This window comes from Oncorhynchus mykiss, chromosome 18 (genome assembly GCF_013265735.2).
Source record: "Oncorhynchus mykiss isolate Arlee chromosome 18, USDA_OmykA_1.1, whole genome shotgun sequence".
Taxonomy (NCBI): domain Eukaryota; kingdom Metazoa; phylum Chordata; class Actinopteri; order Salmoniformes; family Salmonidae; genus Oncorhynchus; species Oncorhynchus mykiss.
This window is the reverse complement of record NC_048582.1, coordinates 15,769,228-15,825,607: the sequence shown is the minus strand read 5'-3', so window position 1 is coordinate 15,825,607 and position 56,380 is coordinate 15,769,228. Positions and strand designations below refer to the sequence as shown.

Below are 56,380 nucleotides of genomic sequence, written 5' to 3'. Positions count from 1 at the left end.
GACATTCATTAACAGGTGGTCAGTGTAATAGACAAGAGGGCGCTCTGCCCACTGTCATAATAAGAGTAGGAGATAAGAAATGGGACCCAAAACTTTGTAGAACTTGGAAGTCGGTTTCAAAAAAAGAAAGAATGTAATAAAATCCATTTTTACTGCAGCATCAGACAGAAGTGGAGCACAAACTGGGCTAAAGTGAGAAGAACCAGGACAGTGTGTGCTCCCCAAACCAATCACAATCATAGCCCCATTTAAAGTGGTTCAGAAAATCAGATGATTAGATGAATGAGGGTGATAATGAAATGCCTTGGGCTGTTGGGCAGACAGAACATAGAGAAAGTACAACATACCCTCATTATTGTCTCTCTGAAACTTCCACTTTCTCCTTTAATCTTGAGGGCCGGTTTCCTGGAATCTAATTAGTCCTCAATTAAAAATATGTTTGAAATTTAAAAGAGAAAAAGTAACATCCCTCCTAACTTCTCTTGACATCCCCTCTTTTTCAGGCACACACAGACACAGTATGTTATGTTATTAGATAGAGGATTTGAGTGGCTTTTCGCCTGTGCTCTGTAGGGCTCCATTAGAAAGGAACGTCTGGTCTCCCTGCACAGCCAAAACATGTGGCGAAGAGCCCTCAGAGCCGCCAACTACAATCACTAACACTACATTCCTATCTTTCTCTCTCACTCTGCCTATCCCTCTCTCCCTCAACTCCCCACACTCTTTCTGTCCATGCCTCTCTCCCTCAACTCCCCACACTCTTTCTGTCCATGCCTCTCTCCCTCAACTCCCCACACTCTTTCTGTCCATGCCTCTCTCCCTCAACTCCCCACACTCTTTCTGTCCATGCCTCTCTCCCTCAACTCCCCACACTCTTTCTGTCCATGCCTCTCTCCCTCAACTCCCCTCAACTCCCCGCCACCTTTTGCTGCGATTACAGCTGTAAGTCGCTTGGGGTATGTCTCTATCAGTTTTGCACATCGAGAGACTGACATTTTTTCCCATTCCTCCTTGCAAAACAGCTCGAGCTCAGTGAGGTTGGATGGAGAGCATTTGTGAACAGCAGTTTTCAGTTCTTTCCACAGATTCTCGATTGGATTCAGGTCTGGACTTTGACTTGGCCATTCTAACACCTGGATATGTTTATTTTTGAACCATTCCATTGTAGATTTTGCTTTATGTTTTGGATCATTGTCTTGTTGGAAGACAAATCTCCGTCCCAGTCTCAGGTCTTTTGCAGACTCCATCAGGTTTTCTTCCAGAATGGTCCTGTATTTGGCTCCATCCATCTTCCCATCAATTTTAACCATCTTCCCTTTCCCTGCTGAAGAAAAGCAGGCCCAAACCATGATGCTGCCACCACCATGTTTGACAGTGGGGATGGTGTGTTCAGCTGTGTTGCTTTTACGCCAAACATAACGTTTTACATTGTTGCCAAAAAGTTCAATTTTGGTTTCATCTGACCAGAGCACCTTCTTCCACATGTTTGGTGTGTCTCCCAGGTGGCTTGTGGCAAACTTTAAACAACACTTTTTATGGATATCTTTAAGAAATGGCTTTCTTCTTTCTTCTCCTCTTGGCTGCATCTCTGATCAGTCTTCTCCTTGTATGAGCTGAAAGTTTAGAGGGACGGCCAGATCTTGGTAGATTTGCAGTGGTCTGATACTCCTTCCATTTCAATATTATCACTTGCACAGTGCTCCTTGGGATGTTTAAAGCTTGGGAAATCTTTTTGTATCCAAATCCGGCTTTAAACTTCTTCACAACAGTATCTCGGACCTGCCTGGTGTGTTCCTTGTTCTTCATGATGCTCTCTGCGCTTTTAACGGACCTCTGAGACTATCACGGTGCAAGTGCATTTATACGGAGACTTGATTACACACAGGTGGATTGTATTTATCATCATTAGTCATTTAGGTCAACATTGGATCATTCAGAGATCCTCACTGAACTTCTGGAGAGAGTTTGCTGCACTGAAAGTAAAGGGGCTGAATAATTTTGCATGCCCAATTTTTCAGTTTTTGATTTGTTAAAAAAGTTTGAAATATCCAATAAATGTTGTTCCACTTCATGATTGTGTCCCACTTGTTGTTGATTCTTCACAAATAAATACAGTTTTATATCTTTATGTTTGAAGCCTGAAATGTGGCAAAAGGTCGCAAAGTTCAAGGGGGCCGAATACTTTCGCAAGGCACTGTACTTCCCCGTTCGTCCCTCCACCTCTTTCTGTGTTTGTCTTCCTTCATCTCCTCCTCCCTCTCTCCATGTTCATCCCAGCACAGCATTTCTCCCTCCAGTGGTTGGCCCGACCCTTGTCCCATTGATTTAATCAGCTTCCCGAATGAGCCAATGTTCCAGACAGAAAAAGGCAGAGAGGCGTGTGTCTGTTCGCTATGCAAGATCCTGAGGACATCACCTCTCCTCTTCACCTGCAGCAACTAGCAACACAGGGTCACGTAGACCATGGCTGAAAACTGAGAACTACAATTGACTGAATATTACAAATGGAAAAAGTTGGTGCCATCCAATTACATTAAGTACTACATTCTCATTGTCATATTCGCTCTTCCCCAATGTAACAGACATGGATAGAATACATCTACAGTTACTCCTTTCACTGGATGTTCCTTCCTGCCCTCCGTAGCCTGTATGAGCTGCAGACGTCAGAGGCAGGAGATGTTTATTGCCAATAAATGAGAGACTGATGTGTGAGATAAATATTTATGAAGTGTGTAGATTCCCTCCCTTCAATCCAACAGTAGACAAACTCTCTCTCTCTCTCTCTCTCTCTCTCTCTCTCACACACACACATCTGTTTCTGGAAAGATTCCTCTGCTGTGTCAGCGCTGTAAAGGCAATACATCATCTGTACAGATAATATACAGAGTGAAGTTTTTGGACTTGGGGACTGGGCCAGAGATGTGAGCTGAATGACTTCGGTTCGAGCTCTGTTCTGGTTCTGGTTTAGAGTGGGTTCATAGAGTTGTGATCAGATACGATCACATACAGTCTGTCCTTTGGTATCCACTCTGTTTGTCCCGTGGCAGCGATCGCCATCCTGATAGCCATAATCTAATGGCTCACGTCTCTCTTTATAGCTGCCCAAGAATGGCCTGAAAAAGCTGTGGATACCCTCCATCATAGTCAGAGGACCCTGAATCGACCAATTGACCATTGTCCTACTGACAGTATGCCTCAATTGCCATTGATGCTGAAAGACTGTCAGATAAAACTGGGACATTGAATTGTCATCAAGATCGTGTTTCAATGCATCCACAAAGGTTCATTCTCATCAGTACTAAGACTTTTTACGGCAACTTTTGATTATGTTTGTTGTTTGCAACAATTGTAGTACTTTCGTCTGTAGTGTTTCAGATAGGGCCTACATGTTATTCCTCTGTAATGTGTATCACGTCTGCTAGCTATATTTGTATTTACCCTCCCAGTGATCATATCTAGGGTCTATTGTTTTCTGCTAGCAGGCCTATGTCATCTATTACGGTCTCTGGCCCCTTTGAAAACTAGATGATAGACCTCAGGGAATTTTTCTCCTACATATTTCCACTCTGAAAACTAGTAATAAAAGAGTCCTATACCCTCCAGCTCCTCTCTCTGTTTTCTTGACCCATTTCTCTCTGAAATTAATCTGACATTTCCACCATTGGCACACGAACAATGCCGGCTTACATGAATCTAATTTAAAACAATGTTTCTGGCCACAACTTTCAGAGGCCTTCCTTTCAGTTGGACTTCATTTCGGGTTGGCCTTCCTTTCAGACGCCTTCATTTAGTTTGTACTGGTGGGAGCCTGAGGAGCGATTATCACAGCCTATGATAACAAACAAAAACCCAGATCTGCCATGGAAACACAGGAAACAGAGGAAACTACCAGTTCTGACAAAAGTCACCCAGACAAATGTTAAGCGGCAAGTACTAGTTCAAATTCAGTTCTTATTGATTGATAAATGACTGGAGATTACTAGGAGGCATTGACCAAATAGGGCCAAATCAAACCACCCCACAGCTGGTCGAGGATTAGTTTAGAAGTGGGACTACCCGTTTGTTATCTTCAGAAATATTTTCATTATATTTCATGATTCGTTAACTTTGTGGTTGATTCTTTATTGTTTTTGTAAGACGGGCGCCAGCGACACTGTCCCCCTAATCCTACAGGCAAATATTTGGGTAAAAGTAAACATGCTAGACGTAAATGATCGATTTTTGTGGATCTAGTAATATCTATCCGAATAAATCTCTACAACATTCTTTTGCCAAGTGTTATTAGAGATGATGAGACAGTCGTCTTGGTGTCAGGTCAGCACCAGTTCAAGTTTGCCATTATAGTGGAATTTCTGACAGTCACTACCACAGGAGGAATAACCACAACCCCAAAATGTGTTGAGAGCCATGCAAGTAGAGAGCAGTATGCACAGGCAAAAAGTATCATTATAGCTATCCTGCTATGATCTACCTGATTTTTTACTCCAGTTACTTTAGTTAACGGAGAACCCTTCTCTCACAAAACAACGACCTGCAGAATAATTGCAAAGGAGTGGAAAAAGGAGGAGTCAAAGGAGTGGAAAAGGGGAGGGGTCAGACTTATGACTACTGAGATGTACCCAAACACTCAGTTAAAGCTGGGCCTGATTCTCACAACACTGTACCTCGGGGCCCTCTGGGGTCAGGCTCGGGGATGGGGGAAGGAGACACAGTTGTGGAGGGCGCGGTCAGGTCAGTTGGACTGTTGAGGATTCTCCATGACGCTGGTGTTCCTTAGGAATGTGGCCTGTCAAATATCACACTGACCTACATTTAAACACTCACAGTATTCACAGGAAGCCACTGTCAGTATAAGGTAATGGTTTCCAAAGTCCTTTACAGCCTGACCTTTACCCAACAAAGGTCTTTGTGACCCAATAATTAAACAAAGGCACAGATTTACTTTCAACCATGTCCCACGAGACACCAGTCATGAGGTACAATTGACACAGGGCCTGTATGGACAAAGCGTCTGAGAGTTTAGGAATGCTGTTCCAGGATAGGGTTGGGGGTAAGAGGCAAGAAATAGAGCTGATAGAGGATGTATTAAACCTTCCTGATATGAACCATCACAGAAATCATGTTCAACAGAGAAAAATAGGGTTTCACTATGACATCCATTGAAAAAACTACTTTATTAAAACAAATTATTTGCTGTATTGAGTCAATACAGATGTGATGAGCTACTTCAATATTCTAACATGCAGCCATCAGTACAGATAGAAGATAGTGGCCCAAATATCCTGTATGTCATTGTTAAACAATTGAATAGGAACTCCTGTTGTTTAGAAATCCAAGTGTGTGCTCTGTGCTAGATACAGTGGTGAGGACTTCCTGAAGCCAGCAGTGTCCTGGAGGGTAGGTCCCTGAAAGTGAGAGCTAGATTCACCTTAAAAAGCTGACACTGAGTGATGCTTCCCCCTCCACACACACACAACTCAATTCGCTTTTTTGTCTAGTGCCAGAAAATAGAACATTAATTTAAAGTTGGATGTAACAAGAAATCCACAATGATAAAGTATAAATTGTTGTTTTCACTTCAGATCCACTTGCTGCACTCATTGCAGGGATATTATGTATCCCTTTTGCGTGAGTGCTCATATGCAACTTCAAGCTTCCTTTATAACTAAAGCATTTGTCACATTCTTTGCACGGATGAAGTTTCTCCCCTGTGTGAACGCTCTGATGACGTCTTAAATGGCTTAATTCCATGTAACTTTTCCTGCAATCAGGACAGCTGTATGGTCTCTGTCCTCTATGAACTCTCATATGCAATGTCAATTCTATCTTCTGGTTGAAAGCTTTGCCACTGTCTTCACACTGAAAAGATCTCTCCCCTGTGTGTATCCTTGTATGTCTGTCCAAGTCACCTTTCTGGGTGAAGCTTTTGCCACATTGTTTGCACAGATAAGATTTCTCTCCTGTGTGTATCCTTGAATGGATGGTCAAGTGTCCCTTACGTGTGAAGCTGTTGCCACATTGTTTACACTGATATAGTTTCTCCACTGCAGCAGAGCAGTCTGGATGAACTGAGTGGGGCTGATCACTGGTTGGTTGTGGTACTCTGTAGTCCTCTCCATCAGGTTCTGTTTTGATCTCTTCAGTTATGAAGAGCTCCTCTCTCCATCATCCACAGTTTGGTTTTGGTAAAGATGTGAAGGCTGAGGTGAAGGCTCCTGACTGAGTATGAGCTCCTCTTTAATCTGTGTGGGTTCTGGGTCCTCCTGCCCCAGACTGGGGCTCCACTCCTGCTCACAGTTCTGCTGCTCAAGGGGAACGGCTGGAGTGAGTAGCTGGAGGGAAACATATATATTCAATCAATATTTTGAATGACTAAAAATAGTGATTTTGTTTGAAGGCCTCTTTGTGCTTAAAAACAAGATGATTTGTTGAATGGTCTTCTACACTAGCTACAGCAAGAGAGCAATGTTGGCCAACTAAAGTTATGTTCAGGGTGCGCTATCCCAATATTAGACTTGTCATTCATTATTTAATGAATTAGTGACGAGGTCTTTGGGCATTTCATAGTGACATTCGAGATAACTCATGGTCCAATGAACACTAGCAGCATGTGTCCCAAGTCCAAAGCTACAGTGCCTTCAGAAAGTATTCACGCTCCTTGACAGATTTTGTTGTGTTACAGCCTGAATTTAAAATAAATTAAATTGAGATTGTGTCATTGGTCTACACAATGCCCATAATGTCAAAGTGGAATTATGTTTTGAGAAAAATGTACAACCTAAATAAAAATGAAAAGCTGAAATGTCTTGAGTCAATTAGTATTCAACCTCTTTGTTACGGCAAGGCTAAATAAGTTCAAGAGTGAAATTTGCTAAACTGTCATATGGAATTGTTTTACGATGGTCACACTATATGGATCATTTAGCGATTTGATTTTTAATTTTAGAACCCCTTTAGGTATCAAAAAAATATATACAATTATTTGATAAAATATTGATTTTGGCCTTTACTACTAAAGCCCATTGAAACGTATTGAATAACAGAATTTGCAGAAACAGAATCGCCGTTTGCGTCGCTGACCAATGAACAAAGAACTATTAAATCCAGTTTTTATATGCTACTTCTCTCCCCAAATCAAAATCTAATATGGACGCCAATGTTTTTCGCTTTGTCATTATGGGGTATTGTGTGTAGATCGATGAGGACTTAAAAAAAATCAATTTTAGAATAAGGCAAAAACATAACAACATGTGGAAAACGTCAAGGGGTCTGAATACTTTCAGAATGCACTGTAAATGTGTTTAGCTAATCGGGACTAGAGTGTAGATAGCTTCAGACGAGGGACAAATGGCTCTAATCAGGACTAGGATGTAGATAGCTTCAGACTCGGGACACGTGGGTCTACTACAGGTACAGTCATTGGACCATGAGTTCTCTAATGCAGTCGTTATGGAATACCCTCCAGACCTCAACCAGCATATCCAACCCACTTGTTTACAGCTGCAGTAGGGTTGGACAGACTTCCTAAGGAGCCGGCGCGAGATATGTCTCGAAAAATGTACTCCGAATTGTCATCCCTCCACCCGGTCTTCATCTATGCAGGAAAACTGTCAGACCCTAGTACAGCTGTAAGCAAACAGGTTGCATCTGCTGGCAATTTAAACCTCGTTTTATTAGTTAATTAAATAATTGATCAAAGGTATAATATTGGGCTGAGAGTGCGCATATCACAACGTGCCACCTGAATTATCTAGTCTAACGACGTTAAATATACAAATCTCGTATCACAACTGTAGCTCGCTATACACACCAACTCTGTGTAACTTTATCTCTGGTTTGATAACCATGGCCAACAGTCTCCGTAGACCCTCGTTCTCCTCTGCTGAACAGGAGATTAGTTCCTGAAACTCTGCAATGGTCTTCTCTACGGCCCCGAATATCTCCACAGCAGCCGCGGATAAACGCTCGGTGACGAACACATTTAACAACTGTAGTTTTGACATATTGGCGATCAAAGACATTTTGAAATTTCTCTGTCTGATTTGGCCTAGCAGATCTAATCTAGAACATATGTAAACAACGATGGACGGTGTGCTATTTACACAACGCAATCGGTGAAAAACAGACTGCACTACAATAGCGCCACCTGCTGTCTTGGAGCATTTAATGGAAAACCAGTTACTAGATCCTACCCCCAACACCAAATTGAGCTAAAATATATTCTTCTTCGTCTATCAGACTACTCTGAATTGCTAGTTTAGATTTCTAACTGTTGTCAGTCAGTATATTCTGTAACAACGAGACGTTTTTTTTCATGCCTTTGCATTGTCTCTTAGTGCCTTCAATTTAAACCATCATGTCCCAGGAGACATCAGTTGGGAGGAGGTCAAAGTTGACCCTAACCAGTAACACAGGGTTAGGGCCAGGGGTTGTATTCACAAAGGCCCCAATTCTGGGGGTCAGATATCCAGGGCTTGAAAACAAAAGTGTCAATGTATACCAATGACAAAAATGACCTCTTAAATCCGCAAATCTGGATCCCTACACAGTATCATTGAAGATATGGATCCCTTTTCTATCCTATTTGGACTTAAACCCAATTATGATAAGTGGACCTTATGTTAAAAGACACATTTTTACATTACCTTGTAGTTTACCTATAAAATGGCCTGATGGTGAAGTAGACATACTTGATATTCATATCCTTAAAGATATCAATTCATTTACCACAATAAAGTTGAATTGAAAGTTAGCAAAAATAGACAAGATTCTGCAACCATGGAGAGGTATACCTGTATATTTATGGACAAATCACATTGATTAACTCGAGTCCAATCTCCATTTTACGGACTAATTTATGGCGCAGCCTACTCCAGATGACATGTTGTTTTTGAATCATATGAGCCCAAAATATTGCTAATTAAAGGTGCCTATTCATATAATGAATATGAGTTTGTGCGACTGAAATAATGAAACATGGCCGCTGGAAGATTCTGCATTTCTCCCCGCTCTGCTGACCAATAATTTGCTCCTCTCCGCTCATACAGTGCCTTGCGAAAGTATTCGGCCCCCATGAACTTTGCGACCTTTTGCCACATTTCAGGCTTCAAACATAAAGATATAAAACTGTATTTTTTTGTGAAGAATCAACAACAAGTGGGACACAATCATGAAGTGGAACGACATTTATTGGATATTTCAAACTTTTTTAACAAATCAAAAACTGAAAAATTGGACGTGCAAAATTATTCAGCCCCCTTAAATTAATACTTTGTAGCGCCACCTTTTCCTGCGATTACAGCTGTAAGTCGCTTGGGGTATGTCTCTATCAGTTTTGCACATCGAGAGACTGAATTTTTTTCCCATTCCTCCTTGCAAAACAGCTCGAACTCAGTGAGGTTGGATGGAGAGCATTTGTGAACAGCAGTTTTCAGTTCTTTCCACAGATTCTAGATTGGATTCAGGTCTGGACTTTGACTTGGCCATTCAAACACCTGGATATGTTTATTTTTGAACCATTCCATTGTAGATTTTGCTTTATGTTTTGGATCATTGTCTTGTTGGAAGACAAATCTCCGTCCCAGTCTTAGGTCTTTTGCAGACTCCATCAGGTTTTCTTCCAGAATGGTCCTGTATTTGGCTCCATCCATCTTCCCATCAATTTTAACCATCTTCCCTGTCCCTGCTGAAGAAAAGCAGGCCCAAACCATGATGCTGCCACCACCATGTTTGACAGTGGGGATGGTGTGTTCAGGGTGATGAGCTGTGTTGCTTTTACGCCAAACATAACGTTTTGCATTGTTGCCAAAAAGTTCAATTTTGGTTTCATCTGACCAGAGCACCTTCTTCCACATGTTTGGTGTGTCTCCTAGGTGGCTTGTGGCAAACTTTAAACAACACTTTTTATGGATATCTTTAAGAAATGGCTTTCTTCTTGCCACTCTTCCATAAAGGCCAGATTTGTGCAATATACGACTGATTGTTGTCCTATGGACAGATTCTCCCACCTCAGCTGTAGATCGCTGCAGTTCATCCAGAGTGATCATGGGCCTCTTGGCTGCATCACTGATCAGTCTTCTCCTTGTATGAGCTGAAAGTTTAGAGGGACGGCCAGGTCTTGGTAGATTTGCAGTGGTCTGATACTCCTTCCATTTCAATATTATCACTTGCACAGTGCTCCTTGGGATGTTTAAAGCTTGGGAAATCTTTTTGTATCCAAATCCGGCTTTAAACTTCTTCACAACAGTATCTCGGACCTGCCTGGTGTGTTCCTTGTTCTTCATGATGCTCTCTGCGCTTTTAACGGACCTCTGAGACTATCACGGTGCAAGTGCATTTATACGGAGACTTGATTACACACAGGTGGATTGTATTTATCATCATTAGTCATTTAGGTCAACATTGGATCATTCAGAGATCCTCACTGAACTTCTGGAGAGAGTTTGCTGCACTGAAAGTAAAGGGGCTGAATAATTTTGCACGCCCAATTTTTCAGTTTTTGATTTGTTAAAAAAGTTTGAAATTTCCAATAAATGTCGTTCCACTTCATGATTGTGTCCCACTTGTTGTTGATTCTTCACAAAAAAATACAGTTTTATATCTTTATGTTTGAAGCCTGAAATGTGGCAAAAGGTCACAAAGTTCAAGGGGGCCGAATACTTTCGCAAGGCACTGTACAGGAGTAATAAAGGCCTAGTGCACTAATTTGGTGAAACAAAACAAATGCTGTATACATTTTTTATATTAATATTTTTTAAAATTGTGATTGTCAGAGGGTGCTGCAGCACCTACAGCACCGCTACTTCCCGCGGCTATGCCTTTAAATATTAAACCATTAAACCTCTCACTAAAAGCTTCACTCATATGTAAGTTATACTTAAACCCAAACTGGTTCTACAGTAGATTATTAAGAAAAGCTCAACCTTTGTTCAAAATGACCTTTTTGCGTTTATACAGATTACAACTTATCATTTCCTATGAATCTTGTCAGTCTATGACAAACAAACATTTCTATGTTTAAAATATATGAATAATTTTAGATCAATGGCTATAAATCGATCTCTGAATGTGCTACAGTGATACAGTGATACAGTGATGAGCCACCCCTGTAATGATTGCAGGCATGTGCTTTGTCAGTGGATGTGGTGTAGGGTTCAGCCAGGAGTTGATGGACAGTCAGCTGTGAAAATGGTATGGTAGGAGGGACAGTCCAGCTTCAAGGAGTTTCCAGGCTCAGACAATATAACTCCACCATTCCTATTCATACTGTGTCCGTGGGAACCAGGGCTATCGCTCAATGCAAGCCATTTCGATCTACAGTGTCCACAGATGGATTTGTAAGTGAAAATGTTGGTCGGAACCAGTACCAGAACCACGCAGGTCCCCTAAACAGGGGTCTTTACATCCCTTGAGGTTTTAAACAAGTTATACACAGCTGGTTACAATTTCAGTTTTATCCTCCAGAAAAGATAGAACAAATATTACAACAAATATACTGATTAATAAAAAATAAAACAAATCTTTATTGAACTTTTTTTTCTTGTTTTATATTTATTCATGATAATTTGAATAGGAATGGTGGAGTTATGTCACACATGCAAATATAAAAAAAAGATGGGAATGTTTGCTTAATCCAAAGTTACAATCAACTGATTGCAGCATTACTGCAAAAATGGAGGAGGTGTCACGTTCTGACCTTAGTTCTTTTATTATGTCTTTGTTTTAGTATGGTCAGGGCGTGAGTTGGGTGGGTTGTCTATGTTAATTTTTCTATGATTTGCTATTTCTGTGTTTGGCCTGGTATGGTTCTCAATCAGAGGCAGCTGTCAATCGTTGTCCCTGATTGAGAACCATATTTAGGTAGCCTGTTTTCTATTGTGTTTTGTGCGTGATTATTTTCCGTGTTAGTACCACACTGGACCGTTTTGTTTGTTTCACAGTGTTATTTTGTATGTTGTAGTGTTCAGTTTGACTTATTAAAATGGACAATTACCACGCTGCAAATTCGTCCGATCTCTCTTACTCCTTGTCAGAAGAAGAGGACAATCGTTACAGGAGGCAAGTGGAAGGGGGAGAAAGTAGGGAACATGTTTGTCAGCAATATCTTAAAGACCAAAATTTGGTGAAAAAGATTTGCATAAATAGACTAAATTTACCAGTTTCATTTGAGGACAAAAATGTTGACAGCTGCACAATACAGATCGCAAAATAGCTGCGAAGAGATTGTCTATGTACCGATTCCATGGCACATCAGTGGCGGTTCTAGCTTGTATGGCTCTCTGGGCGAACCCCCTCTTCAGCCCCCCCCCCCCTCCCCCAACAACAAAAAAAGCACCATTCTGCACTAACTGTCATTTTTATTCAGACATTTGGAACAGCACAAAAAAATAATATTTAGTATAGTTTTATCTATAAAGGATCACTTTTTTAATGTTTCTTATTTATTTATGAAATTCAATGAAGAGGATGGTCCTCCCCTTCCTCCTTTGAGAAGCCTCCATTGATTTTTCTGGTATCGCCCCAATGTAGCTTGTTTCTGGTCACACGCTCAGGAATGTCTGAACAATTAACATCCATTTAAAATTAATCTTACAAATAGCAGTGTTGGGCGATTTGGAATGCCATAGTCAATCAATCAACAACATAATAACACTAACAGGAAAGGTCTTAATCTTTAGCTCACAATCTGTGTATACTATGCAAAATTAATGTAAAACATCACAGCACAGTTGAAAAACGGCACTTGGAAATCAAAAGAGGGTGGTCTATGGAGATAAGTGGGATGGACTGAGAGTAGAGCTCTCAGTCCATGATCTGTAATGGTTATTACTGAAAACACTATGTCATGTAAATTCTTACATAGGGACACCCGAAGTCAATCTCAAATGAATCATTGTTTATTGTCAGTGCACTGGAGAGGTTCCAACAAACTTAATTAACCATAGTGAACGTCTGTCAGAAGCTCTAACGGGACAGTCCCGTTTAGTTCCCTTATAGACTGGTTACAGGCACGTTACATAGGCATAGTTCATAGGGTTGGTTCTGGCATGTGTTTGGCACTGTCTCGTATCTTAACTAGTCTAAAGGAGGAGGTCATAACGCCCCCCTCTTATCCTTACCAAGCACAGGCAAGAAGAAGGATTGTTTATGACACCAAAGAGAAGATGCACAAAGTAAGATTTCTACATAACTACATAATGTATACCGGAGATGTCTGATTACTATTTATTTAAAATGTAATGTGTGTACACTACCGGTCAAAAGTTTTAGAACACCTACTCATTCAAGGGTTTTTCTTTATTTTTACTATTTTCTATGTTGTAGAATAATAGTGAAGACATCAAAACTATGAAATAACACATGGAATTATGTAGTAACCAAAAAAGTATTAAACAAATCAAAATATATTTGAGATTCTTCAAATAGCCACCCTTTGCCTTGATTACAGCTTTGTGCACTCTTGGAAAACTTTCAAACTAAAGGACAATTCTTGGCAGCGAAAAAACACATTTGAATAAATGTAGATTGACACTCTTATGTAGGTGTCTTAACCAGCCATAAAATAACACAATATGTCACAACAGGTGTAAATATATGGGTCATGGCAGTGTTATTACGATATTATGGACAAGTTATGTCAGCTGTTATGACATATTTTGACATGAATATGACCGGGTCATAACGCGTTATGATGCTAGGTGTCAAGTAAAGTGTTACCAAAAAAAATGGATGCAGGCTAATTCAATCGTTATGGAGCTGGGGCACAGACTGAGCCGTAACAGTTTGAACCAAACCCATGTCGCAATATTTAGAATTTTGTCGACAGACTAGAATACACCGAGAGAACGGGTTCAGCAAATAGGGATATGGATTTAAACAAATAATATTTAGATGGCTTTCTTTCATTTACCCCTATTTTCTGAACCGTTTCTGAACTCGTTCTCTCAATTTATTCTAGTCTGTCGACTAAATTCTAATTGAAAGGACACTGTATTTAAGGGATCATGGCTTAAGATAAATGACCTGAAAACCTTGCTGAATTAAAACTCAATGAGAACATCTTTTGGCCAGCGGTTGAATTACATTTATTCAGCGCACACAAAAGAATCACCCCTGCAAAGCCCATTATGCACCTTCATATGGTACGTCTGAATACCAACTACTGAGAAGGGCATAAAAAAGGCATAGTTTTCTAAATCGGATCCAAAGCGTCTGAGTGGGAGTGCTGATCTAGTTTTGCTTCTTCAATTATAATGAATGGGCAGGGGCGAACTGATTCTAGATCGGCCCTCATCTCAGACGCTTTATGAAAACGGTTCAGGATAGGGTTGGGGATAAGAGGCAGGGAATAGAGCTGATAGAGGATGTATTAAACCTTCCTGATATGAACCATCACAAAAATCATGATCAACAGAGAAAAATAGGGTTTCACTATGACATCCATTGAAAAAGAAAACTTTATTAAAACAAATTATTTGCTGCATTATTAACTGTCAACACAGATGTGATAGGCTACTTCAATATTCTAACATGCAGCCGTTGGTACTAGAGGTTGACTGATTAATCAGAATGGCTGATTAATTAGGGCCGATTTCAAGTTTTCATAACAATCGGAAATCGGTATTTTTGGGCGCCGATTTGCCAATAAATATTTTAATTTTTTTATACGTTTATTTAACTAGGCAAGTCAGTTAAGGACACATTCTTATTTTCAATGACGGCCTAGAAGCGGTGGGTTAACTGCCTTGTTCAGGGGCAGAACGATAGATTTTCACCTTGTCAGCTCGGGGGATCCAATCTTGCAACCTTACAGTTAACTAGTCCAATGCAATAAAGACCTGCCTCTCTCTCGTTGCACTCCACAAGGAGACCTGTTACGCGAATGCAGTAAGCCAAGTTAAGTTGCGAGCTAGCATTAAACTTATCTTATAAAAAACAATCAATCATAATCACTAGTTAACTACACATGGTTGATAATATTACTAGATATTATCTAGCATGTCCTGCGTTGCATACAATCTGACTGAGCATACAAGCATACAAGCATACAAGTATCTAAGTATCTGACTGAGCGGTGGTAGGCAGAAGCAGGCGCGTAAACATTAATTCAAACAGCACTTTCGTGCGTTTTGCCAGCAGCTCTTCGTTGTGCATCAAGCATTGTGCTGTTTATGACTTCAAGCCTATCAACTCCCGAGATGAGGCTGGTGTAACCAAAGTGAAATGGCTAGCTAGTTACCGCGCGCTAATAGCGTTTCAAACGTCACTCGCTCTGAGCCTTCTAGTAGTTGTTCCCCTTGCTCTGCAGGGGTAACGCTGCTTCGATGGTGGCTGTTGTCGTTGTGTTGCTGGTTCGAGCCCAGGGAGGAGCAAGGAGAAGGACGGAAGCTATACTGTTACACTGGCAATACTAAAGTGCCTATAAGAACATCCAATAGTCAAAGGTTAATGAAATACAAATGGTATAGAGGGAAATAGTCCTATAATTCCTATAATAACTACAACCTAAAACTTCTTACCTGGGAATATTGAAGACTCATGTTAAAAGGAACCACCAGCTTTCATATGTTCTCATGTTCTGAGCGAGGAACTTAAACATTAGCTTTCTTACATAGCACATATTGCACTTTTACTTTCTTCTCCAACACTTTGTTTTTGCATTATTTAAACCAAATTGAACATGTTTAATTACTTACTTGAGGCTAAATTGATTTTATTGATGTATTATATTAAGTTAAAATAAGTGTTCATTCAGTATTGTTGTAATTGTCATTATTATAAAACAAACAAATCGTCCGATTAATCGGTATCGGCTTTTTTTGGTCCTCCAATAATCGGTATCGGCGTTGAAAAATCATAATCGGTCAACCTCTAGTTGGTACAGATAGAAGATAGTGGCCCAAATATCCTGTATGTCATTGTTAAACAATTGAATAAGAACTCCTATTGTTTAGAAATCCAAATGTGCGCTCTGTGCTAGATACAGTGGTGAGGGCTTCCTTTTTCTTTAGTTGTAGACAAAGAAAGGAAAAATGTTTCTTTATTTGTAATTCATTTCATTTTTTTCATCTTTGCACAAAACAACCAAAGCATTAAAAACAAAAAACACAAATACATAGAGACATTTTTCCTCAAATGATATGGTGAGGGCTTCCTGAAGCCAGCAGTGTCCTCCTTCACTTTTTCCACATTGTTACATTGCAGCCTTATTCTAAAATTGATTAAATAATAAACAATTCTCAGCAATCTACACACAATACCCCATAATGACAAAGCGAAAACAGTATAGAAAATGTTTGCAAATGAGACTGGGAATTGATATCAGGTGCATCCTGTTTCCATTGATCATCCTTGATGTTTCTACAACTTCTACAATTCAATTGATAGGACACGATTTGGAAAGGCACACACCTGTCTATATAAGGTCCCACAGTTGACAGTGCATGTCAAAGCAAAAACCAAGCCATGAGGTCAAAGGAATTGTCCGTAGAGCTCCGAGACAGGATTGTGTCGAGGCTCAGATCTGGGGAAGGGTACCAAAAAATGTCTGCAGCATTGAAGGTCCTCAACAACACAGTAGCCTCCAGCATTCTTAAATGTAAGAAGTTTGGAACCACCAAAACTCTTCCTAGAGCTGGCCACCCAGCCAAACTGAATAATCGGGGGAGGAGACCAAGAACCTGATGGTCACTCTGACAGAGCTCCAGAGTCACTCTGTGGAGATGGGGGAACCTTCCAGAAGGACAAACATCTCTGCAGCACTCCACCAATCAGGCTTTTATGGTAGAGTGGCCAGACGGATGCCACTCCTCAGCAAAAGGCACATGACAGCCCGCTTGGAGTTTGCCAAAAGGCACCTAAAAGACTCTCAGACAATGAGAAACAAGATTCTCTGGTCTGATGAAACCAAGATTGAAATCTTTGACCTGAATGCCAAGCGTCACTTCTGGAGGAAACCTACACCCTACGGTGTAGCATGGTGGTGGCAGCATAATGCTGTGGGGATGTTTTTCAGTTGCAGGGACCGGGAGACTAGTCAGGATCGAGGCAAAGCTGAACGGAGCAAAGTACAGAGAGATCCATTTGCAAAAATTTCTAAAAAACTGTTTTTGCTTTGTCATTATGGGGTATTGTGTGTAGATTAATGAGAGAAAAAAAACTATTTAATCAATTTTAGAATAAGGCTGTAACATAACAAAATGGAAAAAGTCAAGGGGTCTGATTACTTTCCGAATGCACTGTAGGTCTCTGAAATTGAGAGCTAGTTTCAGCTAAGAAGTCTAATACTGACTGATGATTTTCATACTGATTTTCACAACTCAATTTGTTTTGTTGTCAAGTGCCAGAAAACAGAACATAACATTAATTTACAAGTTGGATGTGAGAAGTAATCCACTATGATACAAAGTATCATTTGTTGTTTTCACTTTCACTTCAGGCTGAAGCTTTTGCTGTACTCACTGCAGTAATATAATGTATGCCCTTTAATGTGAGTGCTCATATGTGATGTATGGCTGTTTATAACCAAAGCTTTTGCCACATTATTTGCACTGGTTAGATTTCTCCCGTGTGAACACACTGATGAAGTCTTAAATAGCTTTACATTGATACAGATTCTCTCCTGTGTGTATCCTTGTATGGCTGGTCAAGTTGCTCTTATGGTTAAACCTTTTGCCACATTGTTTGCACTGATAGGGATTCTCTCCTGTGTGTGTCCTTGTGTGGATGGTCAAGTTGCTCTTCTGGTTAAACCTTTTGCCACATTGTTTGCACAGAAAAGGTTTCTCTCCTGTGTGTATCTTTAAATGCAAGGTCAAGTTTCCCTTACGTGTAAAGCTTTTGCCACATTGTTTACACCAATATGGTTTTTCCAGTGTAGCAGAGCAGTCTGGATGAACTGAGAGGGGCTGATCACTGGTTGGTTGTGGTACTCTGTAGCCCTCTCCATCAGGTTCTGTTTTGATGTCTTCAGTTATGATGATAGGTAGAGCGCTCCTCTCGCTGTCATCCACAGTTTGTTTTTGGTAAAGACGTGAGGGCTGAGGTGGGTCCTCCTGACTGAGTCTGAACTCCTGATGTTCCTCTTTAATCTGTGTGGGCTCTGGGTCCTCCTGCCCCAGACTGGGGCTCCACTCCTGCTCACACTTCTGCTGCTCAGGGGGAACAGAGGGAGTGAGTTGCTGGAAGTCTGGAGGGAAACATATATTTTCAATCAATATTGACTTATCTTAATACAAAATCTGTACTTTTACTTGGAAGGCCTGTCTGTGCAAAAAAAAACAAGATGATTTGTTGTCTAGTCTACACTGGTGGGAAACATGAACATGAGCTCCCTGAATTCCCTGTAAGGGTGAAGGAGGCAGAGATTGCCAGGATAAGAGCTGTCCAGTCAGTGTCTCTTATGCCGATGCAGCCAAAAGAGTGAAAGAAAGTGCTAGTGGGTCGGTTGCCATGGTGGATACACCGTAGTCTAGTCCTGTGGGTGCCGTTCGCCAGGTACAGGGTCCAGATACCCTCGCCTTGAAAAAGGTGGACTTATGCATTTATCGCTATGGTTATGCATTTATCGCTATGGTTATAAACTGCATCGGAATGGATAAGAACTCAAGATTGATCGATATCATATCTGCAGCTGAACACCTCTTGGGATTGAAGGATGTCATGGACGAGGGGCTACACAGAGTACTGGCTGGAGCAGTTCCGTCCTGTCAGGTCCCCAGTAGGGTTCTGAGTGCATTTTGGATCACTGACACTGTCTGCCCTAAAATCCCACTTTAGAAGAAGACTGGTCTTGCTTTGTTTATAACCAAATGGGAAGATGCTATTTACCACATACAACAGGGAAAAACGTCCCTTCAACTGGTAAATACTAGTGGGAAACTCATCTATCATCTCAAACTCTGATTTATCCCACATGCTGAAACCTGATGTCACACATTAAGATAATTATCTCAGGAATGGCATTTTTGGCCAGTCGATGCAACAAAACATTATTTATAAAAAGCAATCTATGAATGTGGTTTTTGAACACAATTTGTTTGTGAGCATGATAACTGTACTTTTAGTTTATGGTTGAAGCAGCTTGTTTGCCATTGGCCAATCTGCATTTCTCAACGAGTTCAAAGCATGTGGATGCATCCAACTCGTATTTACGACTTTACAACTGGTAATTAACACTTTCCCACTTGGTTATGAACGCAGCATCTATACCAGAGAAGGTATAGAAACCGAGACACCTCATAGGCTCATATTATCTGGTTGGCGCGTAAGTAGACCAGCCTCATTTATAACGTTGCGTAAATTTCACACCAATTAAATGCGTGCGCCATTTCTGAAAAGTTCGCGCACATACAAAATTATTGAGATTGATCAACTTGGCGCAGGCCATACATACGCATGTTTACAGTTATAAAATCAGACCCGTCCTGAAACTGCACTCATGAACGAGCATTAAAAGTCCGCCTGAAAAACGCCTATCGTTCACCCTTTATGGTCACAATAACGCCCCTATTTGCTGTATACTTTTAAAGTATTTTAATTAGGCCGAGGCATGTTTCTAAAGGATATAGCAATAGTGAACTTGATCAAATGTCTTTTGAGGAGATGTCACAATGTTAAACTTGCTGTAGGCCTAGGCTGACAGACATACAGTTTAGGAAAGACAGCAATTGCAAATGGCGGTGGACCTGTAGTATTCGGTGCATGTGACAAATAAAGTTTGATTTGATACACACTTCAATGCAAAAGATAAACTGTATGTTCAGCTGATATCACATTGGTGACTATGAGACAGCCATAGGATCTGACTGGATATTACTGATTCTCCCCACACACAGTAACTGGAATAAATTTGGGGCGATATGAAAAGTTCAAATTTGAGTTTTTCCAAAATCTGTAGAAAAACTACTTTGTTTGAGGTCTGTGCTAGTTTTTAAAGCGCCTGTGGCAGTTCATCTGCCTGGGTTGCATTCAGTACATAAAAACTTAAAATAATGTTCAATTGAACGGATAAGGTTTGGTTGTGGGTTCAAAGAACATACAAGACAAAACGTTCCGCAACATAGCACACTTTCAAGCGAACTGAACACACCGCTCCCTGGTCGCTAGGCGGTATAACATATGGGTGTGAACTTGAGGGGATTCGATGCATGCTCCTGGTGTACCGGGTTAGCGTTGACTGCATTTGTTTTAGAACCGGGCTGCCTCCCGCTCGTGAGCCAGGTGCAATACTATGAAATAACTATCAATACTATGAAATAACACATATGGAATCATGTAGTAACCCCCCAAAAAGTGTTAAACAAATCTAAATATATTTTAGATTCTTCAAAGCTGTCATCAAGGCAAAGGGAGGCTACTTTGAAGAATGTCAAATATACATTTTTTTAAAAATTTGTTTAACACTTTTTTGGTTACTACATGATTCCATGTGTGTTATTTCATAGTTTGATGTCTTTACTATTATTCTACAATGTAGAAAATAGTACAAATAAAGAAAAACCCTTGAATGCGTAGGTGTCTCCAAACTTGTGACTGGTACTTTATATTTATGGAGAAGAGATGTTGAATGTTCCTGAATGATGCACCATGCTCCATTTTTGACAATAGGGCGTGCCTCCCTCACCAGCCCGGACTAGCGGTTCAACCCGGGCAGGTTAATCGAATCCCTTCAGTCTGAAATCGCAAAAAGTCGTCCATCACCACATGGTAACTGCCCTCTGGGCCACCATAATCACAACTTTTTCAAATAGTCGTTCCGTTTCCGTTAAATTCAACGTTGCACCCCTTTCTGTCGTACTGAACGCAACCCTGGTCTACACTACAGCACGTGATTCAAAGAAGCAACGTTGGCAAACCAGGGGTGTATTCATTCATTCTGTTGCTAAACGTTTCTTAGACGGAAGCAAACGAAACGGGGAGGGATCTACTTGAATTTGTTTAATAGAAAATATTATTTTGCATCTGTTTGCACTAATGATTACTCCCCAGAGTTGCGGTCAGGGTGAGAATTGCACAACGTGCCACATAAATAGTCTATTATCATTATTCTACAAGTAAAATGGTATAACTCGAACGTTAACTCGCTACAGACCTGTTCTGTATAACTGTATCTCTGATTTGATAATCATGTCCATCTCCCTCCGTAGACGCTCGTTCTCCTCTGCTGAACGGAAGATTTCTTCCCGATACTCTGCTATAGTCTTCTCTACAGCCCCGAATATCTCCACAGCAGCCGCAGACAAACGCTCGGTAACGAACACATTCAGCAACTGTAGTTTGGACATATTGGCGAGGGCAATAACAGTCTAGCTGTTTGTTTTATCAAAGAAATGTTAAAACGTCTGTCTGCTTCAGCCTAGCGGGTTTACGCTATGTAGTAGATACCTTTGTAAACAACAATGTGCTGTGTTTTCTATTCATCAACCGCTGACGGTGTAAGACTGCATTACATTAGCGCCACCTGATGTCTTGGAGCACGTCAAACCACGTCCGGAGGCCGTCAATGAACGGGGGTAAATTTGAGCTGGATTTGCACTCCAGGCAAGCAACTAGAGCATGTCGTCTATACGGAGAACAGGCGTGTGTGTTCTGTTGTAGACAGCCGCGAGGACTTCTTGTAGCCAGCAGTGTCCTGGAGGGTAAGGTCTCTGAGTCAGAGCTAGATTCAGTTTACAGATCTGATAGACTAATGCTTTTCCCTCTCCACAAATTACACAATTTGTTCTGTTATCAATTGCCAGAAAACATAATATAAAACCTATTCACAAGTTGGATGTGTCAAGAAATTCACAATGACAAAGTATGAATGTATTGTTTTAACTTCAGATTCACTTCAGGTTAAGTTTTATGTAACCCCTTTTGTGAGTGATCAAATAAGACTTCAAGTTTCCTTTCAAACTAAAGTATTTGCCACATGATTTGACTGGTAAGAGATCTCCCATGTGAAACACGCTGATGACATCTTAGATACACTATATATACATGAGTATGTGGACACCCCTTCAAATTAGTGGATTTGGCTGTTTCAGCCACCCCCATTGCTGACAGGTGTATAAAATTGAGCACAAAGCCATGCAATCTCCATAGACACACATTGGCAGTAGAAGGACCTTACTGAAGAGCTCAGGATGCCACCTTTAAAAAAAAAATAATAATCTGCCCTGCTAGAGCTGCCCCGGTCTATTGAAAGTGCTGTTATTGTGAAGTGGAAACATATAGGAGCAACAAACACTCGGACGCCAAGTGGTAGGCCATACAAGCTCACAGAACGGGACCGCCGAGTGGTAGGCCATACAAGCTCACAGAACGGGACCGCCGAGTGGTAGGCCACACAAGCTCACAGAACGGGACCAACGAGTGGTAGGCCACACAAGCTCACAGAACGGGACCGCCGAGTGGTAGGCCACACAAGCTCACAGAACAGGACCGCCGAGTGGTAGGCCACACAAGCTCACAGAACGGGACCGCCGAGTGGTAGGCCACACAAGCTCACAGAATTGGACCGCCGAGTAGTAGGCCACACAAGCTCACAGAACGGGACCGCCGAGTGGTAGGCCACACAAGCTCACAGAACGGGACCGCCGAGTGGTAGGCAGCACAAGCTCACAGAACGGGACAGCCGAGTGCTGAAGCGCGTACCGCTTACAAATAGTCTGTCCTCGGTTGCAACACTCACTACCGAGTTCCAAACTGTCTCTGGAGCTACATGAAATGGGTTTCCATGGCCGAGGAGTCGCACACAAGCCTAAGATCACCATGCGCAATGCCAAGCTTCAGCTGGAGTGGTGTAAAGCTCGCCGCCGTTGGAGTTTGGACCAGTGGAAACGCATTCTCTGGAGTGATGAATCACACTTCACCATCTGGAAGTCTGATGGACAAATCTGGGTTTGGCGGATGCCAGGAGAACGCTGCCTGCCCCAATGTATAGTGCCAACTGTAAAGTTTTGTGGAGGAATAATGGTCTGGGGCTGTATTTCATGATTCGGGCTAGGCCTCTTAGTTCCAGTGAAGAGAAATCTTAACTCTACAGCATACAATGACATTCTAGACGATTCTGTGCTTCCAAATTTGTGGCAACAGTTTGGGGAGGGCCCTTTCCTGTTTCAGCATGACAATGCCCCTGTGCATGAAGTGAGGTCCATACATAAATGGTTTGTCGAGATCGGTGTGGAAGAACTTGACTGGTCTGCACAGAGCCCAGACATCAACCCCATCGAGCACCTTTGGGATGTTTCGGAATGCCGACTGTGAGCCAGCTTAATCGCCCAACATCAGTGCCCGACCATACTAATCCTTGTGGCTGAATGGAAGCAAGTCCCCACAGCAATGTTCCAACATATAGTGGAAAGCCTTCCTAGAAGAGTTTAGGCTTTTATAACAGCAAGGGGGGACCAATTCCAAATGAATGCCCATGATTTTGGAATGAGATGTTCGATGAGCATGTGTCCACATACTTTTGGTCATGTAGTTTACCTTAATGCGATGTAACTTTTCCTGCGTACAGGACAGCTACTATACATGATCTCTCTCCTGTATGAACTCTCATATGCAATGTCAATTATATCTTCTGGTAGAAGGCTTTCTCAGTCTTTGCATTGACATGGTCTCTCCCGTATGTGTATCTTTGAATGGATGGTCAAGTGTCCCTTACATGTGAAGCTGTTGCCACATTGTTTACACTGATAGACATTTTTGTGAGAAGACCGAGGTCACATGGTCTGACAAACATCGCTCTAGCTCTGCCACCGTTAGCCACAAATGCAGAAGTGCAACATAGGCGGATTGATTGAGAAGCATCCAATGCAACAAAAAAACATCTCTAGCTTAAACTGACAGATTTTTTATTATGTTACTTAGATTGACACACCAATGTGTCAATGGACTCTAGGGGGTTACACTGGAAGTAGAAACAAATGTGATAGACTACATCAATATTCTAACATGCAGCTGTCAGTACAGATGTGATAGTGGCCCAAATGTCCCATATGTCATTGTTAAACAATTGAACAAGAACTACTGTTGTTTAGAAAGATGAGATTAGAAAACCTTTTGGTCCATTAAGTTTGCACAGAATGGGAAAGTGTCTTTGGCGCTCTGGCTTACATTAAATGGATGAAAACATACACATTACATGAAGCATTTACATGTCAGTTCATCTTATTTAGAATTGTCACTGAGGAGGGGATTTCTCCAGCCATTCTTCCGTGCGAGTGGCACCTCCAACCAGACGGCAGCATTTGGAAGGATAATGCAGTGGGCGGGCGTGGTCGTTGAAGACCTGGAGTGCTTTCCTTGTAATGTTCTGTGTGTACAGTTCTTGCAGTTGTGGTCTGTTTTGCTGCTGACTATTTTGCTGACCTGACTGACAACTTTTGCCAGTTTACTCCTGTCCCTGAACGAGAGGATCCCAATTCCCATACCAGGTGGAGATGAAGGTGAGAACACTCTCGATCAGGGATCTTTACACCATGGTCAGTGTGTGTTCGCTTGCATTATTCCGCATCTTACCACCAAGGCATTGTTCTTTAGTCTTGGTGAAATGGACGTCATTGAAGCTATTGTCAAAACATGTCACGAGGTCAAAACTGGGAGAAACTTGAGCTGGATTTACCATCCAGGCAAGCAACCAGAGCCATGTCGTCCGCATACAGGTATTTGATGAAGGTGAGGTCACTGTTTTTGCGTACATTTGTTATTTGTGTATACGGCGAACAGGAGTGTGTTCTGTGCTAGATACAGCTGTGACGACTTCCTGAAGCCAGCAGTGTCATGGAGGGTAGGTCCCTGAAACTGAGCGCTAGATTCAGTTTACCAATCTGATGCTGACTGGTGATTTCCCCTCAACACACATTATTAAATTTGTTATGTTGTCAATTGCCAGAAAACAGAACATAATAATTCAGAAGTTGGAAGTATTAAGAAATTCACAATGACAATGTATTCATTTGTTGTTTTCATTTCAGATTAATTTCAGGCTATTATTGCACTCAGTGTAGTAATATCATTTATGCCCTTTAGTATGAGTGTTCATATGTGATGTTAGGCGATGTTTATAACCAAAGCATTTGTAACATTCTTTGCACTGGTAAGGTTTCTCCCCTGTGTGAACACGCTGATGACGTCTTAAATAGCTTAATGTGATGTAACCTTTCTTGCATACAGGACAGATATATGGTCTCTCTCCTGTATGAGCTCTCATATGCAATGTCAATTCTATCTTCTGGTTGAAGGCTTTGCCACAGTCTTTACACTGATATGGTCTCTCCCCTGTATGTATCCTTGAATGGATGGTCAAGCTTCCCTTCTGGCTAAACATTTTGCCACATTGTTTGCACTGGTATGGATTATCTCCTGTGTGCATCCTTGTATGTCTGTCCAAGTCACCTTTCTGGATGAAGCTTTTGCCACATTGTTTGCACAGATAAGATTTCACTCCTATGTGTGTTCTTGAATGGATGGTCAAGTGTCCCTTACATGTGAAGCTGTTGCCACATTGTTTACACTGATATGGCTTCTCCACTGCAGCAGAGCAGTCTGGATGAACTGAGAGGGGCTGATCACTGGTTGGTTCTGCTACTCTGTAGCCCTCTCCATCAGGTTCTGTTTTTATATCTTCAGTTATGATGATAGGTAGAGCGCTCCTCTCTCCATCACCAACAATTTGGTTTTGGTAAAGATGTGAGGGCTGAGGTGAGTCCTCCTGACTGAGTCTGAGCTCCTGTTGTTCTTTAATCTGTGTGGGTTCTGGGTCCTCCTGCTCTAGACTGGGGCTCCACTCCTGCTCACAGTTCTGCTGCTCAGGGGGAACAGCAGGAGACAGTAGCTGGAAGTCTGGAGGGGAAAAAATATATTCAATCAATATAGACTTAATATATCTGTCATTTTGTTAGGAAGGCCTCTCTGTGATCAAAAATAAAACTAGTTTGTTGACTAGTCTACACTACAGCATGGAAAAGGCTATACTGACACTCTTTGACCTACAAAAAATATATTTAACTTCAGAATTTGTTCAAATTACATTAAGTTTATGGTTAGGATTAAGGTAAGGGTCAGTTTTAGATTTTGGGTACAGGACAGGAGTGCCTTATACCCGGTACCCCAGCACGTGACTTAACAAAGCAATGTTGGCGAACCCAGAGAGGAAGAGGGTTTCCACTAGTTACCACAGCCACAAAGTCAAAATTGGCTAAATTATGAAAACAAACATTTTTTTTTATTCTTGATCTTAATGTAAGGTGTGGTTAAGGTTAGGGTTAACATTTTAAGATACATTTTTGAAATAGGCGGAATTTATGGCTTTGTGGCTGTGGTAACTAGTAACGACCGAGGAAGAGACAAAGCTCTTTGGCATGGGAGAGGCAATACGGACACGCCTGGTGCACAAAATTGATGATGCATGTCGCGCAGCAAGAGTTAAGTGGAGACAAACGGATTCTGTTCAGTCAATCATTATGTTTTCGTAAAGGGTCGCTAAACGAACTATGGGAACTCCTTCCCCTTCACGTGATCTGACTGAGATGATTTAATGTGATGAATTTGAAACTTGTCTGCCAAAGTAGGAACTTGTGAGTTTGTTCAGATTCATTCCGTTTTTATCTGAGTAACCAACAACCACGGATAACCACAAGGAGAATAAGATGAGGAAACAGTCCATGTCAGTCAGGCCCATCTTTTTAAAGAATTACAATGTATTTAAATCTCAAGTTTAGTGAAATAAGTAGTTTTGTTGTGATCACAAGAAAATGTTAACTCAGGTAAAGAGTGCCACAGTCAGGCAGAAACATCTGAATGCTCTTAGTTTCCCTGTCTGATATGTCTGCTACTTAGAAATACTGTACCAGTAAATCATTTGATGACATTCACTGCTATCAACCTTTCTCCAATATAACCTCATAGTTTACACAGACCCACCGCGGACAAATACATCCCCGTGTGAAAAGGCCTCCCATGGTCTGTTTTTGTCAACGAGCTCAATGTATTCCAAACACTGGAACTGTACCAACTATTGGTACAGTACAGTGCATTCAGAAAGTATTCAGACCCCTTGACTTTTTTCACATTGTTACGTTACAGCCTTATTCTAAGATCGATTCAATTGTTTTTTCCCCCTCATCAATCTACACAAAATACCCCATAATGACCAAAAAAAAAGGAAATATCACATTTACATAAGTATTCAGACCCTTTACTCAGTACTTTGTTGAGGCGCTTTTGGCAGCGAATACAGCCTTGAGTCTTGTTGGGTATGAAGCTAGAAACTTGGCACACCTGTATTTGGGGAGTTTCTCCCATTCTTCTCTGCAGATCCTCTCAAGATCTGTCAAGTTGGATGGGGAGCTTCGCTGCACAGCTATTTTCAGGTCTCCAGAGATGTTCAAGTCCGGGCTCTGGCCAGACCGCTCAAGGACTTTCAGAGACTTGTCCCAAAGCCATTCCTGCGTTCTTGGCTGTGTGCTTAGGGTCGTTGTCCTGTTGGAAGGTGAACCTTTGCCCCAGCCTGAGGTCCTGAGCGCTCTGGAGCAGGTTTTCATCAAGGATCTCTCTGTACTTTGCTCCGTTCATCTTCCCTCAATCCTGACTAGTCTTCCTGTCGCTGAAAAAACATCCCCACAGTATGATGCTGCCACCACCATGCCACCACCATGTAACACTTGGCATTCAGGCCAAAGAGAATCCTTTAGGTGCCTTTTGGCAAACTCCAAGTGCGCTGTCATGTGCCTTTTACTGAGGAGTGGCTTCCGTCTGGCCACTCTACCATAAAGCCCTGATTGGTGGAGTGCTGCAGGGAATAGTTGTCCTTCTGGAAGATTCTCCCATCTCCACAGAGGAACTCTGGAGCTCTGTCAGAGTGATCATCGGGTTCTTGGTCACCTCCCTGACCAAGGCTCTTCTCCCCTGATTGCTCAGTTTAGCCAGGTGGCCAGTTCTAGGAAAAAACTTGGTGGTTCAAAATGTCTTCCATTTAAGAATGATGGAGGTCACTGTGTTCTAGGGGACCTTAAAATGCTGCAGAAATGTTTTGGTACCCTTCCCCAGATCTGTGCTTCGACACAATCCTGTCTCAGAGCTCTACGGGCAATTCCTTCGACCTCATGGCTTGGTTTTTGCTCTGACATGCACTGTCAACTGTGGGACCTTATGTAGACAGGTAGACAGCCCTTATGTAGACAGCCTTTACAAATCATGTCCAATCAATTGAATTTACTGCAGGTGGACTCCAATCAAGCTGTTGAAACATCTCAAGGATGATCAATGGAAACAGGATGCACCTGAGCTTAATTTCGAGTCTAATACCAAAGGGTCCGAATACTTATGTAAATAAGTAAATGTAACATGTATAACCTGTTTTCGCTGTGTCATTATGGGGTATTGTGTGTAGATTTGAGGGTAAAATTAAATTGTATCCATTTTAGAATAAGGCTGTAATGTAACAAAATGCGGAAGGGGTTTGAATGCTTTCCGAATGCACTGTATATTCCATTTACTAGTCAAAGATATTTAACTTATGTTAAAGATGAAATGAACTGCAACACACTGGTCTCAAATATTTTAGCATTACTAAGCTACACTGAACCATGGCGGAAACAATGTATGGCTTTTTTCCCATAATAAAATATGTTCCAGTGCAACATACCTAGTTTTCAACCACTGGTACGTGGCTTACGGAGCGCTCTTTGAAATAAGCATTTGTGACGCAGTATTCCAATGGATCGAGTTTTTAATTCGTTACGTTAGCTAATTGGCAGGTCACGGTGATATCTAGAATGGTGACCAATAATACAAGTTATTTCTCCCTTGCCCATCGAAATAAATGCGGTCGTTGACAGCTAGCCATCATAAACTAGTCTCACCAGGACGACTGACTGAACCGAATCCATTCGTCTCCACTCGACATACGTCATCAATTTGGGCACAAGGCATGTCCGTATAGCTTATCCCCCTCGGCATAACACAACGTGCCACATGCATCTAGTCTATTAACTAGTCTACATGTCAAATCTCGTTACAACAACTGCATTACGCTACAAACCTCTGTGTAACGTTATTTCTGGTTTGCTAACCATGTCCAACAGCCTCCGTAGACGTTCATTCGCCTCTGCTGAACGGCAGATTTCTTCCTGATACTCCGCTATAATCTTCTCCACGACCACGAATATCTCCACAGCAGCTGCTGATAAACGCTCGGTGACGAACACATTCAACAACTGTAGTTTGGACATATTGGCAATGTTTATGAAAGTCTAGCTGTTCGTTTTATCAAAGAAATGTTGGTTGAAACCTCTCTCTGATTCTGCTTACCGGCTGATAGCGACCTTGTTGTCGTTTCACTAAAGTTGGTCGGTGAAAAAAAAGACTTCATTTACAATAGCGCCACCTGTCGTATTGGAGCATTTAATGGAAAACCGTTGTTGTCAGTCAGTATATTACAAAATATGTTATGTTAAGGTACGAGATCTTTGAGCCACATTACCTGGACCAAGTTTTGACCTGTTTCAATATGGGTTCCAACCAGACAAAACACCACTTTTTTTCATGCCTTTGCCTTGTCTTTTAGTACCTTCTAATTAAACCACCTGGGCTCCCGAGTGGCACAGTGGTCTAAGGCACTGCATCTCAGTGCTAGAGGCGTCACTACAGACCCTGGTTCGATTCCAGGCTGTATTACAACCGTCCGCGACAAAATGGTAGGGATTAACTGAGCTGGGCTTGTGTCATCGACAAGTCATTGTCTCAACGCATCCTTGAAATGCGTGGACAGAGTCCAGGAGCCAAGATGATTCGGATGGACTCCATCATTCCTGTAGAGCATTTTCTGTTTTTCATTTTCTCTAAGTCTAAAAGTCACAAACTAGATTTGAGTCATTGTAATAAGTAATTGAAAATGCTATTACTCCACCCTTGTGAACGTAACAAACTGACATGTTTTCATTTGTCAAAAACAACTTTATTTCAAGAGTGCCTTTGATTTGACGGCCTGCACATGCGCAGTTCGGGGCAGGGTGACCGTAAGACCCAATGACGTTTCTGCACATTCACTTAGCTAGCCAATGTCGACATTGCATTGCCTACAAGTGTGATTGGGATTTCTACTGGAGAAGCAGTTTCTACCCATCTTCATACTGTAATGTCTTTGGTGCACCAACTGGGAGGGGGTCAATGTTGCCCTTAAACAGTAACACAGGGTCAGGGGTTGTGTTCTCAAAGCGTTTCAAAATAGGAGTGCTGATCTAGGATAAGTTTAGCTTTTTAAATTATAATGTATGGACAGGAGTGATCTGATCCTAGATTAGCACTCTTCTAAAATGCTTTATGAAAACAGGCCCAGATACATTCCCATCTGCCTAATGGGTCAGGATAGGGTTGGGGTAGGAGGCAGGAAATAGAGCTGATAGGCAGGTTTAATACATCCTCTAATAGGAATGACATCCATTTAAAAAGAAAAGTCCTTTATTACAACTAATGATTTGCTGCATTATGTAGATTGTCAAAGGCGTAATAGGCTACTTCAATATTCTAACGTCAGTACAGATAGAAGATAGTGGCCCAAATATCCTGTCTGTTATTGTTAAACATTTGAATAAGAACTCATTGTTCAGAAATCCAAATGTGTGCTTTGTGCTAGATACAGCAGTGAGCCAACTAAAAAGGTGTTCACCGAACGTCCACATTCCAAGGCAACTGAAGCACTGGGCAAGCCACTCTTAAATAGCACAAGGGCCAGCACAGGTGTAACACATACTGACTAACGAGGTGACACAAATCGGTGTGTCCAACGTGCTAAAGTGCTATACATCCTAAAGTCCAACCTGAAAACATAAATTGAAAAAACAAAACCTTTAACACACAACTACATTTGTTTTGTTGTCAAGTGGCAGGAAATATAATAATTATTTACAAGTTGGATGTAACAAGAAATTCACATGTGAGTAATCATTTGTTGTTCTCACTTCAGGCTGAAGCTTTTGTGTGAGTGCTCATATGAGACTTCAAGCTTCCTTTATTACCAAAGCATTTGTCACATTATTTGCACTGGTAAGGTTTCTCCCCTGTGTGAACACGCTGATGACGTCTTAAATAGCTTAATGTGATGTAACCTTTCTTGCATACAGGACAGATGTATGGTCTCTCTCCTGTATGAGCTCTCATATGCAATGTCAATTCTATCTTCTGGTTGAAGGCTTTGTCACAGTCTTTACACTGATATGGTCTCTCCCCTGTATGTATCCTTGAATGAACGGTCAAGTGTCCCTTCTGGTTAAACATTTTGCCACATTGTTTGCACTGATAGGGATTCTCTCCTGTGTGTACCCTTGTATGGATGGTTAAGTTGCTCTTCTGGTTAAACCTTTTGCCACATTGTTTGCACTGATAGGGGTTTTCTCCTGTGTGTGTCCTTGAATGGATGGTCAAGTGTCCCTTACGTGTGAAGCTGTTGCCACATTGTTTACACTGATATGGTTTCTCCACTGCAGCAGAGCAGTCTGGATGAACTGCGTGGGGCTGATCACTGGTTGGTTCTGCTACTCTGTAGCCCTCTCCATCAGGTTCTGTTTTTATATCTTCAGTTATGATGATAGGTAGAGTGCTCCTCTCTCCATCATCCACAGTTTGGTTTTGGTAAAGATGTGAGGGCTGAGGTGGGTCCTCCTGACTGAGTCTGAGCTCCTGTTGTTCCTCTTTAATCTGTGTGGGTTCTGGGTCCTCCTGCCCCAGACTGGGGCTCCACTCCTGCTGCTCAGGGGGAACGGCAGGAGACAGTACCTGGAAGTCTGGAGGTAAAAAAAACTTTCAGTCAATATTGTCTTAATACAATACCTGTAATTTTGTTTGGAAGACCTCTCTGCACTCAAATAAAACTATTTTTGTTGACTAGTCTACACTACAGCACGGAAAAGGCTATACTGACACTCCTGACCTACAAAAATATTTAATTTCATAATTAGTTCAAATTTGGTTACGGTAAGGGTCAGTGTTAGATTTTGGTTAGTTGTTTACCGGACAGTGGTAGGGCTGGGCTGTATACCGTATATTACTATATACCGGTACTGATGCACAGACCGGTTTGGGTTTTTAACTTTACCTTATATAACGGTATTTGAATGTTTGGTTTGTTAAATGTGATACACTGTGTGTAATGTCCACTTTTATAGTTTACTCCCCTACTTCAGTCACCGCTCTCTCATGCCGCTTTCTACACAGACCTAGCCCCACCCCCTTTCCCTCAAGGAGTGCATTTGTTGTTGCTCGACCACGGGACACTTGCATTCAGTCTGCATGTTCAATGCAGCACATGCAACACTGTTGATAACTACGATGCTGTTTCAACTTTTCTTCTTAATATAAATCCACAAACGTTCTATAATTACACTATTAGTTTGTGTTTCTTACATCTACAAACTGCTAGTTTGTCTTTTCTTAGCAAGTTGTGGCTAAGTTGTGTTAGCTGCCAATCGCTAGTTATCTGGCTAGTTAGCTAATAAATGTACTGAGTCGGAGCAAACTTAACTAGCTATACAGCCTGATACCAGTGATGGTGTAGGCCTAAACCAGCATGTTGTTTGTGCAACAGTATCTTCTAAATCAAAGAGGAATAGGCAAAGCTTAAATATGTTAGCTACATGAAGTAGCTAAGAGAGAGATTATAGGGTACCCAAGGAAACACAGACCATCACTTTGGTTCCTATCCTGCCACTAACTCCTCGCTGGTATTTTTGTTTGTGTCCTGTCAAACAACACTGTATTCAAAGTGTCCACTATTATCTTCTAGCTATAGAATTAGAATAATCATTATTTTTCCCTGATTCCAACAGTCCACCCAAGTGTTGATCTAAATCGCAAGTTTATTATTTTTATTTGGCATTTATTTAACCAGGCAGGTCAGTTAAGAACAAATTCTTATTTTCAATGACGGCCTAGGAACAGTGGGTTAACTGCCTTGTTCAGGGGCAGAACAACAGATGTTTTTACTTTGTCAACTCTGGGATTCGATCTTGCAACATTTGTTACTAGTCCAACGCTCGAACCACTAGGCTACCTCGATTTTTTTGCCCATATCGTGCAGCCCTACGTGACAGTGTGGAAATAATCTCAAATGAGTGCAGGAAATTATTGAGTTGAAGTTTAATTGAACAGTTAGAATGAGTAATACCCATTGAAATAACTTAGAATGGATGTGTTGCCACCCTAGGTTCAAGCACTACTCATAAAGCAAATGTCTAATTTTTATTATTCAAAAACATAAAGTACTGTCAAATACTGTCAACATTTAGAAAAATACTGTGATACGATATTTTGTCCATATCACTCAGCCCTAGTATTTTGTAATTTTTTTTTTTTTAAAGTACTTATAAAAATAAGCTGTTACCATGTTCCAATGCATACCATATAGTTTCTGTTTCATAGTTGTAACAAAGGATCCCCACAAATAACATTGATTTAATTTGGTGTTTTTACATATAGCCTACATCAACTAATGAAAATGCTATTTTGTTACTTGGAATCAGGGAACACATATTTTCCAATGTTACCAAACACCATCATGAACACAATCAAATTATTATTTCAGTGACAGCATATGAAATGTATTAATTACACTGTTAGAATTTTGCAGTCAGAATGACTGCTCATTTGCATAAAGGGGGGTCCCTCGAGGCCCAGCGGTTCTAGTGTTTACTATATTTAAAATCAAATACTTTGACTTTTACTCACTATATTTTACTAGGATTTTCACTTATCTGAGTCCTTTTCTATGATGGTATATTTACTTTTACTCATGCATGACAATGTAGTACTTTTTTCCACCAATGCTCAGACTCGTCCTCTAGCTTGAAAACAGAAATCCAAACTCTTGCGGTACAGTAGCTCCATGGAAAGTAGTTGAGCAGCATGGTAAGAACCCAGAGAAAAATAAAAAGCACCAATAAAAACCGTCTAACCCATAGCAGAGCGCGTTTGACGTACCCACTTCATTATACTCGCCCTTAATCCAGTCGCCATATTGGGATGAAGCTACACCCTTCACCTCCCCTTTGGCATATCACAACGTGCCACATTAATCTTGTCTATTGGTCTACAAATCAAATCTCGTACAACTGTATTTCACTACAAACCTGCTACGTGTGAGATTCTCTCTGGTTTGGTAGCCATGTCCAACAGCCTCCGTAGACGCTCGATCTCCTCTGCTGAACGGCAGATTTCTTCCTGATACTCCGTAATAATCTTCTCTACGACCCCGAATATCTCCACAGCAGCCGCGGATAAACGCTCGGTGACGAAAACATTCAACTGTAGTTTCGACATATTGGAAATGGTTATGAACGTGTAGCTGTTCGTTTTATCAAAGGAATATTGGCTGAAGCCTTTCTCTAAGAATCTGTTTAGTGACCTTTGAACAATTTCTATTTAAAAAAACAAACAATTGATAGTGTTCTCCTTTCACAAAAGCTGGTCAGTAAAAAAAAAAAACTGCATTACATTAGCGCCACCTGCTGTTTTGGAGCATTTAATGGAAAAACAGTTATTGGATCCAACCCATTACCTGGACAAAGGGAATTGTAGTTCTTTATGAAAGCCACATTAGTAGCTAATTAGTGTTTCATTTTGTGGAGTAAATACAGGTGTGTGTGTATATATATATATAGTATATACTGTATGTATGTACTATGTACTGGTACTATATATATATATATATATATAGTACCAGTCAAAAGTTTGGACACACCTTGGTTTCTCAAATGATTGCCTCGCCTGGTTCACCAACTACTTCTCTGATAGAGTTCAGTGTGTCAAATCGGAGGGTCTGTTGTCCGGACCTCTGGCAGTCTCTATGGGGGTGCCACAGGGTTCAATTCTTGGACCGACTCTCTTCTCTGTATACATCAATGAGGTCGCTCTTGCTGCTGGTGAGTCTCTGATCCACCTCTACGCAGACGACACCATTCTGTATACTTCCGGCCCTTCTTTGGACACTGTGTTAACAACCCTCCAGGCAAGCTTCAATGCCATACAACTCTCCTTCCGTGGCCTCCAATTGCTCTTAAATACAAGTAAAACTAAATGCATGCTCTTCAACCGATCGCTACCTGCACCTACCCGCCTGTCCAACATCACTACTCTGGACAGCTCTGACTTAGAATACGTGGACAACTACAAATACTTAGGTGTCTGGTTAGACTGTAAACTCTCCTTCCAGACCCATATCAAACATCTCCAATCCAAAGTTAAATCTAGAATTGGCTTCCTATTTCGCAACAAAGCATCCTTCACTCATGCTGCCAAACATACCCTTGTAAAACTGACCATCCTACCAATCCTCGACTTTGGCGATGTCATTTACAAAATAGCCTCCAATACCCTACTCAACAAATTGGATGCAGTCTATCACAGTGCAATCCGTTTTGTCACCAAAGCCCCATATACTACCCACCATTGTGACCTGTACGCTCTCGTTGGCTGGCCCTCGCTTCATACTCGTCGCCAAACCCACTGGCTCCATGTCATCTACAAGACCCTGCTAGGTAAAGTCCCCCCTTATCTCAGCTTGCTGGTCACCATAGCATCTCCCACCTGTAGCACACGCTCCAGCAGGTATATCTCTCTAGTCACCCCCAAAACCAATTCTTTCTTTGGCCGCCTCTCTTTCCAGTTCTCTGCTGCCAATGACTGGAACGAACTACAAAAATCTCTGAAACTGGAAACACTTATCTCCCTCACTAGCTTTAAGCACCAACTGTCAGAGCAGCTCACAGATTACTGCACCTGTACATAGCCCACCTATAATTTAGCCCAAACAACTACCTCTTTCCCAACTGTATTTAATTAATTAATTAATTTAGCTCCTTTGCACCCCATTATTTTTATTTCTACTTTGCACATTCTTCCATTGCAAAACTACCATTCCACTGTTTTACTTGCTATATTGTATTTACCTTGCCACCATGGCCTTTTTTGCCTTTACCTCCCTTCTCACCTCATTTGCTCACATTGTATATAGACTTGTTTATACTGTATTATTGACTGTATGTTTGTTTTACTCCATGTGTAACTCTGTGTCGTTGTATGTGTCGAACTGCTTTGCTTTATCTTGGCCAGGTCGCAATTGTAAATGAGAACTTGTTCTCAACTTGCCTACCTGGTTAAATAAAGGTAAAATAAAAATAAAATAAAAAACTTACTCATTCAAGGGTTTTTCTTTATTTTACTATTTTTACTATTTTCTACAGAATAATAGTGAAGATATGGAATCATGTAGTAACCAAAAAAGTTTTAAACAAATCAAAGTATATTTTATATTTGAAATTATTCAAAGTAGCCACACTGTGCCTTGATGACAGCTTTGCACACTCTTGGCATCACCAGGCCAGAATTAGTTTTTCCCCACAAAAGGGCTTTATTACAGACAGAAATAATCCTCAGGTTCATCAGCTGTCCAGGTGGCGGGTCTCAGATGATGACACAGGTGAAGAAGCTGGATGTGGATGTCCTTGGCTGGAGTGGTTTCACATGTTCTGCGATTGTGAGGCTGGTTGGATGTACTGCCAAATTCTCTAAATAGACGTTGGAGTCGGCTTATGGTAGAGAAATTAACATTGAATTCTCTGGCAAGAGCTCTGGTGGACATTCCTTTAGTCAACATGCCAATTGCACGCTCTCTCAACTTAAGACATCTGTGGCGTTGTGTGACTAACTGCACATTTTAGAGGCCTTTTATTTTCCCCAGAAATCTTGGTCTGCTGGCCAGTGCCCAAAATCCTTATGTTATATCCCTGCATGTCAGTACTTTTCAGACAATCCCCCTATCACTGTTGGTCCTCTTCAGTGACCTTATGGCTGAAGGTTTTAACTTTCCTCTTGCGAATTAGAATCAGAAGTAGTTGTATAGCTCAATGCAATACTTCACCTCTTCTGGCAAATAGTAATTTCGACTGCCCTGATCATCTAGTTGAGCGTTCCAGATAATTCCTTCATCTCAGCAGACGTCCTTTAAACATCACATATATAAATTCCCACTGTGCCCATGATGAAATGCAACTGTGAATTGTGCTGTACTACTGAATGAAACAGGAAATGCACTCAGACCAGCCTTTGTGATTGAACTTACGTTGACTACATTACTTTAGTTGGCTGCTTTGAGCAAAACTTGTACGGAATACGGAAAGTATTCAGACCCCTTGACTTGTTCCACATTTTGTTACGTTACAGCCTTATTCTAAAATGGATTAAATAGTTCCCCCCCCCCCCCCCCCCTCAATATACACACAATAGCCCATAATGACAAAGCAAAAACAGGTTTGTAAATATTTTTGAAATATCACATTTACATAAGTATTCAGACCCATTATTCAGTACTTTGCTGAAGCACCTTTGGCAGCGATTACAGCCCCGAGTTATCTTGGGTATAAAGCTTGGCACACCTGTATTTAGGTAGTTTCTCCAATTCTTCTCTGCAGATCATCGCTGAAAAACATCCCCACAGCATGATGCTGTCACCACCATTCTTCACCTTTGGGATGGTGCCAGGTTTCCTACAGAAAACAGGCCAAAGAGTTCAATATTGGTTTCGTCAGACCAGATAATCTTGTTTCTCATGGTCCGAGTCCTTTAGGTGCCTTTTGGCAAACTCCAAGCGGGCTGTCATGTGCCGTTTACAGAGGAGTGGCTTCTGTCTGGCTACATAAAGGCATGATTGGTGGAGTGCGGCAGAGATGGTTGTTCTTCCTGAAGATTTTCCCATCTCCACAGAGGAACTCTGGAGCAGGGTACAAAACATGGATTTAATATCTTTCTGAGTTTTCTTGTTTTTGTAGAACCACCTACAAATGGAATCGAGAACTAAGAAATTATCGCCAAGAACAGGTTAGTTAAAAAATATATGGTGGAGGTTTGTGTGGGGCTTTCCTATAATGGACACCAAAAACCTTGAGGTGAGGAGGAGGATTATTTAAGATACTGTTTGAAAGTTTTCAGATGTTTTTGGAAGATGGGCAGGGACTCTGCTGTCCTAGCTTCAGGGAGAAGCCATTGGGGTGCCAGGACAGAGAAGAACTTGGGCTGAGTGGGAGCTGCCCTCCCGTAGGGGTCGGAAGGGCCAAGAGACCTGAGGTGTCAGAACAGAGTGCTCGGGTTGGGGTGTAGGGTTTGAGCATAGCCTGAATGTAGGTAAGGGAAGTTCCTCTTGTTGTTCCGTAGGTAAGCACCATGGTCTTGTAGTGGATGGGAGGTTCGATTGGAATCCAGTGGGGTGTGAGGAGCGGGGTGACATGAGAGAACTTGGGAAGGTTGAAAACCAGGCGGGCTGCAGCATTCTGGATAATTTCAGGGGTTTGATGGCACGAGTGGGGAGCCCAGTCAGTAGCGAGTCGTAGTAGTCCAGACGGGAAAGGATGAGTTCCTGGATTAGGACCTGCACCGCTTCCTGTGTGAGGTAGGGTCGTATTCTACGGATGTTGAAGAGCATGAACCTGCAGGAGAGTGTCACTGCTTCGGTCTTTGCAGAGAACAGCAGGGTGTTGTCCAGGGTCACGCCAAGGTTCTTTACACTCTGGGAGGGTGACATTGTGGAGTTGTCAACTGTGATGGAGAGGTCTTTGATCGGGCAGGCCTTCCGGGAGGAAGAGCAGTTCTGTCTTTTTGAGCTTGAGGTGGTGGGCCGACATCCATGTTGAGATATCTGCCAGGCACGCAGAGATGCGTCGCCACCTGGGTGTCAGAAGGGGGTAAGGAGAAAAGTAGTTGAGTGTCAGCCGCATAGCTTTGATAGGAGAGACCATGTGAGGATATGATGGGACCGAGCGATTTGGTGTAGAGTGACAAAATTACAAACTCTGTTATGCACATAATTTGTATACGCCTTAAACCTGTACATTTCCACTGTCCATTTATATCATGTAAGAAGAAGCCAGTGTTCTTCCTCTCTTGTTTCTGAGTAACTTAGTCACGAGTCCAGTGACAAAAGGGCCGTCTGAGTGAGACGTTTTTTTGGTCCATCCTGTTCTTTTCCCATCTTTCAAGGGCACAGCTGTGTGCAGATATGAAGAGCACAGAGGCTAGCTTGAGCAGCAGCGACAATTTTATCAGCAGAAAGGAGTAACAAAACTGCCATTATCACTTGTTTGTACACTATGCTCCCACCATGATCTCACACCCCTGCTAAAATGCCACATAGACAAGAGGTTGTATTTTCCTATAAAGGCTGAGAACCAACTGTTTGTTGGGCTCCTGACTGTTGCACCTGCTCCATTATTGCAAATCTTATAATAAAATAAGTGTTTTTGAGGAATCTACAGTCTCTGTTTTCCTTTCTGGTTAGAATTTCCACGACAATAGAGAGAAGAGGAGAGGGCCTAGAACTGAGCCCTGGTGGACACCAGTAGTGAGAGTACGTGGTGCAGACTCAGATCCTCTCCACGTCACCTGGTAAGAGCGGCCTGCCAGGTAGGATGCAATCCAAAGGTGTGCGAAGCCTGAGACACCCAGCCCTAAGAGGGTGGGGAGGAGGATCTGATGGTTCATGGTGTCGAAGGCAATGGAGAGAAAGTCAGCTTTGGCAGTGCGGAGAGCCTCCATGACAGAGAAGCGCAGTCTCGGTTAAGTGACCCGCTGGTTAGGGTCAAAAAGAGAATTCTGAGAGAGATAACAAGAAAGTTGATCAGAGACCGCACGCTCAAGTGTTATGGAAAGAAAAGAAAGAAGAGATACAGGTCTATAGTTTTTGACGTCAGATGAGTCGAGTGTTGGTTTCTTGAGGAGGTCAGCAACTCAGGCCATTTTGCAGTCAGAAGGGACGCAGCCAGTGGTCAGGGATGAGTTGATGAGGGAAGTGAGGAATGGGAGGTCTCCAGAGATGGTCTGAAGATGGGGTAGAGTGGGCAGATTCAGGCGGCCAGACCTCACAAGTCGCAGGATGTCATCTGGAGAGAGAGGGGAGAAAGAGGTCAAGGCATAGGGCAGTTCTGTGTGAGTGAGACCAATAGCCTGAGTGAATGAGTAGTGGATGTCGTCAACCTTTTTTTCCAAAGTGGCTGACAAAGTCGTCCGTAGAGAGGGAGGGAGGGAGGGAGGAAGGGAGGAGAAGGTGAAAAATAGTTTCAGAGGGTTAGAGGCAGAAGCTTAACATTTAGAGTGGTAGAATGTGGCTTTAGCAGTGGATACAGAGGAAGAGAAGGTAGAGTGGCGGGAGTGAAAGGATGATAGGTCCTCCGGAAGTTTAGTTTTCCTACAATTTTGCTAAGCTGGCCACGGAGCAGGAGGGCAGGGCCGACACGACCAGGAGGAAAGGGGACAGTGTGAGTCATAGGATGCGGAAAGGGAGGAGAGTGGGGTCGAAGAGGCAGAATCAGGAGGGAGTAGGGAGAAGGATTTAGCAGAAGGGAGAGATGATAGGATAGAAGAGGAGAGCGTAGTGGGATAGAGAGAGCGACGATTGCAATGGTGCATGACCATTTGGGTAGGGTCTGAGTGGTTAGGGTTGGAGAACATACTGTTTTCATATCCCGAAAGAAAGAAATTCTCACTACAATACATTTTAATAGAAAGTTAGTAAAAATAGATAAGATCTTGCTACCATGGAAAGGAAAATACCTGTCTATTTGTGGAAAAGTCCTTTGATTAACTCTTTAGTTATATCCCAGTTTACGTATGGCCAAGTCACCTAGTGACTTGTTTAAATTATATGAGCAAAACATATTCAATTTGATTTGGAACGATAAACCAGACAAAATTAAACGGGCCTATTTATATAATGAATATGAACTCGGTGGGCAGAAATGATTAAATATTAAAGCATTAGACCTCTCACTAAAGGCTTCATACAAAGTTATACTTAAATCCGTACTGGTTCTCTAGCAGATTAGTAAGCATGTCTCACCCCATGTTCAAGAATGGCCTTTTCCCCTTTATTCAGATTTCAACCTCTCACTTTCGGTTATTTAAAAATTAAATCTCCAAAATATCTCTATTTTTAAAACAAGCTGTAGAAAGTTGGTTGCAATTTCAGTTTAATCCACCAGAAAAGACGGAACAAATATTACAATAAATAATGGTTCAACTCAAATATACTAATTGGTTAAAAAAACATGATTTTGGATTTTTAAAAATTACAACTGTATAATCTTTGTAAATTATATCATAGACAGGACTGGTGGAGTTGTCACACATGCAGCCAACACAAATATATGGAAATGACTGCTCTACCCAAAATTACAACCAACTAAATGTAGCATTAGTGCAAAAATGGAAGAGGCAAGTGGAAGGGGGAGGAAGAAAGGAACTTGTCTGCCGGCCCTGCATTAAAGACCATAATTGTGATAAAGTATACCAGTTTCAGTTAAGGACAAAAACATTGACAGCTGTGCCATATAGATTGCAAAAAATAGTTGGGAAGAGATTTTTGATGTACTGATTCCATGGCACATGAACAGATACACTAAATGATGGCGGATTCAAAACAGTGTTTTTCATTTTTAATTATACAAAATTCTTGCAACCAATAGAATGTTATATATACCAGTTATATACAGTACCAGTCAAACATTTGGACACACCTTTTTATTATTTTCTACATTGTAGAATAATAGTGAAGACAAACTATGAAATAACACATATGGAATCATGTAGTAACCAAAAAAGTGTTAAACAAATCAAAGTAGCCATCCTTTGCCTTGATGACATCCCTCCACACTCTTGGCATTCTCTCAACCAGCTTCATGAGGGAGTCACCTGGAATGCATTTCAATGAACAGGTGTGTCTATTTAATTTGTGGAATTTCCTTCCTTCTTAATGCGTTTGAGGCAATCAGTTGTGTTGTGACAAGGTGGTATACAGAAGATAGCCCTATTTGGTAAAATACCAAATCCATATTATGGAAAGAACAGCTCAAATAAGCAAAGAGAAACGACAGTCCATTACTTTATGAAATGAAGGTCAGTCAATGTGGAAAATGTCAAGAACTTTTAAAGTTTCAAGTGCAGTCGCAAAAACCATCAAGTGCTATGATGAAACTGGCTCTCATGAGGACCGCCACAGGAAAGGAAGACCCAGAGTTAACTCTGCTGCGGAGGATAAGTTCATTAGAGTTACCAGCCTCAGAAATTGCAGCCCAAATTAATGCTTCAGAGTTCAAGCAACAGACACATCTCAACATCAACTGTTCAGAGGAGACTGCATGAATCAGGACAACAATAATAAGAAGAGACTTGCTTGGACCAAGTAACACGAGCAATGGACATTAAACAGGTGGAAATCTGACCTTTGGTCTGGCAAATAGAAATCAAAACTGGATGATGTTCAGAGATAGATGGGAGGGGTTGAGTGGAGCTGAAGGGCAGGACTAAAAATAAACAGTGTCTGTAAAATGTGTATAGTTTCAGAACGTCTGTTCTGAACAGCAGCACAGTTGGAAAAGATATGGCAAATAGAAATCAATATTGGATGGTGTTCAGAGATATATGGGAGGGTAGCTGAAGGAAGGGACTAAAAACAAACAAAAGATAACTATTGTAAAATATACTGTGTCTGTAAAATGTATAAATGTATAAAATATATAAGATGGAAGTAGAAGCCCAAGTGTTGTTGTTCATTCGTTTACTACAATTAGGGGAGGGATGGTAGGGTTGTTTATTTTATTTTTTTATATATATATATAAAACACAAAAACATTTATGGGGGATTGGAAATGATGCAGACAATTACATTGAAAGCCACAATCTGTCTTCAATATTAAAGCAGATCTAACCCCCCCCCCCAAAAAAAAAAATTCAACATACAAAATATTTGCTGCATTATATAGTCAACAAAGACATAATAGGCTACTTCAATATTCTAACATGCAGACAAAAGTACAGATAGAAGATAGTGGCCCAAATATCCTGTATGTCATTGTTAAACAATTGAATATGAACTCCTGTTGTTTAGGAATCCAAGTGTGTGCTCTGTTAGACACAGCTGTGACGACTTCCTGAAGCCAGCAGTGCAGGAGTTTGATTAGGCTGAACCGCGGTGCACCGGACTATGGCCTGCCATGTGACCAGGCAAAAGTGGTGAGGGAGGAGTGGCCCGTGAGGCAGCCTGGTTTCAAAAAGGATGCAATCACTTTTCAGCCGGGCCAGCATTGTCAAATTCCCTCATTGTCCTGGCCAGTAGGTATCCAACAAAAGTGAGAGCAAAAATGAGCTTACGAATCTGATACTGACTGATGTTTTATCACTCCTCTCACCTAACTACATTTGTTTTGTTGTCAAATGCCAGAAAATAGAACATAACAAATTATTTACAAGTTGGATGTAACAAGAAATTCATGTGAGTAATCATTTGTTGTTCTCACTTCAGGCTGAAGCTTTTGTGTGAGTGCTCATATGAGACTTCAAGCTTCCTTTATAACCAAAGCATTTGCCACATTCTTTGCACTGGTAAGGTTTCTCCCCGGTGTGAACACGCTGATGAAGTCTTAAATAGCTTAATGCCATGTAACTTTTCTTGCATACAGGACAATTATATGGTCTCTCCCCTGTGTGAACTCTCATATGCAATATCAATTCCATCTTCTGGTTGAAGGATTTGTCACAGTCTTTGCACTGATAAGGTTTCTCCCCTGTATGTATCCTTGAATGGATGGTCAAGCTTCCTTTCTGGTTAAACATTTTGCCACATTGTTTGCACTGGTATGGATTATCTCCTGTGTGTACCCTTGTATGTCTGTCCAAGTCGCCTTTCTGGATGAAGCTTTTGTCACATTGTTTGCACAGATAAGATTTCTCTCCTGTGTGTATCTTTGAATGGATGGTCAAGTGTCCCTTACGTGTGAAGCTTTTGTCACATTGTTGACACCGATATGGTTTCTCCACTGCAGCAGAGCAGTCTGGATGAACTGAAAGGGGCTGATCACTGGTTGGTTCTGCTACTCTGTAGCCCTCTCCATCAGGTTCTGTTTTGATCTCTTCAGTTATGATGATAGGTAGAATACTCCTCTCTCCGTCATCCACAGTTTGGTTTTGGTAAAGATGTGAGGGCTGAGGTGAGTCCTCCTGACTGAGTCTGAGCTCCTGTTCTTCCTCTTTAATCTGTGTGGGTTCTGGGTCCTCCTGCCCCAGACTGGGGCTCCACTCCTGCTTACAGTTCTGCTGCTCAGGGTGAACGGCAGGAGTCAGTACCTGGAAGTCTGGAGGGAAACAATATATCTTAAACAGGTGCACTATGCAGAAATTGCTTAGTCATTTCTTGGTTGCTAAAATTCTAATAGTTTTCCTTATTTCAGTTTAAATGACAAAACAAGCAAGTACAGTGTAGAGAATCATTGTACCATCTAAACTGCTGTGAAATATATTTTCCATAACCCTAAATATTGTATTTTCAGCTGTTTGAAGCTTGTGTAAAAAAAACTAAACTTAAGAATGGGAAGCAGATAATGTGCATAGCACAAATAGAACAGATCACTTCTTAGACTTGCTTTCAATGAGAATGACAGATCTATAACTACATTTCTATGTGAATTTGGTCAGTTGGCCAAAAAATGACATATTCCAGCTTTAATACATTTTCAGAAATGTTGTTTGGAAGCCCCCTCTGTGCTCAAAAATAAGACGATTTTGTTGACTAGTCTATACTAAACAGCACAGAAAAGACTCCTGACTCCTGATCTGCAAAAATGTATTTTATTTCAGAATTAGTTTAAAATTAGTTTAAGTTCAGTGTTAAGGTTAATGGTTTGGTTAGGGTTAAGGTAAGGGTCAGTTTTAGATTTTGGTTAGTCGTTTACGGGTCAGGAATGTCCTTAAAACCGCTCCCCCAGCACGTGATTTATACAAAGCAATGTTGGTGAACCAGAGTTTCGTTCGAGGATAGCCAGAATGTAAGGGTTTCACCAGCCACAGTCTAAATTGGCTAAAATGTGATTTTTTCTATATTTTTTTAGTTAACCTTTCTTAAGATTAGGCATAAAGTTAGCAGTGTGGTTAAGTTTAAAATCACATTTTATGAAGAGACATTTTAGAAATAGGAGGGATTTATGACTGTGGCTGTGGTATCTAGTGACGACCGAGGAAGAGACGAAGCTCTTTAGCATGGGAGAGGCTATACGGACAAGCCTGGTGCCCAAAATTGATGACGTTTGTCGTGCAGAGAGTTGAGTAGGGATGAACGGATTCGGTTCAGTCAGTCGTCCTAATCAGCTAGCTAGTTCTATTTTGTAACGGGTCACTTACTGTACCCACGTAACCTGTCGAGAATTGTAAACTTGTTTGCCGAAGTTCGGACTTCATTCCATTGTTGATTTTTTTTAAATGTAGACGTTACCACAGTTGTACATTTTCGGTGAAAATCACTACAATAAATGTGCTTTAGCTGTCACTCTGGCCTGATATTGGCTAGACTATCTAGCTACCTCCCTCGCCCTACTGCAGGACAGAAGTGCTCGGCAATCAAGATTGAAGGACAGACTGTGCCCCGTTCTGTTGTTGCCGGGTTGCGGTGCAAACTCTCACTGTTGAGCAGTAGACTCCATCATGGTGACATCCAGATGGTTACTACCAAAATTACACATTATTTATCGTGCAGGTTGCTGTCCTACTTTAAATATAATCAAGTGGGCTGTAACAAATTAACCAGGTAGCTACCGCCAGTGACATGTGATTCAGATGCACGGTGAAGCAACGTCTGCCCAGTGGGAATTACAGCAACTTTGCACTGTTCATCCACAACGGTGTAGTGAGATAAAGCCGTATTCCAACGGATCCAGTTAGGTGAGCTTATTTCAAGGAGCCCTTCATAAACCACGGTCCAGAGGGCAGAGATAGGCAAACTGGGCTGGGACACGTTTTAATAAGTAAAACCTCAAACTGTATAGGACTCAGCGTTGTTTCCCTGTTACAAACTCAAATATATTTGACTTAAATCAGACTAAATTACCTGCAATACACTGGTCTCATATGTAAGCATAACACGGCTACACAGAACCACGGCGGACCCATTTTAAATTGAGGCGTTTCTTCCTATTAAAACGTGTCCCACTGCAACATGCCTAGCAATGTCCTGGGGCGTGGCTAATGGAGCGCTCTTTGGAATAAGATCAAGTAACGCAGTATTCCAATGGATCGAGTTTGTCGATACGTTAGCTAATTGGCATATCAGGGTGATATCCAAATGGTGACCAATACCACAAGTTATTTCTCCCTCGCCCATCGAAATAAACCTCACTGTCTTTTACACGTTTAAACTAGCGCAATGCTGCTGTTGACAACTTGCCAGCATAAACTAGTATCACCAGAATGACTGACTGAAGCGAATCCATTCGTCTCCACTCGACTCTCAACTGCGCGATATACGTCATCAATTTGGGAACAAGGCGTGTTCCTTTTAACATATCACACAACCTGTCACATGAGCAGGGTTGCAATGCCCGTGGTTTTCCCCGACATTTGGGCTACTTGGAAAACGATTTTGCTGGTGAATTGTTCGCGGGTTGCAGGTTTTTGGCCTGTACTGCGGCCACCATCGCATTTCTTTAAAATATATATATATATATATTTTAATGTGACCGGTTGCTGCTGACTGTCAAGCAGTGAGGGAGGCTGTTGCTGAATGAGTGTTTGGGAGGGCCGGAAGGAGGTGTGGCATAGCAGCAGTTCTTGAGTCTCGAGCGCTGCGCGAGTGGACATTTGAAATGGCCGTTACGGAACTCCCTCTCCGGGAAAAGTCCACAATAAAAAAATGACATTAAAATGTGTAGAATGACACAATTGGCATATGTTGGCCATCAAGTAGAGTACTAATTTCTAAGGCTTTGTAGGCTACTGTAGCCTCCTACCATGTGACACAAAAATAGTTGAAATGACGATATCATTGCAGTCATTGCAAATCAATTTGTGCCACTTGTGTAGCATTTCTGGAGCTGGCAAACGGATTTAATAAATAGCCTATAACTTCAGGTTATTTTTGTTGTAGCCTTGTGCTATTATTAATTATTAATGCCCATGTTTAGTTAATTCAATTGGAAGTTATCAATTGTGATCTCACAGCTCCATCGCAATTGCGGATCAGCTTTTGTTAGAATGCATTACATTGACTTAACAGTCAGAATAGGCTACAGGAAAAAATAAAAATAAACACTGGCTGTTGTTGATTAGCACATTAGTTTATATCCAATTTCATATTTTATTCAGTGATTGAAATTACGACCCCATACTTAGTAGCTTATTCCAGCAGGCTATTGGGCAACAAGCACTTCTTACCCCAAAATCGCCTTACTATATGTTGAATAAATGAGTCTGTCAATTTGAACTAAGCAAGCTGCTAAATCGTTCACTTTACATCTTGCCTATCAGGGGCTATAGGCTACCTGCATCTAGCTAACCAAACCATGCCAAAGTTTAATTACAATCATAAACCCAGATGTTAGTCAGTAGCCTATGCCTATTGAAATGACAATCCAATATCGCAAATAGGCCTTTTATAATGGTTTGTAGTCTGGTACAAGGGGTTGGGATGACAGCAGTGGTGTAGTCTACTGCATACAGATATCACTTATTATTGATATCTACGTAGCTCAATGATGTGAATCACACTGCTGCTCTCAAATTTTAGATATCTGCGCCTTATGGATCGTGGTTGTTGTGGATGGCTTTTCACAGCTCTAAATGTGTACTTGAACCCGATAATGGTTGAATTCAAGAAGTTTAAGCTGCCTATCAATCATTGTTTTTGAAACCAGTGGACAGACAGTGAAAAATGCGCTCTTGCAACAGCTGCATAGTGAGGATCCCAGCCTATGGAATACAAGTGGGGCTTTTATTGCTCAGTCTAATTCATGCTGATAAAAAATAAAATAATCCATAGGCCTGCTGGACACATGCTCAAACTTGCACACTTTTGATAGACAAAAGTGGCAATCTGTAGTTGCTACTTCCATTTTTTGATTTATAAATGATGTCTTCACTATTATTCTACAACGTAGAAAATAGTCAAAATAAAAACCCCTGAATGAGTAGGTGTGTCCAAAATTTTTGACTGGTCCAGAATATAATATATATAGATCAATTGATTCTTGAAGAATATAACTTATAAATACCTCATGAGCTTAGTTCAACTGTCACATTCCATGAGAACCCAGAATATAAACTTGTTTTTCGCCAATGTTTCTAAAATATTGTAAATGTAAACAAACACTGTAAAGCTTCTTAACATGGTTAAAACAATATTTTTTATATCATGGATGGTCAGTCCTTTCATCCATAGCTGTCTATTAATCTGAGAGGGGTTACATTTCTCCAGGCCCATCCCTCAGCTTTTTACCAAAACAGAGGTGGGGCGACCGTTTTGTTACTGTTTCATCTGTGGATTAGCCCTTTAAATAGCTGCATATTATCAAGATATCAACGTATCACCAACAAAAAGGTAAACAATAGGCCTATAGCAAATGCAGCATATGGCATTCATTTTTCACATGCAAATATATTTTTTCTTTAGTGCTCAAAGCATGCCATTCCAAGAGCGCTGCATTTATTTTCCCACAATGAGCCCAATCAGTCCTCTATGACAACAAAATCATAAACACTCATTACAGTGCTGGCTAATAAATCCTTAATTTTGGGGTCAAACTCAGGTAAAACAATTTGGCTAATATATCCTTCCATATTTCCAAGTCCTATTCTTGAAGATCAAGGTGTATAGCATTTATTGGAATTCTGAAAGACTTTGGTTTTTAATGTAAAGACATAATTTAATCGTATTTGTATATGTAGTAGAAAGTGAATGGTTAGAAGAAGCCGACATAACCAACCCTATAAAGTAAAATGTAACATCCATATATGGCCAGCTATGTAAACTTTAACATGGTTTTATCCTGCAATAGATGTGGCTCAACAGTTAAATAAAGGTTCAATAAAGTAAACATACATTTTTGTCTTCTTACAATGCCTCTTAAGGGGAACATGACGGAATGAAATCATATTGCGTTACTGAGTTTGGGTAATCCAAAAGGTAAGTTACTGATTACATTTTGGAAAGGTAACTAGTAACTAATGGATTACATTTAGAAAGTAACCTACCCAACCCTGCTGGCACGTAAGGACACAACTGCCAGAAAATAGCCTGAAGTTCGTCCAAGTGTGTCTTGCAGCAGAGATTGTGATCCTCTGTCCAACTTTCATCACTCAAACTCTTCTGTCGGATTTATTTAAAGTTATACACATGCGCAAATGGGATTGATTTACAATCATAGCAGTCAAACGAGTTAAATCGACATCCGTTGATGGAAAATGATCTGGCGAGTTTAATAAGGGCGAAGTATCTTTCCTCTTGCGACATGTTAAAATTCCTCGATTACATCACGTTAGCTCAGAATAATGATTATTTTCATGGAAAACGAATTTGGATTCTTATGTCGTGACGTGAACATTCCTTCTTAATTCGCTCGATAACGCTATGGAAAAAGGGTTTATTGGATAAACGTGGCAAATCCTTTTTTACTGCTACCCCCCCTCCCCCCAATTGGGGCTAGTTTTCAGGCCTTGTGACAGGTTTTGAGTAGTCATTGTCTATAAATGTTAGCTAGACCTGGCAACCCTGCACACGAATGACTCCATGATTAAATAAACAATTCGCAAATAAACATGAATCTAGTCTATTAGTCAAATCTCGTTACAACAACAGAATGTTGTACGAACCTGCTCTGTGTAACTTTATCTCTGGTTTGCTAACCAAATCCAACAGCCTGCGTAAACGCTCGTTCTCCTCCGCTGAACGGCAGATTTCTTCATGATACTCTGCTACGGTCTTCTCCACGGCTCCGAATATTTCCACAGCAGCCGCCGACAAACGCTCGGTGACAAACACATTCAACATTTGTAGTTTTGACATATTAGCAATGGTTATGAAAGTAGCTTTTGCTATATCAAATAAATGTTGGTTGAAACCTCTCTCTGATTCTGCTTAGCGTTCTTCGTCTTCTTCTTCTTCGATGAGGTTTAACGGCGGTTGGCATCCAATAAATGTTGCATTACCGCCACCAACTAGACTGGGGTATAAATCCTTTATACTTTACATGAAAAAAGTAAAATACGGCACCATCTAACCCTACACTCATTACAACCCCACCACCCTATTCCACTATTTAAACCTATGTAGTCCTACCTCAGGCCAACAACCTGGAAGGACGGGACACCTAGTTTAGCGGCTGGTAGCAACCTTTGGACAACAATGGACCAGTGGAGGCTCCTCAGAGGAGGAAGGGGAGGACCATCATCCTCAGTGAATTTTATACTAATTTAAATAGTAAAACATTAAAAAGTTATCATTTTTAGATAAAACTATACTAAATATATTCACGTCACCAAATAATGTATTAAAATACACTTTTGCATTGAAGGTCTACAGTAGCCTCAACAGCACTCTGTAGGGTATCACCATGGTGTAGCCAGAGGACAGCTAGCTCCCGTCCTCCTCGGGGTACATTGACTTCAATACAAAACCGAGGAAGCTCATGGTTCTCACCCCCTTCCATAGACTTATACAGTAATTATGACAACTTCCGGAGGACGTTAACCAACCTATCAGAGCTATTGCAGGATGAACTGACATGTTGTCCACCCAATCAAAGGATCAGATAATTAATCTAGTACTGAAAGTATAAGCTACAGCTAGCTAGCACTGCAGTGCATAATATGTGGTGAGTAGTTCAGTCAAAGAGAGAGAAAGACAATAGTTGAACAGTTTTTAACAATTTAATTTCTTCCAAAATGAAGAAGAAGCAAGAGGGAGACTGTCATTTCCTTTGTTTCACTTGCTTAGCTAGAAAATGCAGCAAGCTAGTTTAGCCTACTCAAACAGAGGGATGTTATGTTAGCTAGCTGGCTATGACTATCCAACACAACACTGGAGCTCTTCCAAGTCAAGGTAAGCTTTTGGTTTTACTCATTTATTACCACTGGGCCCCACCGGTGTAAGTGCTAAACTGTTTACTGACTGTACACTGCAACATTACTGCATGATTGTAGCGAGTTTACTAACCTGTTATTTCTATTAGCTACATTGACTATGACGTTACTTTAGCTAATATGGTGACAACGATGTAGGCTGTGTGTAGTGGGTTATGATATGGTTTGGCTTGGAGAGGTTTTTTCACCTGGTCACATACAGCGGATTTGTTGTGCATTGAAATCCACAAGCGAAGGGAAAAGGTGAGAGAAGGAGAGCGCATAGATGCGAGAAGGTATATAATGTGGCTGCTATGAAAGTGAACTGTGTTTCAGCATGACCAGGGGTGTATTCATTCTGACGATTCTGTTGAAAAACATTTGCAGATGGAAAAACGGATGCAGATGGAATGAAACAGGAATAAACATACCTGAATTTGTCCAATAGAAACTCTCGTTTGCAACTGTTGGACTAATAATTACACCTTAGATAAGCTAGATGCAGGCAAGAGTGTACAAGGCAGTATTGAATGTGTCACTGTCTGTCACCTAAAGTGTTTCTCCTTGTGACAAACTGACACGTTTTCATTTTCATCAAAAACAACTTTATATGGAAGGACTGCCTTTATTTGACGGCCAGCACGTGTAATTCGGCACGAGACGACCCGATGACGTGTTTCTGCACATGAGCTTAGCTAGCCAACGTCGCCAAGAAGTGTGATCAGGGATTTCTATTTGGGCAGTTTATGCCCATCTTCATACTGTACTGTCTGTGGTGCACCTTTAAATCATCATGTCCCAGGAGACACCAACTGTGAGGAGGTGAATGTTGACCCAAACCAGTAACACAGAGTTCTATTCACAGAGTGTCTTAGAGTAGGAGTGCTGATCTAGGATCAGTTTTGCATTTTAAATTACAGTGGTGATCTGACCCTAGATCAGCACTCATCTGAGCCTTTATGAATATGGGCTCAGATAGTTTCCCATCTGCCTAATGGTTCAGGATAGGGTTGGGGTAAGAAGCAGGGAATTGAGGATGTATTAAACCTTCCTGATATGAACCAGCACAAAAATCATGTTCAACAGAGAAAAATAAGGTTTCACTATGACATCCATTGAAAAAACAACTTTATTTAAACAAATGATTTGCTGTAGTATATAGATTGTCAACAAAAATGTAATAGGCTTCTTCAATATGCTAACATGCAGCCATCAGTACAGATAGAAGATATCCTGTATGTCATTGCTAAACAATTGAATAGGAACTCCTGTTGTTTAGAAATCCAAGTGTGTGCTATGTGCTAGATACAGCGGAGAGGACTTCCTGAAGCCAGCAGTGTCCTGGAGGGTAGGTCCTTGAAACTGAGCGCTAGATTCAGTTTACCAATCTGATGCTGACTGGTGATTTCCCCTCAACACACATTACTCAGTTTGTTCTGTTGTCAATTGCCAGAAAACAGAACATAATTATTCAGAAGTTGGACGTATTAAGAAATTCACAATGACAAAATGTTAATTTGTTATTTTCATTTCAGGCTATTATTGCACTCAGTGCAGTAATATAATTTATGCCCTTTAGTATGAGTGTTCATATGTGATGTTAGACGATGTTTATAACCAAAGCATTTGTAACATTCTTTGCACTGGTAAGATTTCTTAAATAGCTTAAGACGTCTTAAATAGCTTAATGTGATGTAACCTTTCTTGCATACAGGACAGATATATGGTCTCTCTCCTGTATGAGCTCTCATATGCAATGTCAATTCTATCTTCTGGTTGAAGGCTTTGCCACAGTTTTTGCACTGATATGGTCTCTCCCCTGTATGTATCCTTGAATGAACGGTCAAGTGTCCCTTCTGGTTAAACATTTTGCCACATTGTTTGCACTGATAGGGATTCTCTCCTGTGTGTATCCTTGTATGGATGGTCAAGTCGTGCTTCTGGATGAAGCTTTTGCCACATCATTGTTTGCACAGATAAGGTTTCTCTCCTGTGTGTACCCTTGTATGTCTGTTCAAATCATCCTTCTGGATGAAGCTTTTGCCACACTGTTTGCACAGATGAGGTTTCTCTCCTGTGTGTATTTTTAAATGCAAGGTTAAGTTTCCCTTATGTGTAAAGTTTTTGCCACATTGTCTACACTGATATAGATTCTCCACTGCAGCAGAGTAGTCTGGATGAATTGAGAGGGGCTGATCACAGGTTGGTTGTGGTACTCTGAAGCCCTCTCCATCAGGTTCTGTTAAATTGTTTTCCTCGTCAATCTACACACAATACCCCATAATGAAAAAGCAAAAAATGTTTTTTTGAAATTTTAGCAAATGTATTAAAAATAAAAGTATTCAGATCATTTGCTATGAGACTCGAAATTGAGCTCAGGTGCATCCTGTTTTTTATTGATCATCCTTGAGATGTTTCTACAACTTGATTGGTGGTAAATTCAATTGATTGGACATGATTTGGAAAGGCACACACCTGTCTACATAAGGTCCCACAGTTGACAGTGCATGTCAGAGAAAAAACCAAGCCATGAGGTCACAGGAATTGTCTGTAGAGCACCGAGACAGGATTGTGTCGAGGCACAGATCTGGGGAAGGGTACCAAAACATTTCTGCAGCATTGAAGGTCCCCAAGAATCTAATGGCCTACATTCTTAAATGGAAGAAGTTTGGAACCACCAAGACTTTTCCTAGAGCTGGCCGCCCCACCAAACTGAGCAATCGTGGGAGAATGGCCTTGGTCAGGGAGATGACCAAGAACCTGATGGTCACTCTGACAGAGTTCCAGAGTTCCTCTGTGGAGATGGTAGAACCTTCCAGAAGGACAACCATCTCTGCAGCACTCCACCATTCATGCCTTTATGGTAGAGTGGCCAGACGGAAGCCACTACTCAGTAAAAAGGCACGACAGCCCGCTTGGAGTTTTCCAAAAGGCACCTAAAAGACTCTCAGACCAGATGAAACCAAGATTGAACTCTTTGGCCTGAATGCCAAGCGTCACGTCTAGAGGAAACCAGGCACCATCCCTACGGTGAAGCATGGCGGTGTCGGCATCATGCTGTGAGGATGTTTTTCAGCGGCAGGGACTGAGAGACTAGTCAGGATCAAGGCAAAGATGAATGGAGCAAAGTACAGAGAGATCCTTGATGAAAACCTGCTCCAGAGCGCTCAGGACCTCAGACTGGGGCAAAGGCTCACCTTCCAACAGGACAATGACCCTAAGCACACAGCCAAGACAATGTAGGTGTGGCTTCGGGACAAGTCTCTGAATGTTCTTGAGTGGCCCAGCCAGAGCCCGGACTTGAACCCAATTGAACATCTCTGGAGAGACCTGAAAACAGCTGTGCAGCGACGCTCCCCATCCAACTTGACAGAGGATGAGAGGAACTGCATTGAAGACATCAGAGAAACTCCCCAAATGCAGGTGTGCCAAGCTTGTAGTGCATACATACTAATGGTAAATTGTAATTATTTTGCCTCGATGGCCTATTTATTGCCTTTACCTCCCTAATCTTCTACATTTGCACACACTGTACATAGATTTTTCTATTGTGTTATTGACTGTACGTTTGTTTATCCCATGTGTAACTGTGTTGTTTTTGTCGCACTCCTTTGCTTTATCCTGGCCAGGTCGCAGTTGTAAATGAGAACTTGTTCTCAACTGGTCTACCTGGTTAAATAAATATAAAACAAAATATACCCAAGAAGACTCAAGTCTGTAATCGCTGCCAAAGGTGCTTCAACAAAGTGCTGAATAAAGGGTCTTATTACATGTAAATGATATCAGTGATGTGATCAACCTGTTTTTGTTTGTCATGGGGAATTGTGTGTAGATTGATGAGAAAAAAAAAAACTATTGAATACATTTTAGAATGAAGGCTGTAACATAACAAAATGTGGAAAAAGTCAAGGTCTGACTACTTTCCGAATGCACTGTATGTATTGGCCATTGAGAGGCTTTGAAGCCACTGGTCAGCCATGTGGAGTAACCTAAGTATGAGTCATAATACCCATAAAACCTAGCGGTCGAAGAAGGAAATGGTTCCAATAGTTTTTACACCATTAATTTTTCCCATAGGGGATTTTAAAAACATTAACGTGACGTTTTGATAACGGTGTAAATCTTTCTAAGACAAATGGACTTATCAATACATTTGACTGTATATAACCCCCCCCCCCCCCCAAAAAAAAGAAAAAAAAAATTATGCTCATTTTTGCATTAATGTGTCTGAAATAGAATAAATGTGGCAGAAATGAATGTAGACATTAATAAATGCTTTTATATAGCTTCCCGAAGTGCCAAGATGGAGGCGCGGTGGCTTCGACCCAGCACCACATAGCAGTAATTTAGTGTGTGTGTGTGTATATATATATATATGCTCAAAAAAATAAAGGGAACACCTAAACAACACAATGTAACGCCAAGTCAATCACACTTCTGTGAAACCAAATTGTCCACTTAGGAAGCAACACTTATTGACAATAAATTTCACATGCTGTTGTGCAAATGGAATAGACAACAGGTGGAAATTATAGGCAATTAGCAAGACACCCCCAATAAAGGAGTGGTTCTGCAGGTGGGGACCAGACCACTTCTCAGTTCCTATGCTTCCTGGCTGATGTTTTGGTCACTTTTGAATGCTGGTGGTGCTTTCACTCTAGTGGTAGCATGAGACGGAGTCTACAACCCACACAAGTGGCTCAGGTAGTGCAGCTCATCCAGGATGGCACATCAATGCGAGCTGTGGTAAGAAGAGGTTTGCTGTGTCTGTCAGCGTAGTGTCCAGAGCATGGAGGCGCTACCAGGAGACAGGCCAGTACATCAGGAGACGTGGAGGAGCAACGTTGGAGGGCAACAACCCAGCAGCAGGACCGCTACCTCCGCCTTTGTGCAAGGAGGAGCACTGCCAGAGCCCTGCAAAATGACCTCCAGCAGGCCACAAATGTGCATGTGTCTGCTCAAACGGTCAGAAACAGACTCCATGAGGGTGGTATGAGGGCCCGACGTCCACAGGTGGGGGTTGTGCTTACAGCCCAACACCGTGCAGGACGTTTGGCATTTGCCAGAGAACACCAAGATTGGCAAATTCGCCACTGGCGCCCTGTGCTTTTCACAGATGAAAGCAGGTTCACACTGAGCACATGTGACTGACGTGACAGAGTCTGGAGACGCCGTGAAGAACGTTCTGCTGACTGCAACTTCTTCCAGCATGACCGGTTTGGCGGTGGGTCAGTCATGGTGTGGGGTGGCATTTCTTTGGGGGGCCGCACAGCCCTCCATGTGCTCGCCAGAGGTAGCCTGACTGCCATTAGGTACCGAGATGAGATCCTCAGACCCCTTGTGAGACCATATGCTGGTGCGGTTGGCCCTGGGTTCCTCCTAATGCAAGACAATGCTAGACCTCATGTGGCTGGAGTGTGTCAGCAGTTCCTGCAAGAGGAAGGCATTGATGCTATGGACTGGCCCGCCCGTTCCCCAG

General features: G+C 41.5%; 4 protein-coding genes and 1 long non-coding RNA gene across 6 annotated transcripts; all 5 read right to left on the bottom strand.

Annotated features, from left to right (window-relative positions):
* Positions 1 to 5,146: 5,146 nt before the first annotated feature.
* Positions 5,147 to 8,111, bottom strand: LOC110495647. The gene is made up of 2 exons (XR_002469459.2): positions 7,811 to 8,111; positions 5,147 to 6,332 (listed from the first exon to the last, which is right to left on the bottom strand). It is a non-coding gene; the product is annotated as an uncharacterized LOC110495647 (long non-coding RNA).
* A 9,010-nt stretch (positions 8,112 to 17,121) lies between these two features.
* LOC110495646 (zinc finger protein 135-like) lies at positions 17,122 to 21,429 on the bottom strand. Its single transcript, XM_021570983.2, has 2 exons — positions 21,092 to 21,429; positions 17,122 to 18,187 (listed from the first exon to the last, which is right to left on the bottom strand). The coding sequence occupies exons 1-2, from the start codon at positions 21,282 to 21,284 to the stop codon at positions 17,589 to 17,591; spliced, it is 792 nt and encodes a 263-aa protein (XP_021426658.2). The 5' UTR covers positions 21,285 to 21,429; the 3' UTR covers positions 17,122 to 17,588.
* A 2,390-nt stretch (positions 21,430 to 23,819) lies between these two features.
* On the bottom strand, positions 23,820 to 29,346 carry LOC110495644 (zinc finger protein 239-like). The gene is made up of 2 exons (XM_021570980.2): positions 29,030 to 29,346; positions 23,820 to 25,830 (listed from the first exon to the last, which is right to left on the bottom strand). The coding sequence occupies exons 1-2, from the start codon at positions 29,217 to 29,219 to the stop codon at positions 25,001 to 25,003; spliced, it is 1,020 nt and encodes a 339-aa protein (XP_021426655.1). The 5' UTR covers positions 29,220 to 29,346; the 3' UTR covers positions 23,820 to 25,000.
* Positions 29,347 to 29,928: 582 nt separating this feature from the next.
* On the bottom strand, positions 29,929 to 50,143 carry LOC110495643 (zinc finger protein 239). 2 transcript variants are annotated; one of them, XM_036951983.1, is made up of 3 exons: positions 49,654 to 50,143; positions 43,295 to 44,153; positions 29,929 to 30,922 (listed from the first exon to the last, which is right to left on the bottom strand). In XM_036951983.1, exons 1-2 carry the CDS (start codon positions 49,844 to 49,846, stop codon positions 43,321 to 43,323), a joined length of 1,026 nt encoding a protein of 341 aa, XP_036807878.1. In that variant the 5' UTR covers positions 49,847 to 50,143; the 3' UTR covers positions 29,929 to 30,922; positions 43,295 to 43,320. The 2 variants fall into 2 exon arrangements, with proteins under 2 accessions (XP_036807878.1, XP_021426654.2); XM_021570979.2 differs by lacking the exon at positions 29,929 to 30,922 and having other exon boundaries at positions 42,107 to 44,153; positions 49,654 to 50,142.
* On the bottom strand, positions 30,914 to 34,463 carry LOC110495645 (zinc finger protein 583-like). The gene is made up of 2 exons (XM_021570982.2): positions 34,110 to 34,463; positions 30,914 to 31,769 (listed from the first exon to the last, which is right to left on the bottom strand). Exons 1-2 carry the CDS (start codon positions 34,297 to 34,299, stop codon positions 31,021 to 31,023), a joined length of 939 nt encoding a protein of 312 aa, XP_021426657.1. The 5' UTR covers positions 34,300 to 34,463; the 3' UTR covers positions 30,914 to 31,020.
* Positions 50,144 to 56,380: the final 6,237 nt, after the last annotated feature.

Excerpts from the sequence above, each read along its gene's own strand:
- LOC110495646 (XM_021570983.2), bottom strand. The coding sequence starts at position 21,284 with ATGTCCAAACTACAGTTGCTGAATGTGTTCGTTACCGAGCGTTTGTCT. Across the intron at positions 18,188-21,091 it reads GATACAGTTATACAGAACAG|ACTTCCAGCAACTCACTCCC; the intron begins GTCTGTAGCGAG and ends GTTTCCCTCCAG.
- LOC110495644 (XM_021570980.2), bottom strand. The coding sequence starts at position 29,219 with ATGTCCAAACTACAGTTGTTGAATGTGTTCGTCACCGAGCGTTTATCA. Across the intron at positions 25,831-29,029 it reads AGAAATAACGTTACACAGAG|ACTTCCAGCTACTGTCTCCT; the intron begins GTTTGTAGCGTA and ends TTTCCCCTCCAG.
- LOC110495645 (XM_021570982.2), bottom strand. The coding sequence starts at position 34,299 with ATGTCGAAACTACAGTTGAATGTTTTCGTCACCGAGCGTTTATCCGCG. Across the intron at positions 31,770-34,109 it reads GAGAATCTCACACGTAGCAG|ACTTCCAGGTACTGTCTCCT; the intron begins GTTTGTAGTGAA and ends TTTTACCTCCAG.
- LOC110495643 (XM_036951983.1), bottom strand. The coding sequence starts at position 49,846 with ATGTCAAAACTACAAATGTTGAATGTGTTTGTCACCGAGCGTTTGTCG. Across the intron at positions 44,154-49,653 it reads GATAAAGTTACACAGAGCAG|ACTTCCAGGTACTGACTCCT; the intron begins GTTCGTACAACA and ends GTTTCCCTCCAG.